The sequence below is a fragment of the Pan paniscus genome, chromosome 23 (genome assembly GCF_029289425.2).
Source record: "Pan paniscus chromosome 23, NHGRI_mPanPan1-v2.0_pri, whole genome shotgun sequence".
In the NCBI taxonomy this organism is placed as follows: domain Eukaryota; kingdom Metazoa; phylum Chordata; class Mammalia; order Primates; family Hominidae; genus Pan; species Pan paniscus.
In genome coordinates, this window is record NC_085927.1 from 27387107 (window position 1) to 27456603 (window position 69497).

Here is a 69497-nt window from a genome sequence, read left to right on the forward strand (position 1 = left end):
GCACTTTGAAAATGCCATCCCATTCCCTTCTGATCTGTATAGTTCCAATTGAGAAATCTGTTGCCAGACAAATTGGAGCTTTTTATATGTTATTTGCTTCTTTTCTCTTGCTGGTTTTAGAATCCTTTCTTTACCCTTGACCATTGAGCATTTCGTTATTATATGCCTTTTGGTAGTCTTATTTGGGTTGAACCTGTTTGGTGTTCTCTGATCTTCTTGTATGTGGCTGTTTGTCTCTTTCTCAAGTTTGGAAAGTTTTTTGAGTGTCCGTGTTTGATTTTGAATAAGCTTTCCACCCTTCGCTCTTGCTCAACTCCCTTTTGAACACCAAGAATTCTTAGATTTGGTCTTTTGAGGTAATTTTCTATATTTAGGAGACAATTTTTATTGCATTTTATTCTTTTTTTGTTTTTGCTCCTCTGTGTATTTTTTAGAAGCCTGTCTTTGAGCTTGCTGGTTTTTTCCCTCTGCTTGATTCATTTTGCTGGTTGAGAGCCTCTAATGATTTTTTTTTTTTTTTCGGAGACAGAGTCTCACTCTGTCGCCCAGGCTGGAGTGCAGTGGCATGATCTTGACTCACTGCAACCTCCACCTCCTGGGTTCAAGTAATATGTCTGCCTCAGCCTCCCGAGTAGCTGGGACTACAGGCGCATGCCACCATGCCCAGCTCATTTTTTGTATTTTAGTAGAGACGGGGTTTCACCATGTTGCCCAAGCTGGTCTCGAACTCCTGAGCTCAGGCACCTTGGCCTCCCAAAGTGCTGGGATTACAGGTGTGAGCGACCACGACTGGCCATGAATTTTTTAGTTGAGTGAATTTATTTCTCAGCTCCAAGATTTCTGTTTGATTATTCAAAATTTCAATCTCTGTATTAAATTTCTCTTGTAAATTTCTGAATTACTTTTGTATGTTATCTTGGATATCACTGAGTTTTCTCAAAACAGATATTCTGAATTCTTGGTCAGAGGTTCACAGATTGCTGACTCATTAAGGTCAGTCACTGGTTCCTCACTTTGTCCATTTGGAGTCATGATTCCTTCTTTGCTATTGTTTCCTGTGATGTGAGTCTATGTCTTTGCATTAAAGGATTTGTTATTTATTTCAATCTTCTCTGTCTGGCTTGTTTCAGTTTTTATTTGATATGTTGGCTTGGGGTTTTTATTTTTAATTTACCTGTTGGTTTTATTTATTTATTTATTTATTTTATTTTTCTTTTTTTCCAGCTAGGTCACTGCCTCCTTTTTGACACTAGATGGTGGCATAAGCCCAGGTTTGCCTTGGTTCTGGAAAGCAATTAGTGCCACCCGGCCGGGCGCTGTGGCTCACGCCTGTAATCCTAGCACTTTGGGAGGCTGAGGCGGGCAGATCACGAGGTCAAGGGATCAAGACCATCCTGGTCCACATGGTGAAACCCTGTCTCTACTGAAAATACAAAAATTAGCTGGGCATGGTGACACGCGCCTGTAGTCCCAGCTACTCGGCAGGCTGAGGCAGGGGAATCGCTTGAACCCGGGAGGCAGAGGTTGCAGTGAGCCAAGATCGTGCCACTGCACTCCAGCCTGGTGACAGGGTGAGACTCCATCTCAAAACAAAAGAAAACAAAAGAGTGCCACCCATCAGGATAAGGGAGGTCTCAAAGGGGACATTTCAGTAGTGTGGGAAGGATGGTTAGGGGTTGTGCCCAGGGAACCTGTGGAACAAGCCTACCACATGGTGCTGCTTAACAGCCACGCTGATTTGCTGTCTCCTTTGGCCAAATTAGAGCAGAGTGTCCAGGGCTGGGGATGGTGGTCCTGCCTCCCCACTCTGTCTCTGGCTGTCCTCTGGGATATTTCTTATTCCAGGCACACTTTCTTTCTGTGCCTTTCTGTGGGTTGAGTTTCTGTGGGTTGAGTCAGGGACTCAACCTTTCTGTGGGTTGCTTTCTGTGGGTTGAGTCAGGGACAGGTTTCCTGCCAGTGAACCCACGATGATGGAGAAGCTGGTTGGCCATCTCGATCTCACTTTTTCCAGTGAAGAATGCATGAGTCAGCGAGTTTTCTGCACGCTTGGTGTGGGGCAGATTTGAGGGAGGGGCATGATGGATATAGAAGTCTGAGTCTCAGCCAGGCACAGTGGCTCACACCTGTAATCTCAGCACTTTGGGAGGCCGAGGCAGGCAGATCACCTGAGGTAAGGCGTTCAAGACCAGCCTGGCCAACATGGTGAAACCCCTCTCTACTAAAAATACAAAAATTACCCATGCGTGGTGGCGCACACTTGTAACCCCAGCTACTCAGGAAGCTGAGGCAGGAGAATTGCTTGAACCCAGGAAGTACAGGTTGCAGTGAGCCACTGCACTCCAACCTGGGCAATAGAGCGAGACCCCATGTTTAAAAAAAATTTTCTTTAAGTCTGATTCTCTTGACAATGTCTCAAAGTTTTTTTCATATGTGGCCCCAGGAACTGTCTCATCTTCATATTTGAGTTCTGGAACATTGCTGGTGATGATCTTGGTGCTATGTGTTTCTTTTCAGTTTTCTGTTGGGGAAGTAAAGCCAGCTTGCTTCCGCAGCACCATTTTAGAACCCCTAGTGAAATTTTCAATTGAGAAATATTCTGCAAATGTTTTTATATTTTACCTCCTTTTCAATGATCACCATTCTCTAGCCATGTGATTGACAAGGACTTTCTCATAGTTCTATACCCTTCACCACATCATTCACTCTTCCTCCCGTAACATTATTTCTAGTCAGTCACCTACAACCCTCTCCTCTGTTTCTTCAAATCTCAATGTACCTTTTCTTTTCTTTTTTTTTTTCTGAGACGGAATCTCACTCTGTCACCCAGGCTGGAGTGCAGTGGTGTGATCTTGGCTCACTGAAACCTATGCCTCCTGGGTTCAAATGATTCTCCCGCTTCAGCCTCCCAAGTAACTAGGATTACAGGCACCTGCCACCACGCCTGGCTAATTTTTTTGAGATGAAGTCTTGCTGGGTCACCCAGGCTGGAGTGCAGTGGCGCGTTCTCAGCTCACTGCAACTTCTGCATCCCAGGTTCAAGCAATTTTCCTGCCTCAGCCTCCCGACTAGCTGGGATTACAAGCGCCCGCCACCATGCCACACGCTCAGCTAATTTTTGTATTTTTAGTAGAGACGGGATTTCATCATGTTGGCCAGGCTGGTCTCAAACTCCTGACTTCCTGATCCGCCCACTTTGGCCTCCCAAAATGCTGGGATTACAGGCGTGAGCCACCACGCCTGGCCAATTTTTACATTTTTAGTAGAGACAGGGTTTCACTATGTTGGCCAGGCTGGTCTCGAACTCCTGACCTCAAGTGATCTGCCCACCTCAGCCTCCCAAAGTGCTGGGATTGCAGGTGTGAGTCACCACGCCCCACCAATGTACCTTTTCTTTAAAATATAAATTTAATTGCTATTCCTGCATGTAATTATTCTCAGTCTGGCTTCATGCAACAGGAAGACCCCCTAGCCTGAGAGCTAAAAACTTCTAACTTCTTTACCAAGCACACCATCTGGCTCTCTTTATCCTGGGCTCTGCCACTGACTACCTGTGTGGCATCAGTCACAAAATTTCTCTATCAGAGCCTCAGTGTTGTAGTTTGGTTGTGTGGTGGTGGTGGTTTGGTTTAGTTTTGTTAATGCCAAAACTATTTCAAAAATCTGATGAGATTTATGAACTCTCTTTCCAGAGAAAAGCACACTCACACAAACATTTTTCAAATTATTTCCAAGTGTTTACAAACTTCCTAGAGCCTATCTATGGACTTCAGTTTAACAATCCTTGGACTGGCCCCCCATCCTTTTAATTAAATAGCTCTCTCTGGCTCTAACTCTAATTCCTCTTAGAAATAAAAATAGAAAAGAAACAATTTCTATCTCTGCTAAGAGCTCACCTCTCAGAAAAATGGCGCTGACATCTCTCAGCCACATTCTGAAAATCAGGATTCTGGAAAGTCCTGTGCTTTAAGATAAGTGGTCTAGGCAGGCCGGGCGCGGTGGCTCACGCCTGTAATCCCAGCACTGTGGGAGGCCGAGGCGGGCGGATCAGGAGGTCAGGAGATCGAGACCATCTTGGCTAACACTGTGAAACCCCATCTCTACTAAAAATACAAAAATTAGCCAGGCACGATGGCGTGCGCCTGTAGTCCCAGCTACTCAGGAGGCTGAGGCAGGAGAATTGGTGTGAACAAACTGAGGGCCATTACTTTAATAACTTATTACAACTTGTTAACAGTTTGATTAATTAGCTTTTTCAGGTGTTGTATAGATGCTTAGAAATATTTTTGTATTAAATTTGTAAGTCTAGCAGTCAGCATTTGAAACTTTTAAGAGAAACACACACATAAAATGTGCGATGTGGTTTGAAATGTCTTAGGAAATGTAATGAATCAAGTTTGAAGTAGTGTTAAGTGTTTAAGGAAGATTTAGTCTCTTACATTTATGAGTTAATAGCACATGAATCAAAGAACAAGTAAAAGTGATTGTTCTTATTTTATACCAATATTACCAGATTAATAAATGGACTAGAGCTGGGCATGGTGGCTCATGCCTGTAATCCCAGTACTTTGGGAAGCTGAGGTGGGAGGATCACTTGAGCCCAGGAGTTTGAGGTCAGCCTGGGCAACATAGTGAGACCCTGTCTCTACAAAAAAAATATAAAATTAGCCAGGCATGGTGGTGCACACCTGGAGTTCCAGCTACTGTGGAGGCTGAGGCTAGAGGATCACTTGAGCCCAGGAGGTTGAGGCTGCAGTGAGTCGTGATTGTGCCACTACACTCCAGCCTACATAACAGAGCTAGAACCTGTTTCAAATAAATAAGCAAGCAACTAAATAAATAAATAAACTAGCAAGCTTTGTAAGTTGAATTTAAAAGCTTGAAGACTGGATGTGGTGGCTAGTGCCTGTAATCCCAGGTATCCAGGAGGCTGAGGCAAGAGGGTAACTTGAGGTCATAGTTTGAGATCAGCTGACCAGCCTGGGCAACATAGTGAGACACTGCCTCTAAAAAAAAAAAAAACAAAAAACAAAGGCCGGGTGCGGTGGCTCATGCCTGTAATCCCAGCACTTTGGGAGGCCGAGGTAGGTGAATCATGAGGTAAGGAGTTCAAGACCAGCCTGGCCAACATGGTGAAGCCCCCTCTCTACTAAAAATACAAAAAATTAGCCAGGCGTGGTGGCGGGCGCCTGAATCCCAGCTACTCGGGAGACTGAGGCAGGAGAATCGCTTGAACCTGGGAGGTGGAGGTTGCAGTGAGCCAAGATCACGCCAGTGCACTCCAGCCTGGGCGACAGAGTGAAGCTCCATCTCAAAAAAATAATAATAATAAATAATGCTTAAGAAGAACTACAATTTAAATGTTGCAACTCAATGTAAGAATAAAAATAAAAGTTGTCATAAAAAAAATTTCTGAGGCCAGGCGTGAGAGGATCTCGACCCCAGGGGTTTGAGGCCAGCCTGGGAAACATAGATATTACATATTACAAGTAATAAAAAAAAAAATTAGACAGGCATAGTGGCGCACACCTGTGGTCCCACATACTTGGGAGACTGAGGCAGAAGGATCACCTGAGCCCAGGAGGTTAAGACTGCAGTGAGCTGTGATGGAGCCACCGTACTCCAGCCTGGGTGACAGAGTGAGACTCTGTCTGGGAAAAAAAAAAAAAAAAAAGGAAAAAAATTCCGCCCACAAAAACCCCTCTTGAACTTAGTAAATCTCAGTTGACACATTTATTCAACAGTTTATTCAAAACACGTTTATTGATCATCTCCTGTGAGACAGAGGCTGTTCTAAGCACTGGGAATATGGTTGTCTTAGTCTGTTTTCTGTTGCTATAAGAGAATACCATAGATTGAGTAATTTATAAAGAAAAAAATGTTATTTAGCTCACAATTCTAGAGGCCAGGAAGTCTAAGAGCATGGCACCAGCATTTGGTGAGGGCCTCTTTGCTGTATCAAAACACGGCAGAGGCGATCATAGGGAGAGAGGGTAAGAGTGTGCAGGTCAGCTCAGGTCTGTTACTCTTTTTTTTTGAGACAGGATTTCACTCCCATCTCCCAGGCTGGAGTGCAGTGGCACAATGTCAGCAAACCACAACCTCTGCCTCCCTCCCAGGCTCAAGCCTCAGCCTCTCGAGCAGCTAGGACTACAGGCACGTCTGGCTAATTTTTGTATTTTGGGTAGAGACAGGTTTTCACCATGTTGCCCAGGCTGGTCTATGAACTCCTGAGCTCGAGTGATCTGCCTGCCTCGGCCTCCCAAAGTGCTGGGATTACAGGCATGAGCCACCGTGCCCTGCCTATCTTCCTCTTCATATAAAGACACCAGTCCCATTATGGAGGCCCCCACCTTGATGATCTCATTCAAATTACTTCCCAAAGGCCTCACCTCCAATCAACATATGAATTTGGGGATTAAGTTTGTAACGTGAAATTTGGGGGATACATTCAAAGAAAAGCAATGGTGAAAAATGATTTGCAGTCTCTTCTTTCACTGAGATTATATACTAGCAGAGGACACAGAGGAAAAGTCAAATAAACAGACAACATCATTTCAGAGAATGGACACAGAAAGCTCAGTCAATCAGAGACTAGCTCCTAACCCTATCTTTCTCATGGCAAAGGATATTCTGTCCCCTCTCTCACTGTCCTGGAATGAAATCCGTGGCCATTTCCCTTTTCTCATTGCCAAAGACACCATCAAGTTCTCCAATCCCTGACTCTGATTCCTGACATCAATCTATTGCTCCTTGTATAATCAGTCAATGAATCAAAAAAAATTTTTTGGATATCTACTATCTCCTCAGGATGAGGCTCTGTCAGGGGAAAAGTAAGAACCCAGAGAACAAGCAATAAGCAAAGCAGCCTAACGTGGACATGCGCTTGGCAAGTATTCACAGACCACCTCACACCCAGCCAAGCACTGCAGGTGAGAGCAACACAGGAGTGAGGAAGCCGGGGTCCTTACCATCAGGGAGGACCAATCTTACAGATAGGGAAAAACTATATTTCATCCAGTTGAAGACACCCATTTTCTACATTTTAACATTCCTAAATTAGGCTTTATCTTTCAATGATTTTGGATCATTGGATGAAATACAGTAACAACAGCACAAAGCAGCATTGTGCCCTGAGAGGTGTGCAGAGCCTATAGCAATTAGAACAGTGGTCCAAGGTCAGGCTACACATTAGACGTACCTGGGAAACTCAAAAATACTTATGCCCAGACCCCACCGCAGACCAACAGAATCAGTGTGGAAGGGTGTGGCTGTACATTGGTATTTCAAAAAGCACCTCATGGGATTCTAATACGTAGGCAGAGTTGAGAACCAGGATAGCAATTTCAAATGAGAGTACACATTACCCTGAGGTTACATGAAGACTTTCCAAGGGGCACGCCTTGGAAAGTTTAGGGCACACATCAGTAAACTAGGGTCTATGGCCCAAATCTGTTCTACTGCCTGTTTTTGTTCCCTCCGGGGAGCTAAGTTGGTTTTTACCAACTTAAGCTAAGTTTCAAATGGTCAGGGGAAAAAATCAAAAGGGAAATAATATGTTGGGACAAATGAAAATTATATGAAATTTAAATGTAAGTGTCCATAAATAAAGTTTTATTAGAACACAGACACACTCCTTTGTTTACATATTGTCAATGGCTGCTACAAGGGCAGAGTTGAATAGTTGGGACAGAACTATATGGTTGGCAAAGCCGGAAGTATTTACTATCTGATACTTTCCAGAAAAAAAAAACTTGCTGGCCCTGGCTTGAAGGGAATAGATTTGAAGGGAATGGACCTCCAGAATCTCAACATCCCCATGTCCTCTTCCAGACACTTGCCTGCCAGGAAAGGTACCAGCTGTGAAGATGTCAGGTGTGGGTGGAGGCTCCCTTCCTTCCCCACACTTTTGTTTCCTACTTGTCCTTCTCCCACTTTCAAAAGAAAGGTAGGCCTCTCATCAGTCCTGGGTATTAAGTTTCTAACGTGACATTTGGGGGACACATTTTAGAATGTGTAAAAAAGCCCCTGGGGGCCCAGAGCAGTAGCTCACCCCTGTAATCCCAGCACTTTAGGAGGTCGAGGAGGGCAGATCACAAGGTCAGGAGTTCGAGACCAGCCTGGCCAACATAGTGAAACCCCGTCTCTACTAAACATACAAAAATTAGCTGGGCGTGGTGGCATGTGCCTGTAATCCCAGCTATTCAGGAGGCTGAGGCAGGAGAATTGCTTGAACCTGGGAGGCGGAGGTTGCCACTACACTCCAGCCTGGGCGACAGAGCAAGACTCCATCTCAGAAAAAAAATAAATAAATAAAATAAAAAAAGCCCCTGGGCACTAGACATAGCAACAGTACCAGATACCATTGTGTAATAGGACTCTGATCACAGGATAGCTATATACACATATCGATATACAGAGATAGATAGATAGATAGACATCTATTTTTTGCAAGTGAGGTAGTTTCCAAATATTGCCTTACTAAAATTGAAGGAGGACCCAATCAAGTTGTCAGTTGCCAAATCAATAAAAATATTTGACTGGGCACAGTGGTGCAAACCTGTAATCCCAGCTACTTGGGAGGCTGAGATGAGAGGACCTCTTGAGCCCTGGAGTTTGAGTCTAGCCTGGGCCGCTTAGTGAGACCCTATTTAAAAAAAAAAAAAAGGTGACAAGATGGCTATGTGATCTTTGCATATGACTGAAAACGGGTTCAAAGAATTGATGAAACAAATATAATTATTTATGTAAGCAAATTTTTAAGGCTTACATCTAAAATATTTTTAGCCTGGGGTGGTAGCTCGTGCCTGTAATCCTAGTACTTTGGGAAGCTGAGGCAGGAGGATGACTTGAGCCCAGGAATTCAAGACCAGCCTGGGTAACATAGTGAGACCCTGTCTCAATGTTTTAAAAAGAAGAAAAATGGTGGCTCACGCCTGTAATCCTAGCACTTTGGGAGGCCGAGGCGGGCGGATCATGAGGTCAGGAGATCAAGACCATCCTGGCTAACACGGTGAAACCCCGTCTCTACTAAAAATACAAAAAATTAGCCGGGCGTGGTGGCAGGTGCCTGTAGTCCCAGCTACTCGGGAGGCTGAGGCAGGAGAACGGACTGAACCCGGGAGGCGGAGCTTGCAGTGAGCCGAGATCACGCCACTGCACTCTGGCCTGGGTGACAGAGCAAGACTCCATCTCAAAAAGAAAAAAAAAAAAAAAGAAGAAAAATAAAATATTTTTAAAATGCTGAATGTTGCTTTGTTCTATGAATAAGCAATATTTGTTCACAGATACATCAACTAATTAGGAATAAAATGAATTTCAAGTAATTCATGTTTACTTATTAACATGTATTATGTTTACATTATTTTTTATCAATTATGTACTAATAATGGCAATGATGAAATGAGGATCTCAGTGTCTTGCACTGGGCAGAGAGGCCTTTCTCATTCTCTGCTACTTGGGCCCCAGCATGGCTTCCCTAAGAGCTAGGAGCTCAGAGGGAGGGGCTGGGCAAGACAGAAGTCAGGATCTTTTTGTAACTTAATCTTGTAAGTGACATCCCATCATTTTTGTCTTCTTCTATTCATATTCTATTGTTAGAACCAAGCCTCTGGGTCCATCCCACACTCCGCGAGGAGGATTCAGAAGGTCGTGACTCCCAGGGGGTGGGATCCTAGAACACATCTTAGAAGCTGCCTACGACAACCGCTGATTTTTAAGTAACAGCTACATCCTCTACATCTATTTAGACTTAGGATGGAGAATTTTAGATGTCATCTTTAAAATGCATGAGAGGATGCAGTTTTCCAAAATTCTTTTAGAAACAGACAATTTGAAGGCCACTGAGCTTCAGGCTTCATTCAGCTGGGTCGTGTCTGCGGGCAGGGCTCATAGAGATGTCGCTGGGGGTCAGCGGGTGCTTCGGGCAGCGAAAAAACCCACCTCTCGAGGGCTGTGGAAAATACAGGGAAAAGCCACTTGAGTGTAGACTCCGTGCGTGTCAAGGCCAGGCAGAGGCGCACTTGATAGGCAAGGAAAAGCGGACGGTGGTGGTCTTGGGAGGAAGAGAGGAGAGGCGAATGGGCAGGAGCGTGTGGATGCACTAGGGCAGGACGGGCTCGAAGCAGGAACCTAGGATAGGGGCAGCGCGGGCCGGCTTGGGAGGGTCCTCCAGGGTCCGGAGAGGAGAGGACGCAGGCTGCACGCGTGCTAAGAAGGAGACTCATGAAATGTGTAATTCGCTGGCGACAGCTTCCGCGGCCGTGGAGTGAGCCTCTGGGGAGTAACGACTCTCTTAGGTGCGGCTGGGACACAGTCTCACAGACCAGGTAAGTTGCCTGCCCTCCAGGAACTCAAGTGTCCCCGAGTCCGAGCCAGGAGGCTGGAAGTGACTGCTGTCCCGTCCTCCCTGGAGCCCGGAGCTGTCCTTGTCTTGAGAAAGAGAAAGCAAAGCCAAGGAAAGCAGAGCGAGCAGAACCAGGCAAAGGGGTGGGGACAATAAAATGGGATAGGGCCCGCGCTTCCATCTACTCAGGAGGCAGAGGCAGGAGGATCGCTTGAGCCCGGGAGGCCGAAGCTGCAGTGAGCTGCGGTTGCACCACTGCACTCCAGCCTGGGAGACAGAGGGAGACCCTGTCTAAAAATAAAGTAAAATAAAAAACAAAAATAGGACAGAGACTAAGAAAACGGACTTCCTGAAATCCCAAGTTGGGATTTCACGTCCAGTGACCCACAAGAGAAGCAAGAAGTCTGAACAGGGCCAAGAATCAAGTGAGTGCGGGCGGAGGATTAAAATCGACAGTTGCTGCGGCACGGCCAGGATGGAGGGTGCATGTGGGGCAGGCGAGGCTCCAGCTGGAGTTGACGCTAGCCCGACGCGGGTGCAACTGGAGGCGCGACGGGCCAGGCCCAGGAGGAGCGCACCTGGGGCGCGCGGCCGGAGGAGGGCCGGGGAGGGACGCCGGAAGGACTGGGGAGGGACGCCGGGAGGACTGAGCGTAGGGCCGAGAGGAGGGGCGCAAGGAGGAACGGGGGGAGGGCCCTGTCTCACCCTAAACCCCTCCCCGTCCCAGACTAAACTCCTCCCCTCGGCCCGGCCCGCCCCTGGGCCCGGGCTGGAAGCCGGAAGCGAGCAAAGTGGAGCCGACTCGAACTCCACCGCGGAAAAGAAAGCCTCAGAACGTTCGCTCGCTGCGTCCCCAGCCGGGGCCGAGCCCTCCGCGACGCCACCGGGGCCATGGGGGCCGCACGCAGCCCGCCGTCCGCTGTCCCGGGGCCCCTGCTGGGGCTGCTCCTGCTGCTCCTGGGCGTGCTGGCCCCGGGTGGCGCCTCCCTGCGACTCCTGGACCACCGGGCGCTGGTCTGCTCCCAGCCGGTGAGACTCGACGTGGGGAGCGGTAGCCGCCAGGATGCTGCGGACGCGGGGCAAGGTCGCGGAGGGCCGGACGGTCGGGACTACGCGCCCGGGCTGGGGAGGCAGGAAGTCCGCGCCGCGGGCTCAGAGGGGCTCAGAGCCTTGGGCACAGATATCGCGGCGCCTGGGGAGGACCCTCGGAGCGGTGGGAGTTGCGGTGTGGAATACGGGGGGGGGGGGGGTGGCACATCGCGCGGCGCGTGTTGCACAACCTGGCCCGCCGTCGTGACTGGAGGCGGGAGTGACACCTCCGCCCGGGCCGCGGAGTTCGGGGAAGGAGGGCGCGGCGCTGGGCCAGGCCGGAGGGGCGGCCAGGGCTGATAGAAAGGGGCTGTGGAGAAGGGGCCCGGGGAGGAGCCAGGACGGGTCTGGACCCAGCTCCACGCCGTGCGCCCCTCACGTACCCCGGCGTGGCACGGTCGGCCCTCGGGAGGCCCATCGCGCCCTCGGGAGCTTCCCTCAAGCCGTGCCCTTCATGCCGCCGACGGAGCCGGGCGAGCCCACGTCGTCCGTGCGGAAGGTGGAGTCCCTCACCCGCGGCCCCCAGAGGGACCCCGCTGTCCTAGAGCCACGCGGGGGCCGGAGCGCTGAGACGCGGCACCATGTTTCGGGGAGAGCTCTGCCGAGGGCGGCTGAGGGCCACCTCCCCAGAGGCGCGAAGCCCTGAGGATGGGCAGATGGTTCTTAAGACGGCGCCCTTCCCGCCACTCCCACCCCCCACTACCACCACCTGGGTCTGGGAACCCGGTGAGAGCGCAGTCGGAGGGTCGAACGTTTGTAGCTGTCAAGTCGTAGCCCCGATGCGCCCACAGGAAGTGACCCACCCGCCTGCCAGGTAGTGGCCTTTCTGTGAGCCAGGACCATCTTAAGGAAAAAAAACAAAAAAAAAACAAAATGCTGTGCCCCTCCACAATATACTCTCCTCTTCCCCGCATCCCCGAGGGGATCTTTCCTCCCCTCCACCTCCACCTCCACCGCTGACCCCAAGGAATAATGCTCAGTATCTGAGTCAGAGGATGTAAAACAAAGGGATATTTCTCCTTATGTAGTTTTATGGAGGATTTACCGAAAGAGGGTGGAGGGTGAGTGACTATATCACAGAAAAAAAAAAAAAAAGATGTTTTTATCGTGAATGATGTTGAGAAATGTCCTGTGACTTCCACTATTGGGCAAAGCAGGTCCCTCTGCCCTGCTAGTCCCTCCTGCAGGCTGTGTATGAAGCGTTCTGATATGGAGGGTTGGTGCGCCTGGGTTGACAGCCATTGGTCAGGTGCCTGCAGAGTACAGGGCGCCATACTGGGAACTGGAACTATAAATAAATACTCTGGGGACCCTAATATCCAGAGACCTAACCCATCTACGGGAGGAACAAGGCTTGAAGTTAGGGAACTGTCTAGCAAAGCTGCTTGCACAACTGGTAAGTGTATGGAATTCCAGGAAAAAGAAAAATTGCTTCCAGTTGGGGTGTCCTTCATGGAAAAGGCATTTGGGCAGCCCTGTGGGGGTAGCAGGAGCATTCCAGGTGGTGGAAAGGGCCTGAGCCAAGGTCCTTAGGTGGGACAGGGTACAGTGTGTGGCCGGAATGGAGGGTCTGTGTAATAGGACAGTGAGAAAAGATGCCAGAAGCGGGGATGGGACTCTTCTGTGTATGGCGTGGGAGCCAAGCTCTGACTTTCACTGCACAGTGAAGCAACTGTAAGTCAGGAGCAGAGAAGCACAGCCTGGCTCCAGGGAGGGCTGGAGAGAGACACTTGCTGTTCATATTTGTCTGCAGTCTCTCGTTCTCTTCCTTCCTCTCTCTCTCTTCTGTATACACCTGCCTCACAGACAGCTCTTCTGCAGAGATAGACAGCTCTGGGCTCCATTGACTAGTTCTTTTAAAAAGAAAGAAAACACATCCTTCAAATTTCTGTCCCTCACTGGTGTTTTAGTGGATGCAATGTGGTATAGTGAGGGGAGGGAAGGCCACAGAGGTGGCCAGAGGACCTGGATTTGCAGGCAGCATCGCACTTACTGTCTCTGCAGTCAGGCTTTGAGGCTGCCTGGGCCTGGGTTCCCTCATTTCCACAAAGGCAGGACTGGGTGAGCCTTCTCAAAGTAAGTCCATGCCACCTTCCAGAATGTAAGTGTCTGTCCAAAGCCCAGTTCGATTTAGCCCTCCATAACTATCCTCAGACAGGGAGGAGGCTTCTGCACACCTGGCCTGTTCCTAGCTCAGTGCTGGAGCACAGGATGTGGGAGCTATTTGATACATATGTGTTGACTGAACAAAAGAATGCATGAATGAAGGAAAGAACGGTCAGCTCTGCTTGGAAGGTAGTGGCAAGCTGAGACCAACCATAGCACTGGTTCCAGATGCTTGGGGTTAGCACCTCAAAACCCAGATGACTGATTTCCCCACAGAAATCATTACACGAGAAACCATCAATAATTGCATTTCCCTGGGAGTTTCCTTTTGGTTAGCCGTTCTCGCTGCCTAGGCTTCATGCAGGTTTCCCATGACCGCCAGCCTGGAGGAATGCCCATAGGAAAGACAGCAGCAACTTAAGAGTTGGTCAGGGTAAATGTTAACACGTAATTTCATAGACAGGATGTGTATTTCATTACAGAGTCTTTTTTCCTGAGCGTTTGCGGTTTTGACTTGTGGTTGTAGAACAGCTGCTCAGTTTAACCCCTTTATCTTTTGCTTGCCAGAAGCCACTTTCATCATGCCACTCTTTCAGAGGCTACAAAGTTGTGTTCTTTGTGCCAGGCACTGTGCCGGTGGTTCACAAGTATTCCTTCATCCCATACTCAACAACAGCTTACAAGGTTGGCAGGATGAACCTGCTTTTGAGAGGCTGGGTTATTGGCCCAAGGTCGCACAGCTAATGAGTGCTAAGGTGAGATTGAGAGCAGGCTGTGCTTGTAAGTTCAAAGCCCACTTTCTCTATCAGGCACCCAGTAGTGTTAACTGAGGCACAGAATTGAATACAATCTTCCATTTCTTCCTCTTAACCTTCACCTTGTGGGTAGAGAATAGTGGCCTATTGGAGGTATTATTTATTTATTTATTTATTTATTTATTTATATTTTGAGAGAGTTTTGCTCTGTCGCCCAGGCTGGAGTGCAGTGGTGCGATCTCAGCTCGCTGCAACCTCCGCCTCCCGAGTTCAAGCAGTTCTTGTGCCTCAGCCTCCCGAGTCATTGGGATTACAGGCGCCCACCACTACACCCAGCCGATTTTTGTTTTTTGTTTTTTGTTTTTTTGACACAGAAAGTCACTGTCGCCCAGGCTACAGTGCAGTGGCACGATCTCGGCTCACTGCAACATCCACCTCCCAGGTTTGAGCGATTCTTCTGCCTCAGCCTCCCAAGTTGCTGGGACTACAGGCGTGCACCATGATGCCCAGCTAATTTTTGTTATTTTTAGTAGAGATGGGGTTTCACCATATTGGCCAGGCTGATCTGGAACTCCTGACCTCAAGTGTTCTGCCCACCTCGGCCTCCCAAAGTGCTGGGATTACAGGTGTGAGCCACCGCACCTGGCCAATTTTTTTATTTTTATTTTTATTTTGAGACAAGGTCTCACTCTGTCATCCAGATTGGAGTGCAGTGGTGCAATCTCAGCTCACTGCAACCTCCACTTCCCAGGCTCAAGCGATTCTCCTGCCTCAACCTCCCAAGTAGCTGGGATTACAGGTGCGCACCACCACTCCCAGCCAATTTTTGTATTTTTAGTAGAGTCGGGGTTTCACCATGTTGGCCAGGCTGGTCTCGAATTCCTGACTTCAAATGATCTACCCGCCTCGGCCTCCCAAAATGCTGGGATTACAAGCGTGAGCCAATGCGCCTGGCCAATTTTTAAATTTTTTTAGTAGAGACAGGGTTTCACCAGATTGGCCAGACTGGTCTCGAACTCTTTATCTGCCCACCTCGGCCTCCAAAAATGTTGGGATTACAGGTGTGAGCAACTGCACCTGGCCCCTTTTGTTATTTAGAGAGACAAGGCAGCAGTGATTAAGATCATGTATTCTGGAGCAAAACTTCGTCATGCAAATGCCAGCTCTGTGGGACCTTGGGCCACTTACCCAACCTCCCTGGGTCTTAGTTTTTTCATCAGTACAATTGGGATAAGGGTGCTTAGCTCATAGGATTGTTGTCAAGATCAAATGAGATATATGTACAAAGTGCTTAGCATGATGCCAGACACAAAAGAGGAGCTCAATAAACATCAGCTGCCATCACCTTCATTGTCATGACAATCCCCCCTCTGATTTCTGCAAGATGCCTCACGTAATGCCATTCACAAGCAGGTAGCTCATAGATAATATTCTGATTCTGCTAGTTTTAAAGAATGGGCAGTGGCCCCACGCCTGTAATCCTAGCATTTTGGGAGGCTGAGGCAAGGGAATCACTTAAGCCCAGGAGTTCAAGACCAGTCTGGGCAACATGGCAAAACCCTGTCTCTACAAAAAATACAAAAATTAGCCAGGTGTGGTGGCGCATGTCTGTAGTCTGAGCTACTGAGGAGGCCGAAGTGGGAGGATCTCTTGCGCCCAAGAGGTCAACACTGCACTGAGCCCTGAGCATGCTGCTGCATGACAGAGTGAGACCCTGTCTCAAAAAAAAAAAAAAAAAAAACGAATGAGGGGTTTGAAATTAGGGATGACTATTGGAGAGGAATTTGTTGGACAAGACAAGATATGTCTTAGTAATATCCTAAGAAGATCCCGAACACTTTTTTTTTTTTGCTTTATTTAAAATGTTATGTAATTCTATAAATTTTTTTTTTCTTAGAGACGGAGTCTCGCTCTGTCACCCAGGCTGGAGTGCAGGGGCGCAATCTCTGCTCACTGCAGCTTCCGCCTCCTGGGTTCTAGCAGCTCTCCTGTCTCAGCCTCCCGAGTAGCTGGGACTACAGGCGCACGCCTCCATGCCTGGCTAATTTTTTGTATTTTAGTAGAGATGGGGTTTCACCGTTGTTGGCCAGGCCAGTCTCGAACTCCTGAGCTCAGGCAATCCACCTGCCTCGGCCTCCCAAAGTGCTAGGATTACAGGCGTGAGCCATGAAATTAAATTATAAGGAAAAAAAGTCTACTCTTTCTTCCACTAAACAAATTAATGTTTTCATTCATTTATCTTACTTTTCAGTCCTTTCATTTGTTTGGCATTACATCATAGATAAACTTCTATCTTTTAATTAATTTTTGTCAAGTTACGTATGGTGATCCTCCTTTAAAAATGGTACTAAGATGTTTAAAACAAAAAACAGTAGATCCCTGCGCCACCCCTAAACCTGCTCCCCAAATATGATTCCTTTAGTTAATTCTTCTGAGATATACCTCCATATTTCTAAACATGCTTATACTGTTAATTCATGATTTGTTAATTTTAGATATTATCTATTGACTTCTAATAGATGAAAATTACATTATCTTTCTGCCACCACTTCTCCCTGTTTTTTATTATAGTTAAATCATGATTTTAGTTAAATTAATAGTCAGCATTTATATAACAATTAAGTAATCTTCACTGCTGAGGCAAGTAAGTGTACTTTGATTATATATTTTTTCTGGTACAATTCCCCTCCCCTCCTGCCCCAGAGATAATAATTGCTTTAATTCTTCACTTGCAAGATGTTTCATGTAACTAGTCTTAGTTTTGTTCTATCAGACTTGTCATATCATTTCCCTCCAAATCATCAGATATTCCATCAATTCCATCCCCCCCTTTCCCCAGAGAACTTCCTCCTAGAGCACTCTGTTCTCCAGCCCCAACAAGGTCTGTGCTCTCTAGACCTGTGGCACAACAGGTCTAGACCAGAACAGACATCCTGTCATGGTCTAATCTCCCATGTCCTGGATCCTGTGTCTTCTTCCTCAGGGGTTACTCCCTCATTTTGCTGGAGAATATCATCCTGTAATTTCCTAAGCATATGTATGAGGGATGGATATAGACATATATATCAGGAACATATATGTTAAGTCTTTTCATGTCAACATATCTTTATTCTACCCTCATACCTTTTTCTGATAATTTGGCTGGGTGTGAAAATTCTGTGTTAAAGATAATTTTCCCTCAGAATTGTGAAAGCATTGCTTTATTGCCTTCTAGCAAACAGTACAGATGCTAAGAAAGTCAATGTTATTGGCCGGGCGCCGTAGCTCACGCCTATAATCCCAGCACTTTGGGAGGCCGAGGCGGGCGGATCACGAGGTCAGGAGATTGAGACCATCCTGTCTAACGCAGTGAAACCCCCTCTCTACTAAAAATACAAAAAAAAATTAGCCAGGCGTGGTGGTGGCGCCTGTAGTCCCAGCTACTTGGGAGGCTGAGGCAGAAGAATGGGGGGAACCTGGGAGGCGGAGCTTGCAGTGAGCTGAGATCGCACCACTGCACTCCAGCCTGGGTGACAGAGCGAGACTCTGTCTCAAAAAAAAAAAAAGTCAATGTTGTTATGTGTCTTATTGGTTTTTATGACACTTATTTTTTTCTCTCTGGAAACTTTTAGGATCTTCTTTTTATTCCTGATATTACAACAGTTTCAAGATTTGGGGCCTTGGTCTGGGTCTTTGTTGTTGTTTTTGTGCAGGCCATTTAGTAACCTTTTTAATTTGGCAACGTGATACTGTGAAATATGTATTAAGTCTTCAACCCCTTTTTCTGGCATAGAACTCCTAAAATCCTTAGAATCTCCAAAATTGTATCTTTTATATACTAATGATTCATTGGTGGCTGGCAGCCTCTAGGCAGCTTCAGGATGGGGGCTGGTCCCGGGAAGGACCAAGGTAGGATTAGAGGGCTGGGACGTTTAGCCCCGCCCCTTTACCCATCACATCTGGGAAGGGGAGAGGGAACTGAAGGCCCCCTGAAGTTGCAATGGCCAGTGGTTTAATCAATCATGCTCACATGAAGCCTCCATAAAAACGGGGTTCAGAGAGCTTCCAGGTAGTGGAACATGTGGAGGTTCCTGGAGGGTGGCACACCTGAGGAGGGCATGGAAGCTTTGTACTCCTTCTCCTATACCTCACCTTTTCTTCTGTATTATTTGTGATATCCTTAAACTGGGAAATGTGTTTCCCTGAGTTCTCTGAGCAGCTTTAGCAAATTAATTGAACTGAAAGAGAGGAGCATGAGAATCTCACATTGAACCCGGTTCGTCTTAGAAGTTCTGGAGGCCCAGACTTACCACTGGTGTCTAGGGGGTGGGCGGTCTTGGGGACTGAGCACTCAACCTGTGGGATCTGATGCTATCTCCAAATAGTGTCAGAATTAAATTGGAGGATACCCAGCTGGTGTCTGCTGCTGAATTGATTGCTTGCTTGGTGGTGGGAAGAAACCACCCCCCCACCAATATGTAGTCATAGAAGTCTTCTGTGACTTCTGTTGATTGTTGTGGTGATGTGAGGGCAGAGGAAAAATACAGCTTGAGTTTTTCCACACTCTCGGGGAATATGTGTCCTTCTCTTCCAGAATATTTTCTTTCTTTCTTTCCTTTTTTAAAAAATAACTTCTTCCTTCTGTTTTTTTGTTAATCTCCTTCTAGAAATCTAGTCAATCATATTTTGTTTCCTAAATTGAATCTCTAATGATCATATATTTTTTCCTATTCTATTTGTACTTTCAGAGAAATGTCCTCAATTTCATAGACTAACCCTTCTATTGAATTTTTATTTAGTAGAACTTCTATTGAGTTTCAAGGTTCAGTTTTCACTCTCTGCCTGCTCATTTGTCCACGGTGTCCTGCCCCTGTCTTACAGATGCAGTGTTGTATCTCTTCGGGGCTATAATAATTTTACTTGTTTGGTTTAATTGTGTTAACAGCATTGTTTTTTTTTTTCCTTCCAGGAGCATTTTTTAATTGTTTTGATCTATTTTTCATACAGAAAACCTATCTCAAATATCTGGTACTCCTTGGCTGTCTGAGAATATTTTAAGAATGAAGTCCTAAAAGCTGATTAAATGCTCTGTGTAGTTAAGGTTTATTGAACATTGGACTTTACTGTATAGGAGGTCAAGCTAATGGTGAACCTGGCCTATTGGGTGACCTCCAAATGCTGAAATCTGGAGGTCTTTTTTTTGGGCCTGGCTGCCAGCATTCTGAGATCAGAGCACGGAAAAAGAGGATAAGGTTCCCAACACTCCATATGTAGACCTTCACTTAATTCTCACTGCCCCTAAGCCCTGAACGTTATAAGGTTCTGAGGGGCCCCTGGCCTCCTTATCAATAACTCCCTTTTGTAGCATTCAGACAGAAGTTCCTCCACTCAGCACAAGCCAGCTGCCTACTCTGCTGCCACTTGGACAGTTATTTATTTATTCATTCATTTGTTCATTTTTGAGGTTTTATAATTTTATTTGACATCAACAGTTTGTTCTCATCCACAATGTCTGACTGTCAGTTTCTGAAAGTGGTAATGGGTACACAGGTAACCAAAGTATAGAGCTTGTTTGGTTCATCCTCATGCTTTCTGGACAGCTGCACATGGACACAGTATGGAATGTTCCTTATTCCTTTGGTCCAGACAGCTTTGTTGAGCCTGGTGTTAGCATATCTGGAGTCCCCATCTCCTTCATGGCAAAGTTCTGGGACTTTTTGAGTGACCAAGGGGCACACTGCTTGACGTCCCCTCCATGGGTGTGCTTGTGGATGCTGATGGCATATTCTGGTGTCACCACCTCATTGGTGGCAGGTGACAGAATAGCCCTTTTATTTTATTTTATCTTACTTTATTTTATTTTATTTTATTTTTATTTAGACAGAGTCTCGCTCTGTCGCCCAGGATAGAGCACAGTGGCACAGTCTTGGCTCACTGAAGCCTCTGCCTCCCAGGTTCAAGCAATTCTCCCACCTCAGCCTCTCAAATAGCTGGGACTACAGGCACATGCCACCACACCCAGCTAATTTTTGTATTTTTAGTAGAGACAGGGTTTCACCATCTCTCGGCCAGGCTGGTCTTGAACTCCTGACTTCAGGTGATCCACCTACCTCAGCCTCCCAAAAGTGCTGGGATTACACGTATGAGCCACTGCGCCCAGCCAACACTCTTCTTTACAGGAGCTATGCTGCTGGGGCCAAGTTGGAAAGGACTTTTAAAATTTTGTTCACATCTTTTGTCCACTGAGTTTGGCTCTTTGAGTTTGAGAATTTACAAAAAAAAATGTTCTTTCCTATAATTGTTATATTGTTTGGAGAGAGGGAGAAAATATGTGTATATGGTCAATGCGCTATTACCTCTAATAGAATTGTTATTCTATATTTCACCTATATGTATATTTTTCAGTTTTGATTAAATCTTTTTTCCCCTTATCTTCCCTCATGCCATCTCCTCTGCTTGTGTCCCCTTTGCCCCCAGCAAACTGTGTTAACACCTGTTAACATGTTTCTATTCTCATTTAGTCATACACTGTCTCTCTCTCTCTCTCTCTCTCTCTCTCTCTCTCTCTTTCTCTCTCTCTCTCTCTCTATATATATATATTCAGGGAGATCTTTTTCATGACTTATTTCCATAGAAATGGGGATCATACTATAAAAAGTTATTTGAAACTTATTTTCCTCTCTCATCAACACATTCCAGCCATCTGCAGGTCAACAGATGTCTATGCAACTAATTCTCATTCTCTTTAATATTTGCATAATATTCCATAGTAGATAGCAATCTATTCAACCATTTCTAGTTTGATGGACATTTAGATTTAAACTAGATCTCACCTTAATTCAGCCATTCTCTATTGATGACCATTCAGTACCACAGAAAAAGAGGGAAAGCTGTCCATTTTTTTTAAAGCTAGTATAAGCTTAATTCTAAAACTTGACAAATCTTATACAAAAAGAAAAACTATGGACCAATCTCATTTATGAACATAAATCCATGCAATTCTAAATAAAATATTAGCAAATGTAATCTAGCAGAATATCAAAAGAACAATGCACCATAATCTAGTGGTGCATTAACAAACCTTGTTTGTTAATCAGTGCTGGAGAGGTATATGATGAGGTTCAGAGCTGTTTTGAATGAAAACTATAAACCTAATAGTAACTGAAGGAAAAGACTTATATGCAACCACAACTATCAGAAACCAAGACCAAAAACAGTATTCCATAGGGCATACCAAACTATTTCCCTCCATCTCGGGAATGAGAGGACACCTGCCTGCACCACTGGGAATCAACCGAGTGTGTTGTCAGACCCTTCCACTTTCCTCGTGGTCTTCATGAAGACAAGAGCTTTTCATCATGGGCATCATCCTGCAGTGTTATTGAGTAGCTCCCAGTGGCTAGTAGGAAGTTACTCCAAATGATGTATCTGTTTGCCTTCTCTAGAAGAGTTCCCCATCTCAAGGTGAAATAACCGCTTTTTTTAATCCTCCACATCCTAGGAATTTTAAGGGAGAGGAAAAATGAGAGGACTCAGGGGAGTTAATCTTCTCGCCATTTAGGAAAGAGTGACATTTATTAGTGTGAGCCCAGGCAGCCAGATGGATTTTGTTGGGAACATGTGCGGAGCCCCCTAGTGGGGTGGTGATGCTAGCCCGGGACCTGTAGGGGAGAATTCAGGAGCTGAACAGGGCGGGAAGCACTTATGAACTGGGGTCCCAGAGAAGGAGGGTCCAGGTGAAGTAGCTTGCTAGAGTCAATCCTAGGTGCGTGCAGATGTCATCCTGTGTGTGACCACTCTGTAAATGAACCCTGGTGGCACGGGGTCTTCTCCTGTGCTTAGCCCTACCTCTCTGTTCCCTCTCAAGAGAGAGGAGGGTGTCAGCCCTGGCACCCTACTCACACCAGTCACTTTGTTGGCCTTGAGATTGTGTTTCTGGTCTGCCTTGGCATCTGACTTTTCACCCCGGGATGCATTTGGTCTGTTTTGCCAGTTAGAGAACTGGAGACACCTGAGCCTGAGCTCCTTCCTAATGGTTACATTTCCCTGGTAGCATTTGTCACTAGGGCTTCTAAATTTGGCCATCAGGATTTCCTCAGGCTTGGAAGGTTAACACATACTGCCCAAGAGGGAGGCAATATAATGTAATATGGGTGCCTCAGCTTCCCCATCTGCAAAATGGGCTGAGGATAATACCTCGTCACGATCACCCAGAACGGGGCCTGGCATGCTTTCCCTAGCGGCTTTGTAGGGACTTAGTCAATGTTCCCCAACAGATCTGTCACAGAAACTGTAAATATTGCCCTTCACCCCTTCCACACCTCTTGCAGCAGTGTTATCCAGGAAGGTTGGAAACCTTAGGAGATGAAGGGGCCCTTTTCTCAGGGCACTCCAACAGAACCCTCTCAGTGTCTTTTAAAATTGTCAAGGTCCCAGCTCATAGCAGTTCCTCATAAAATACCATTCCTGTGCTGGGCGCGGTGGCTCACGCTTGTAATCCCAGCACTTTGGGAGGCCGAGGCAGGCGGATCACGAGGTCAGGAGATCGAGATCATCCTGGCTAACACGAAATCCCGTCTCTACTAAAAACACAAAAAAGTAGCCGGGCGTGGTGGCGGGCGCCTGTAGTCCCAGCTACTTGGGAGGCCGAGGCAGGAGAATGGCGTGAACCCGGGAGGCGGAGCTTGCAGTGAGCTGAGATCGCGCCACTGCACTCCAGCCTGGGCGACAGAGCAAGACTCCGTCTCAAAAAAAAAAAAGCACCATTCCCTTTGCCATCCCCTGGACTCACTCCTCATCCTATTCCCCAAAAAGTGAGAAGGGCAGGCTGTGTAGATGGCATTCCTGAGAATGAGCCAGTGGAGAGCATCTGGCCCTGGCATGTGAATTCAAGCCCTTTCCCAGCTGTAATAACCACCCTCTTTTTTCCACAGGGGCTAAACTGCACGGTCAAGAATAGTAAGTCATGTTTTTCTGCTCTTCTTCTTGTTGCCTTCTCAATCAAGTGAGAGCCTGCTGCCAACTTCTGACAGAAGTCCTGCCATGCCACTCCAGGTTCAGGCTGTGAGCTACAGCCATCCGCAGGAGGGTTCCCGGAGAATTGTGGATGCGTGCACCTGCGCTTCCTGTCGAGAACATTCATTATGCAAAAGTCAGGAAAGGAGAAACAGAACTGTCATTTGGATTGTGAAAGTATTCTCTGGGGTGCTGCCCTACTGTATCTATAATACAATTTGATTTGCCACAGCTTGTCACTGTAAAGTGAGAGACATCTGTGCTGTTGATTTTGTTTTGTTTTAATTCAAAGAGGCACATATTCAAGTGTCTGAGCCAATTAGAGACCCCTGACATATAACAATAAAGCAACTCTTACTACAACTGCATCCCTCCTGTGCCCTTATTCCCAATCACAACTTCTTCTCAAAATCAACTTGTGTACTTTGTCTTCTCTCCTAAAATTCCTTTTAGACTTGAGAGGTTTGCAGTGACCCCAGTAAACATTAGAAAAGAGGGAGCAGGGCAGTAAAGCTGAGGACGCGGCCAAGGGCCACAGGCTGGAAGGCCACGGGCCCCTGAGCTGTTTGCTGTCTAGCTGTCTGTACCTGCTGCTGGGGCATCTCAGGGTCTCGGCTATAAGTCTCTGAATGTTGCTTTTCCCTGGCTGCCAGGTACCTGCCTGGATGACAGCTGGATTCACCCTCGAAACCTGACCCCCTCCTCCCCAAAGGACCTGCAGATCCAGCTGCACTTTGCCCACACCCAACAAGGAGACCTGTTCCCCGTGGCTCACATCGAATGGACACTGCAGACAGACGGTGAGTGGGCATGCCAGCAGGGCCCTGGGGGATTCTCCCTGCCTCCAAGTGGCTCTCCCAGTCAGGCTCAGGATTGGGCTCCCAGTCCTGTGCTCAGACATGGGGGTTCAAATTTAGTGCTATAAGGATCCGTCATTTCATGCAAATACTTGTTCAGCATTTTAGATATTAACCCACAGTGATACCTTCTCATCACACCATTCTTCATGAAAGGACTTCCTTCAACCTAACATTTTTAGCACCCTGAGGAAAAAAAAAAGCAAGCAGTTAATTTTGTGACTACAGTACCAAAAATGAAGTGGAAAATGGCAACACATTTGTCAACCTGTTCCCTGAATTTAGGGGCCAGCACTTTTAAAACGTCCCCCAAGCCTATTCAGGAATGGAGAGTTTATGTTACAGAATTGGGACGATTGGGGCTTATGAGCACTAGCCCCAGATTTGTGAACGGGACATGGGGGAAGTTCTTTTTGGAAGTCCCCGCCCTCAGTGCTCCTGCTGACAGCCACAACCTCGTGAGGATGGTGGGGATGGCTGTGTTTGACACCCATGCCAGATTGTCAAAGCCCTCACCACAAGTTTGCAAAGCCTTTACTTCTAGCCCAGTGTAAAGTGTCATTTTTCCTTGCCCAGCTGGGAAATAACTGTCTGCAAGGCGGTAGGCTGAGGCCAGAGAGTGAACTGAAAGGAACAGGATGTGGAGAGTTGGGTAAGACAGGGCAGATTTTCTTTTAGGAGTGAACAACCGCAACAGATAGGGAAGTGACACACCCAGCACTTGTCTTGGCTGATCTGCATCTGTTTGTCTTCTCTTCTCTCTCTCCTGCAGCCAGCATCCTGTACCTCGAGGGTGCAGAGTTATCTGTCCTGCAGCTGAACACCAATGAACGTTTGTGCATCAGGTTTGAGTTTCTGTCCAAACTGAGGCATCACCACAGGCGGGTAAGAACACAGCTCCTGAGTGGATTATGTTCCACTGATGACACCAGTACAGACTTCTTGTCCCCAAATTCAGACCCTGATTTAGAGTGGGGGAGACCCAGAGGTGCTGAGGGAGTCTGTGGAATTCAGAATGGCAGCCTGAGATGGGCAGAAGTCAAAAGAGAAGTGGTGTGGCCGCCGTGAGCAATAGTGAGGGACAGAGCGTATTTTTGAAAGCGTCCCTCACCTGCTCACCCCTGGTTTTTCTTCCCACTTTACCTAGCTATTCGTTCGGAAAGGAAGTTGAATTGGAAGGCAGCTTCCACAGCCCTACCTCCTGCCATCTTTGTGTAACTTTGTGTAACATCTTTTATGTGTAACTTGGATTCAGCTGGGGCCTACCTTCAGGAAGAAAAAACCGCTCAGACCAAAGAACTGCTGTAGGTGGGCAAATGAGCACTACAACAGCTTAGTCTCATTTTGCTGCTCACAGCTAAATGGTGAAATGTTGATTCTTGTTTAAGTTTGTTTAAAGCAGTGGGTCTCAAAGTGTGGTCCGTAGACCAGCAGCCTCAGCCTCACCTGGGAACGTGGTAGAGATGTTTGGCCCCACCCCAGACTTCCCAGGCCAGAAACTCTTAGGGTGGGGTCCAGCAACTGGTGCTTAACCCTCAAGTAATCACGATGCAAGCCTTAGTTTGAAGACTACTGGTTTAAATCTGCAAATGGCCACTTGAAAACAAGTTAGATCTCCCACAAACTCAAGCAGCAAAGGCAGAACCCCTCTCCAATGTTAAATTAGGACCCCCAAACTTGACTGCTGTGCGAATGGTGAGAACCAGGTTCCTCCATTCACTTAGAAGCAAAGGACCCCGGCCCCTCCACCAGGGTAACTAGAATGGGGGTTGGAGTCGATGTCTGTAATCTCTAACACCCAGAAAATAACTTAGCACAAATTCAAATATCATTGCAACTGAGGTGCCTGCTGGCCCAGGGTGAGTGGGGGTCTCTAGCTTGTCCTTTGCACCTTTTTACTCCATAATGGTCTCAAGAGGTCCCTGGCTTTCCCATTTGAGGAGGAAGAATCATTTGACAAATAGTTTTTACCTGCCTGGCGTGTGCCAGATCTCCATAGCCCCAAGTCCCCTGGCTCCGCCCTCTCATACCCATTGTCCTAGAATTTGAGAGGGCAGGTGGGAGGGGTGGGACTACTTCCACTTTCCCCAAATTCTTTTGCCTTATTCACTGTCTACTGATGAGGCCAGATCCAGGTTTCAAAAAAAAAAAAAAACAGAAAGGACCAGAGGAAACAAAAAACAAAGATACTGATTTCCCTGACCTTGGATTTTGCTGTGGTTGTTGCTTTGTTCTTATTTTTGGCTTAATATTCGGGAGTGGGTGGGAACGGGGGTCTTTGGGCATAGATGGGTGACAGAGGTGTGTGTAATCCATCCACCTTTCCTTCCTCCTTTCTCTTCAGTGGCGTTTTACCTTCAGCCACTTTGTGGTTGACCCTGACCAGGAATATGAGGTGACCGTTCACCACCTGCCCAAGCCCATCCCTGATGGGGACCCAAACCACCAGTCCAAGAATTTCCTTGTGCCTGGTAAGAGCATCCTCCCAAGACATTCCCTCCCCAATGGCCTCTGTGAGAAGGAAGCACCAGGTGGCACAGATGCCAGCCTCCCTGCTCAGCAAGACAGTGGATGGCATTGCCAGCACCTGGGACCCACAGAACAAACAGAGGCCAAGACTGGGAGTGCTTTGGTGTGTGCTGCAACCTCCATTCCCTGAGGCAGAGGCCATTCTCTGTTGGCACAACAGTGGACGGTGGCCCAAGATCCCAGGAGTTTTATGGGAACCAGAGCACCTCCCTCTATCTAGAGAAGCACCCAGCCTGCCCAGAAAATAGCATAAAGGCAAGCCACAAGCCACTCGTGGGGAAGTTGCAGCCTCTGCCCCCAGCCTGGTCCCAGCCTCCGTGGCTTGCTCTTCTCCTTCCACCTTACATTCCGCCTGCATCATCCAACGCTCATCCCATGCATGGCGCTCTACTCCCCATGCCTATCCACCCTGCCTGTGATTACCGCCAGGCTTTTCTTCTCAGGCATCCTTTGATGTACATGTACCTTCTACTTCTCTGTCCTCCCCAGAAGCTCAGCTATTACCTACATTTCTCTCTTTTTGTTTTTAATAGAGATAGGGTCTTGCTTTGTCACCCAGGCTATAGTGCAATTTTGCTATCCTAGCTCAATGCAGCCTCGAACTCCTGGGCTCAAGCGATTCTCCTGCCTCAGTCTCTCTACAATTCTCTGTCCATAGCCAGCTATGTCAGGAAGCCCACTTGAAAACAAAGCCTGGGTCTTCTGCCCATTTTTATAATCTCCAGAACCTCACAAATTGCCTTGCATATAGTAGGTTGGTCAAGAAATGCTTGTTAAGGATGGTGTTGACCTTCTTCATCCTGGGACCACCCTGCACACACGCGTGCACACACACTCTGTGCTTACCCTGCTTTATGTCACCGCGTGTGACTCATCACTCCCTGACTGGTACTGCATGCTGTGTGTTTGCTTTTATTGGTCTCTTCTACTGGGTTGCAATCTCCAGGGGGCAGGGCTTTGTCTTGTTTACCACTGTACCTCCAGTGCCAAGAACAGGGCCTGGTGCATAGTTGGTGCTCAATATGTATTTGTTGAAGGAGTGAATCTCCTCAGTTCTCACTTCTGTTCCTAAAGTTGACTGACTCAGTCCCTGTCCCTCCATGGTGATTCACGCCTGTCACATGTCTTCTCAGCCTGTGCAAAGACAGGGGCAGCCGGGGACAAGAAGCTGTGGGTGGGCAGAGAAGGAACTGGAGGGGACCAAGATTGCTTGGTCACCCACAGCAAGCTCAGGAGGAATGCACTTGCATCAGGAGGGTTCCCCGAGAGATGAGGATCAGACAAGCAGGCTGGCACCCATGCCAAGGTGGGTCCAGCCCTGGAGCTCACTCTGAAGGGGCCACCTGTGGACAGGCTCCCAGTGGGGAAAAGATTGTTGTTCTTGGTGTCAGGAGTCTGGAAGAACAGATTTCCGAAGGCAGAGGCTTAATGAGTTTCCTTTTTTCTGGGTCGACAGACTGTGAGCACACCAGGATGAAGGTAACCACGCCATGCATGAGCTCAGGTAACGGCTGGCCCGGGAGAGCTTTATTTGGATGCACACACATGCACATGTGCGTGCCCCTCCTCACTCCCAGCCTGCGTGTGTGACCTTGGCAGGCAGCCTGTGGGACCCCAACATCACCGTGGAGACCCTGGAGGCCCACCAGCTGCGTGTGAGCTTCACCCTGTGGAACGAATCTACCCATTACCAGATCCTGCTGACCAGTTTTCCGCACATGGAGAACCACAGTTGCTTTGAGCACATGCACCACATACCTGCGGTAACTCTGCTCTTTTTGACCCCTCTAGCATAGCTCAGGACCACCCCTCCAAGCCCCGAGTCTCTTCTCTGCTGGTCTGACAGAACCGCGTTGCTAGAAGCTCACGACTCAGGGCTGTGCTTAGTCCATAGTGATCATGGCGCCTTGCCCTTTTTCTTCCCCAGTGATCTTATGCTTGATAGAAAGGCAGTTGACTGTGTCCTGCCCATGACACAGTCCTTTTTGTTCTTTCCTCCCCCACACGCTCCCTTATTCTCTTTTTGTTTTGCTTTATTACAAAAAGGATTTGAGGATTTAAAAAAAAGAAGAAATGTGAAAATAGAGACAAAGGGGAACTAAAGATAAGGAAATAAGGCCAGGCGCAGTGGCTCCCACCTGTAATCCCAATACTTTGGGAGGCCAAGGCAGGAGAATGGCTTGAAGTTGGAGTTCGAGACTACAGTAAGCCATGATGGCACCACTGCACCCACTCTGGGGGACAGAGCGAGACCCTGTCTCTAAAAAAGAAAATAAAAATTTAAAAATAAATAAAGTAAATTAATGACATAAAATATGCCAGGCACAGTGGTTCACGCCTATAATCCCAGCAGTTTGGGAGGCCAAGGCAGGTGGATCACTTGAGGTCAGGAGTTCGAGACCAGCCTGACCAACATGATGAAACCCCATCTCTACTAAAAGTACAAAAATTAGCCAGGTGTGCTGGCACACGCCTGTAATCCCAGCAATTTGGGAAACTGAGGCAGAAGAATCACTTGAACCTGGGAGGCAGAGGTTGTAGTGAGCTGAGATTGTGCCACTGCACTCCAGCCTGGGTGACAAGAGTGATACTCCATCTCTAAAAAAAAAGAAAGGCAATACGATGAAGCCAGCTCAGTGCAGGAAACGTGTGCTGTGTGGTTCTGTACAACTGGTGTCCATGAACACAGATTTGTTGCCCCAATTCCCAGCAGCCAAAGCAAAGAGAGACTTACCAGTTACTACACGTACTTAAGGATTTACAACAAACCAGCTTCCATGCAGAAACGGAGTTTTTTTCTGGAATAGAAACCTGAAAAGCATTTCTCCCCTGGCCTTCCTAAGGGGTGCTCTGGACAGCCTCTCCATGGCAGTGCCACAGCGTGTTCTTACCCAACTAGCCTTACCCATCCCAACTAGCCTTATCCATCCTCGCCTCTCTCCTCAGCCCAGACCAGAAGAGTTCCACCAGCGATCCAACGTCACACTCACTCTACGCAACCTTAAAGGGTGCTGTCGCCACCAAGTGCAGGTGGGTGAGTGTGGTGTGGACAGGTGCAGGGAGCAAAACAGGTGGCAATTATAGAGTGGACAGGAGTGAGGAGTGTGCACAGGTGAAGAGTGGTGTGGACGGGAGTGGGGAGTGTGCACAGGTGGAGAGAGTGGTGTGGACGGGAGTGGGGAGCGTGCACAGGTGGAGAGTGTGGTGTGTCTGGGAGAGGGGAGTGTGCACAGGTGGAGAGTGGTGTGTCTGGGAGTGGGGAGTGTGCACAGGTGGAGAGTGTGGTGTGTCTGGGAGTGGGGAGCGTGCACAGGTGGAGAGAGTGGTGTGGACGGGAGTGGGGAGTGTGCATAGGTGGAGAGAGTGGTGTGGACGGGAGTGGGGAGTGTGCACAGGTGGAGAGAGTGGTGTGGCTGGGAGTGGGGAGCGTGCACAGGTGGAGAGAGTGGTGTGTCTGGGAGTGGGGAGCATGCACAGGTGCAGAGTGGTGTGGACGGGAGTGGGGAGCGTGCACAGGTGGAGAGAGGTGTGGACGGGAGTGGGGAACGTGCACAGGTGGAGAGAGTGGTGTGGCTGGGAGTGGGGAGCGTGCACAGGTGGAGAGAGTGGTGTGGCTGGGAGTGGGGAGCGTGCAGAGGTGGAGAGTGTGGTGTGGCTGGGAGTGGGGAGCGTGCACAGGTGGAGAGAGTGGTGTGGCTGGGAGTGGGGAGCGTGCACAGGTGGAGAGTGTGGTGTGGCTGGGAGTGGGGAGCGTGCACAGGTGGAGAGAGTGGTGTGGCTGGGAGTGGGGAACGTGCACAGGTGGAGAGAGTGGTGTGGCTGGGAGTGGGGAGCGTGCACAGGTGGAGAGAGTGCTGTGGCTGGGAGTGGGGAGCGTGCACCGGTGGAGAGTGTGGTGTGGCTGGGAGTGGGGAGCGTGCACAGGTGGAGAGAGTGGTGTGGCTGGGAGTGGGGAGCGTGCACAGGTGGAGAGAGTGGTGTGGCTGGGAGTGGGGAGCGTGCACAGGTGGAGAGTGTGGTGTGGCTGGGAGTGGGGAGCATGCACAGGTGGAGAGTGGTGTGTCTGGGAGTGGGGAGCGTGCACAGGTGGAGAGTGGTGTGGACGGGAGTGGGGAGCGTGCACAGGTGGAGAGAGGTGTGGACGGGAGTGGGGAACGTGCACAGGTGGAGAGAGTGGTGTGGCTGGGAGTGGGGAGCGTGCTGGGAGTGGGGAGCGTGCACAGGTGGAGAGAGTGGTGTGGCTGGGAGTGGGGAGCGTGCTGGGAGTGGGGAGCGTGCACAGGTGGAGAGAGTGATGTGGCTGGGAGTGGGGAGCGTGCACAGGTGGAGAGTGTGGTGTGGCTGGGAGTGGGGAGCATGCACAGGTGGAGAGAGTGGTGTGGCTGGGAGTGGGGAGCGTGCACAGGTGGAGAATGTGGTGTGGCTGGGAGTGGGGAGCGTGCACAGGTGGAGAGAGTGGTGTGGCTGGGAGTGGGGAGCGTGCACAGGTGGAGAGAGTGGTGTGGCTGGGAGTGGGGAACGTGCACAGGTGGAGAGTGTGGTGTGGACGGGAGTGGGGAGCATGCACAGGTGGAGAATGTGGTGTGGCTGGGAGTGGGGAGCGTGCACAGGTGGAGAGAGTGGTGTGGCTGGGAGTGGTGAACGTGCACAGGTGGAGAGAGGTGTGGCTGGGAGTGGTGAACGTGCACAGGTGGAGAGAGGTGTGGCTGGGAGTGGGGAGCGTGCACAGGTGGAGAGAGTGGTGTGGCTGGGAGTGGGGAGCGTGCACAGGTGGAGAGAGTGGTGTGGCTGGGAGTGGGGAGCGTGCACAGGTGGAGAGTGTGGTGTGTCTGGGAGTGGGGAGCGTGCACAGGTGGAGAGTGTTGTGTCTGGGAGTGGGGAGCGTGCACAGGTGGAGAGTGGTGTGGACGGGAGTGGGGAGCGTGCACAGGTGGAGAGAGGTGTGGACGGGAGTGGGGAGCGTGCACAGGTGGAGAGAGTGGTGTGGCTGGGAGTGGGGAGCGTGCACAGGTGGAGAGAGTGGTGTGGCTGGGAGTGGGGAGCGTGCACAGGTGGAGAGAGTGGTGTGGCTGGGAGTGGGGAGCGTGCACAGGTGGAGAGAGTGGTGTGGCTGGGAGTGGGGAGCGTGCACAGGTGGAGAGTGGTGTGGCTGGGAGTGGGGAGCGTGCACAGGTGGAGAGAGTGGTGTGGCTGGGAGTGGGGAGCGTGCACAGGTGGAGAGAGTGGTGTGGCTGGGAGTGGGGAGCGTGCACAGGTGGAGAGAGTGGTGTGGCTGGGAGTGGGGAGCGTGCACAGGTGGAGAGTGGTGTGGCTGGGAGTGGGGAGCGTGCACAGGTGGAGAGAGTGGTGTGGCTGGGAGTGGGGAGCGTGCACAGGTGGAGAGAGTGGTGTGGCTGGGAGTGGGGAGCATGCACAGGTGGAGAGAGTGGTGTGGCTGGGAGTGGGGAGCGTGCACAGGTGGAGAGAGTGGTGTGGCTGGGAGTGGGGAGCGTGCACAGGTGGAGAGAGTGGTGTGGCTGGGAGTGGGGAGCATGCACAGGTGGAGAGAGTGGTGTGGCTGAGAGTGGGGAGCGTGCACAGGTGGAGAGTGTGGTGTGGACGGGAGTGGGGAGCGTGCACAGTCTGGCATTCTTGCTGGTGGACAGGGGAAAGCTTGTCCTCTCTGTGGCACCAAGCACCACTACCAGTCAGGATTCCTTGCCTGGTAAGGCACTGCCCCTGCCTTTCTCCTGTCTGGTTCTCCCACCCTCACCTGGGCAGGGGTTCTCTGACCCGCCTTTGCTGGAGGGAGATGATGGTCACCTGGAGATCGCGGTGTAGCCAGCCAGGATCCCCTCCTCTCACATTGCCGCTGCTGGCTGGAAGGCATGGGCGCTCTACAGTTCTGGAGCCCTTTTCCTGCCCTCTCTGCCCGCAGATCCAGCCCTTCTTCAGCAGCTGCCTCAATGACTGCCTCAGACACTCCGCGACTGTTTCCTGCCCAGAAATGCCAGACACTCCAGGTAGGGGACATGCGGCTGTCCTAGGCCATACTGGGAGAACAAGTGGCTGAAGGCCCCCAGCCTGTGCTGCGTCCTTACCTGGTTCTGAGGGGTGGTTGGGGAGGAGAGTTTAGTTTAACTTGGAGTCCTTCAGGCCTGAAGTGTGGAGTGGGGCTTTAGAGTGTCACTCCCTGGGGCTGGACTCCTGGCTGTCTTTCATTAGCTATGTAGCCTTAGGCAAATTACTTAATCTTTTTGATCCTCAACTTTCTTGACTGGAAAATGAGGTGCTTTTTATCCTACAGCCCTAGTTCTGCGCCACGCACTGAGCGCAGTGCTCCAACATGCCGTCCATTTTTTTATCCTCACTCATTGTGAGTCACGGTACTATGAAGTAGAGGATCCCCCCACCCCAAACCCCAGGTTCCTGGATAAGGAAACTGAGGCACAGAGATGTTGAATAACTTGTCCAAGATCACACAGCTGGGACGCTGTTTTCAAAAGTCGCATGCCCTAATGCACGGGAGGCTGCGGCCACATGCTCACCAGAAGGCAAGGCGCAGACATGGAGCCAGGCTGGAAGGAGAACCCAGCCTCCCAAGGAGGAGGCAAGGTGTCTCTTCTTAGACCAGCAACTCAAGTGTCTCTTGTAGATGGTTTCATTAAGTTCAACCTGGATCTAGAGTGCCTGGTGCAGGGCCAACATCATTAAAGCCCTCAAGGGACGTCAGTTGTGTTTTTTGTGATGACTGGGAAGGGTTAAGAATGCTATTTTCCCTTTTTCCTCTGTTTTCATTGCAGAACCAATTCCGGGTAAGCTTGGATCTCTCTCCGACAGCACTGCAGCCCTCAGGGGACATTCCCCAGTGGCCACTTGAGAAGTCCCTGCCTCAGCCAGGCAGACAAGGCTGAACTGAGGCCAGCCCGGGGGGGGATGAGACCATGGTTTGTCGTGGTGGGGCCAGAGAGGACAGAGCCTGGGGCTGGGGAGCAGGGCTGGGGGCCTCAGGGTGGGCAGGGCAGGCCCCGCCGCATCACTCACGCTGTTCTGCTCACCGCAGACTACATGCCCCTGTGGGTGTACTGGTTCATCACGGGCATCTCCATCCTGCTGGTGGGCTCCGTCATCCTGCTCATCGTCTGCATGACCTGGAGGCTAGCTGGTAAGCGCTGGGGCTCTGGCTGTCCTGGAGTCAGGCTCTAATACCAGCACCACCACTCACTACCAAGGCAAATCGCTTTATTCTCAGAGCCTCAGCTTCTTGCGTGAGAACCACGTCATAAAGCTGTTGTAAGGACTGAGTGAAATAAGACACATGAATTCTTAGCACAGAACCTGGCATGTGCTATTTGCACAGTATCTGTTAGCCACGATTATATTTGTTGTTATCAAATGTAGTATTATTAAAATCAATAGTTTGGAAGGAGCCGGAGTAAAGTTTCCCTGTGTCAGGAATGATCATCCAGGCAGGTGGAGCAGCCTGAACAACCCCATCCTGCAGCCGCCAGACGTGGACGCCTGGGGTCAGGGAGAATAGTGAGGGTCAGCATCGGGTGATAGAGAAGGCTCCGGCTGCCCTGAGCCACAGGGGTGGACCCCAGCCCCACCTTATTAGCCTTGTAGTCACAGGCCAGTTACTTAACACACCATGGATTCACTTTTCTGTAAAATGTACTGATAATGCTTCCCTCTAAGGGTGTGACGAAGGTTAAATGAGTAGCTGAGGAAGGTGCTTGCTGGTGGGGATTAGTACATACCAGTGTCTTCTCCCACCTGCAGCCCTCTGCTGGCCAAGTCCTAAGCCGGGAGAACACAGGCCTTCCGGTTGGGGCCTCAGCCCTTGCCTGCCCCACCATGACCCTAGGCTGCTCCTTCCGTCATCTGGGAAGCTGTTTCCACCCTTCCCTAGGCTCGTCAGGATTAGGTGTTAATCGTTATTAATTATTATGTGGTAGAAAGAAAACCAGCCAGGCATGGGAGGACCTATGGGGGGTTCCGATAACATTCAGTAGCATCTCGGCCAGTGCTCCACAGGCGGTGCAGCTCTCTAAAGGTTTGGGGCTGGGCGGCGGCGGCGCTTTTGGTTTCCTTTCTGCTGTTGCGCTTCTGTTTTCCGAAGTGTCCCGCACCACAGGGTGAAGGCAAGAGGAGCCTCGCTGTTATTTGGCTGTCTTTTGACAGTTCTGGGGAAGAGCTGAAAGGGTTAGGATTGAGATTAAGGTTCTAAGTCGTTTGCTCAGTCATCTGTGGATCTCAATCCTCCCAGCTGTCAGTAAGGAGTTAACCCCCGCAGAGCAGTTTTTTCATCACATCTCTGAGGGGAACAATTGCTTAAGTATGTGGGTTCCCCTTCCTCACCTCAAAAGTACCAGGAGGAAATGTTGCAGGCAGCCTGGTGGGGCTGCTTCTGGAAAGAAGTGTGGTAAGATGCATGTCTGCTGTAAAGACACTTCTGGGCAAGAGCTTTCCCTCATGTGGAGTCAGTTTGGGGTGGCCAGATTTCAGGGAGACAGGGCAGACCAGGACCGTAATGAGGAACCAGAATGGACCCCACCCCCTGCCCCCCGGCACTGGGGGTCCCAGCTGGATCAGTGCTACAAAATAACTGTGATCCCAATTGATTATGTGCAACGTGCCAGGCACGTCACATACACACACTCATTTAATACCCATTAAACAAGAGCAAATACAGACCCACTTCACAGAGGAAGAAGCTGCATTTCAGAGGCACTAGTAACTGCTCCAGGTCATAGTGCTCGTAGTGGCAGACCCAGGACTCATGCCTGTGCGACCACCTAGCACGGCCTCCCTGCTCAGTCTCGGGGCTGCCCCCTTACCCTTCACCCTTTGTCAGGGATGGAGCAGACACCCTGTGAGCTGGTTTCTATTTCTCTTCCCAAAGAACCACTCCAGTGTATTTCTTTTCCTTTCCAGGGCCTGGAAGTGAAAAATACAGTGATGACACCAAATACACCGGTCAGTATTTCCTGGTTTGCATGTTTGCTTATTTTTAAAGCAGTGGAGGGTTCTGCTGGGATAAGTGCGTGGGTCGCCTCCTGTGCTCTGACTCCCGAGTCCCTTCAGGAGACCCCACCTTAGAAACCCCCTTCCAGTACCCCACTCAGAAGGGCCCCCAATAACAAGGCCTGGGTGCCATTTTTTGAATCACTCAGACAAGGAAAGAAAGGTAAGTATTTTGTGAACAGAGGTCCTCCCTGGAGCAGACCAACAGAGCTTGGTGCCTCTTCTTCTTTTCTTAAAGTATAGGCTAAAGACCAGCTAGGAACGTTGAGAGATTCTTTCTCCCACAAGGCAGCAGACTGATTTTTTTCAGGCAGCCAAAGGTGGAATAGTAACATCTGGGTTTTTCCAACAGGCCTCAGTTGGGTTTCTCAGCGTAGGGAGGGAGCCAAGCTCTGTGTCCTGGTCCAGGCCCCTCCTGGGCTGGCAGGCACAGAGCTGCCCTGGGCCCTGGGGTGAGGGTCAGCATGTGTGGTCTTGTTTCCTTAGATGGCCTGCCTGCGGCTGACCTGATCCCCCCACCGCTGAAGCCCAGGAAGGTCTGGATCATCTACTCAGCCGACCACCCCCTCTACGTGGACGTGGTCCTGAAATTCGCCCAGTTCCTGCTCACCGCCTGCGGCACGGAAGTGGCCCTGGACCTGCTGGAAGAGCAGGCCATCTCGGAGGCAGGAGTCATGACCTGGGTGGGCCGTCAGAAGCAGGAGATGGTGGAGAGCAACTCTAAGATCATCGTCCTGTGCTCCCGCGGCACGCGCGCCAAGTGGCAGGCGCTCCTGGGCCGGGGGGCGCCTGTGCGGCTGCGCTGCGACCACGGAAAGCCGGTGGGGGACCTGTTCACTGCAGCCATGAACATGATCCTCCCGGACTTCAAGAGGCCAGCCTGCTTCGGCACCTACGTAGTCTGCTACTTCAGCGAGGTCAGCTGTGACGGCGACGTCCCCGACCTGTTCGGCGCGGCGCCGCGGTACCCGCTCATGGACAGGTTCGAGGAGGTGTACTTCCGCATCCAGGACCTGGAGATGTTCCAGCCGGGCCGCATGCACCGCGTAGGGGAGCTGTCGGGGGACAACTACCTGCGGAGCCCGGGCGGCAGGCAGCTCCGCGCCGCCCTGGACAGGTTCCGGGACTGGCAGGTCCGCTGTCCCGACTGGTTCGAATGTGAGAACCTCTACTCGGCAGATGACCAGGATGCCCCGTCCCTGGACGAAGAGGTGTTTGAGGAGCCACTGCTGCCTCCGGGAACCGGCATCGTGAAGCGGGCGCCCCTGGTGCGCGAGCCTGGCTCCCAGGCCTGCCTGGCCATAGACCCGCTGGTCAGGGAGGAAGGAGGAGCAGCAGTGGCAAAGCTGGAACCTCACCTGCAGCCCCGGGGTCAGCCAGCGCCGCAGCCCCTCCACACCCTGGTGCTCGCCGCAGAGGAGGGGGCCCTGGTGGCCGCGGTGGAGCCTGGGCCCCTGGCTGACGGTGCCGCAGTCCGGCTGGCACTGGCGGGGGAGGGCGAGGCCTGCCCGCTGCTGGGCAGCCCGGGCGCTGGGCGAAATAGCGTCCTCTTCCTCCCTGTGGACCCCGAGGACTCGCCCCTTGGCAGCACCCCCATGGCGTCTCCTGACCTCCTTCCAGAGGACGTGAGGGAGCACCTCGAAGGCTTGATGCTCTCGCTCTTCCAGCAGAGTCTGAGCTGCCAGGCCCAGGGGGGCTGCAGTAGACCCGCCATGGTCCTCACAGACCCACACACGCCCTACGAGGAGGAGCAGCGGCAGTCAGTGCAGTCTGACCAGGGCTACATCTCCAGGAGCTCGCCAGCCCCCGAGGGACTCACGGAAATGGAGGAAGAGGAAGAAGAGGAGCAGGACCCAGGGAAGCCGGCCCTGCCACTCTCTCCCGAGGACCTGGAGAGCCTGAGGAGCCTCCAGCGGCAGCTGCTTTTCCGCCAGCTGCAGAAGAACTCGGGCTGGGACACGATGGGGTCAGAGTCAGAGAGGCCCAGTGCATGAGGGCGGCTCCCCAGGGACCGCCCAGATCCCAGCCTTGAGAGAGGAGTGTGTGTGCACGTATTCATCGGTGTGTACATGTCTGCATGTGTATATGTTCGTGTGTGAAATGTAGGCTTTAAAATGTAAATGTCTGGATTTTAATCCCAGGCATCCCTCCTAACTTTTCTTTGTGCAGCGGTCTGGTTATCGTCTATCCCCAGGGGAATCCACACAGCCCGCTCCCAGGAGCTAATGGTAGAGCGTCCTTGAGGCGCCATCATTCGTTCATTCAGCATTTATTGTGCACCTACTATGTGCCGGGCATTTGGGATACCAAGATAAATTGCATGTGGCATGGCCCCAGCCATGAAGGAACTTAACTGCTAGTGCCGAGGACACATTAAACGAACAGGATGGGCCGGGCGCGGTGGCTCACGCCTGTAATCCCAGCACATTGGGAGGCCGAGGCAGGTGGATCACTCTGAGGTCAGGAGTTTGAGACCAGCCTGGCCAACATGGTGAAACCCCATCTCCACTAAAAATAGAAAAATTAGCCGGGCATGGTGACACATGCCTGTAGTCCTAGCTACTTGGGAGGCTGAGGCAGGAGAATTGCTTGAATCTGGGAGGCAGAGGTTGCAGTGAGCCGAGATTGTGCCATTGCACTGCAGCCTGGATGACAGAGCGAGACTCCATCTCAAAAAAAAAAAAAAAAAGATGGTCACGCGGGATGTAAACGCTGAATGGGCCAGGTGCAGTGGCTCATGCTTGTAATCCCAGCACTTCGGGAAGGCGAGGCAGGTGGATTGCCTGAGCTCAGGAGTTCAAGACCAGCCTGGGCGACATAGTGAGACCTTATTTCTACCTAAATTTTTTTTTTAGTCAGTCATGGTGGCACATGCCTGTAGTCCCAGCTACTCGGGAGGCTGATGCCAGATGATCACTTGAGCCCAGGAGGTAGAGGCTGCAGTGAGCTATAATGGTACCATTGCAATCCAGCCTGGGCAACAGAGTGAGATCCTGTCTCAAAAAAAATAAAAAAGTAGAAAGATGGAGTGGAAGCCTGCCCAGGGTTGTGAGCATGCACGGGAAAGGCACCCAGGTCAGGGGGGATCCCCGAGGAGATGGCTGAGCTGAAGGATTGTTTTTGGGGAAAGCGTAGTCCCAGCAAGGAAGCAGCTTGTGGGTAAGTGCTGGGAGGTGAGTGGAGTGAGCTTGTCAGGGAGCTGCTGGTGGAGCCTGGAGGGGAAGGAGGGAGGCCGTGAGAGAGATCAGGGGTGGGGGTTGGGGGGATGTCGCCAGAGCTCAGGGTGGGGACAGCCTTGTGCGCATCAGTCCTGAGGCCTGGGGCACCTTTCGTCTGATGAGCCTCTGCATGGAGAGAGGCTGAGGGCTAAACACAGCTGGATGTCACCTGAGTTCATTTATAGGAAGAGAGAAATGTCGAGGTGAAACGTAAAAGCATCTGGCAGGAAGGTGAGTCTGAAGCCCTGCACCCGCGTTCCTACTATCAGTGGGGAGCTGTTAGCACGTAGGATTCTTCAGAGCAGCTGGGCTGGAGCTCCCCTGAGCTCAGGAAGCCCCAGGGTGCAAGGACAAGGAAATGAGGGGTGGTGGGTCAGTGAAGATCTGGGCAGACCTTGTGTGGGGAAGGGGTGCTGCTGTGACTTCAGGGTCTGAGGTCCAAAGACAGCATTTGAAAAGAGGCTCTGAAGCCAGTGTTTGAAGAATTTGTTCCTGAAGTACCTCCTGGGGGTAGGCTGGAGGCTTCTGGCTTCAGGGTCCTGAAGAACACATTGAGGTGCCGTCTTGACACTGGAATAGGGTGCCCTTCATTCCTATGCCTGAGTCCTTAACTATATTTCCGACCTCCAGTGAGGAGGAGAAGATTCGGAAATGTGACAGGAGAGCAAACAGGACAGTTTGCATGTGTGTGTGCGTGTGTGTGTACACACATACATGTACGTGAAAGATTATCAATAAAAGTGCATAAATTTGTTGATCTGGTAAGAGTTTCTAGCAGGAAGGTCAAGCCACTTACTGTAGGTCAAGAAGTTGCTAGTTGCGGAGTTTTTTCTTGCAGTTAGACTTTACCTAGTGGCAGCAGGGCCACCAAAGCTCTGTGTCCTAGATGGTGTATGGCCCATAATCCACCCAACAGCAGCAAAGGACCAGGCAAGGGAGAACAGGAGCGGAAGCCTCCCAGCCACTAGCCTTTTGGGCTCAGTCTCTCCAATAATCCTGGAGAGGGGCTTCGTTGGGTCTGGACACCTACCATGCGTTCTGTGACCTTTCCCTAGCTTCCAATAAATAACTGTTCGACGCCCAGAGTACAGGATACCACAATGCACTCTTCCTGCGTAGAGCACATGTTCCCATCTGCTCCCATTCCTCAGGAACCTTGAATTCTAGCTCTGCTGGCCTTTGAGCCCATGCCAGTAAATGTCCTGATGGGCATTGCCTACTATCTCCAGGGCAGCTGCCTTTGTTCTCCTAACAGCTTTATTGGAGTACAGTTCACTTACCATACAATCCACAATTGACCCTGCACAATTTGATGCCGGTTTAGTATAGTCACAGTTCAGCAGCCATCAGCACAGTCAGTCTTAGAGTTTACTACCCCCAAAAGAAATCCAGCCCCCCTTAGTCACCACCCCAACCTCCCCATCCCTAGGCACCCCTAGGCTACTTTGATCTCTGTAGACTTGCCTCTTCTGGACATGACATAGAGAAAGGAGTCATAAATTCTCCAAGGTGTCTATTTCTTCTTTAATGTCATTCCCTGTTTCTCCTCACATTTCCTCCCCATTTCCTGGGCCCAGTCTCACACTGGTCCTTGCTTACCCTAAATGCTATTAATTCCATCACTCTGAGTATGGTGTTTGCTGTCCGCTGAATGCCAAGAGCTTCAAGAGTGTGTGTAAATAAAGCCACACCTTTATTTTTGTATTATTCTGAACCATGGCTAATAAATTGTTTCACTAAGAAATGTCTCTCTAAGAACAGATGCCCTCCACGCTGTGCCCCTCCCACCTCTTCAGCTCGTCTCCTGAGTGTGCAGAGGTGGTTCCGGTTGGGAAAGAAGCAGCGGAGCATCTAACCATGCCTGTGTCCAGGCCGATTATGCACGCAGCCACCAACAAGCTCCCAACTCCCGCGTAGAGTTTCATGACTTTTTCCTGCCTACTATCTTGATCCTAGTTTTTTCTTTTTTTTTTTTTAAGGAATAATTACTTTGATTCAAAACCAGTTTCTCTTTTCTGCATAGGAAGGTCCTTGAAGGTGTTTAGGGTCTAAAAAGGGTGGTGTTCGGTCTCTGAAACATCCATTCAGCAGTTTGAGCTGGGATCTCTGAATGCAAGGGTATGATGGATATACTTCTTTCTTGCTTTTGTTGTGTTTTGGTTTTTTGTTTGTTTTTAAGTCAGGGTCTCTCTGTCACCAGGCTGTATTACAGTGGTGCAATCATGGCTCACTGCAGCCTTGACCTCCCAGGCCCAAGCCATCTTTCCACCTCAGCCTGCCCAGTGGCTAGAACTACAGGCGTGCACGACTGTGCCCGGCTAATTTGTGTGTATATATTTTGTAGAAATGGGGTTTCACCATGTTGTCCAGGCTGGTCACGAACTCCTGGGCTCAAGCCATCTGCCCACCTCATCCTCCCAAAGTGCTGGGATTATAGGCCTGAGCCCACCATGCCTGGCCTTTCCTGTTTATCTTTGAAAATTAAATAGGGCATAAGAGAGAAGAAGATGTACTTACAATGCAGTGGGTGGTTTTAACTCTATAGCCTTTGGGCTCTGTGGTTGGTGCTCCCCTTCCTAAATAAACGAGGTGTATGCAGGGCCCTCTTCTGCCTTAGCGCCCTGCCAGCTGGGACTCCAGCAAGGCCCGGGGCACCTGAGGGCAGAGTGAGATGAAGGGCCGCTGCTCCAGCAGCCGGGCCTGCATCCCACAAGTCAACTGTGTCGGACAGAGGATCCTTACAAAGAAGAGGCAGCAGGGTTGGGGGCTGGCCAGCTGCTCGTCAGCCCTAGGTAGCTTGCTCATCTGTAAAGTGGGTGGGGCAGGAGTTCCCACCTCATGGGGTCCTGGCAAGCCTGCAGTATCCCCGAGTGGCACCAGCCTGCTTCTGGGGCAGAGCAGTTTGTGCCCCCTGAGGTACCACTGATCCTCTTTCCCTGCTATTAGGTATTGCTCTCTCCCTCCGGTGTTTGCCTTTTCAGATTATAAAAGTAATATGTGTTCCCATATTTGGTGTCTCTCAGGAGCTCAGGAAGTACTTGGCTGAGTGAACATGTCCATTGTGGAAAAATGGCAACAATATGGATTCCATGGGTATATTTTATAGAAGAATATGAAGAAAAGCAGCTACCCCTAAACCCATGGCACAAGCTGTTCATGTTAATTCTGTGCCCGACGCTTTCCCCACGGGGCCTCCCCTCACTCTGAAATGGCATCCAGGTCCATCTTGCCCTCCACCTCTGCATGGCTCTCCATGCCCCATCGCCTCTCCCAGATCCTAGCACTGGGTCCACACTCTCGCCCTGTCCATTTAGGTTGATGAAAGCAGGCAGTCACCCGGGTGGGCCAGTCTTGCCTGTGGGAGGAACATGCAGTCTCCTGTCTCATGGTTTGAAGTGTGCCAGGAAGCCTGGCCCAGCCCACCTCCCCCTGGAGTCCTTCCCAGGAGGAATAACCCCTTAGGTCATTGACTATAAGATGAATTCGCTCACTGGATCCTTCCTCTCTGATGAGACAGGAAGAAGGTACACAGTGACCGGGTAGGAGGAGGAGAGGGAGTAGAAAGGAGGGATGCGGGTGGCTGGTCCCTGCATTTGCCTGCTTCCCTGCGTGGGTGTCCCACTGGCCGCCTCTGCTCACCAGTGTCATGGGATTCTCTCAGAAGATGAAAACAGCCCCTGCTTTTTTGCTAGAATGGCTGAGCTTTCATGGAAAGGAAGCTGGACCCAAGCAACAGCCGACTACCAAAGGTTGCCTGGAGCAGTGCAGATGTGGGAGGAAGAAGGGCCTTGGTGCACACTGGCTTTTCTTCCTGACTGCAATGTGGCATTGTGCCAGCTACCTCCTCTTTCTGGGCCTCAGGAAAATGGAGAGAAAGCAGCCCTGAAGGTGGCTGTGACGAGGGAAGGGGCAGAGGGCCTGACAACCACGCGCTATATTTTCCTGTTCTTCCTTAGGGCAAGAACTGCATGGCCAGACTCAGGCAAGGCCTAGGTGTGGGCTGGGCATTGCCTACACGTGAAGAGATCACTCCGCGTCCCTACTGCACCTGTCACAAAGTGCCTTCTGATATGCCTGGCAAACCAAAATCGGTGCGCGCCAGCTTGCTTCCCTAGAAGACATTTCTAAATATTCATAACATGCTTGCTCAAATCAATCACCTTATTTTACATCCGCTCCAGGGAGAAATGAAGACATGGTCCTACGTTGTTCTGTAATTATTTTCTATGTAAATTTTGTTCCTTGTTACAATTATACATGTCTTAGGGGAAAGGACCATTTCACATGTGTCACCTCGTGATTCTCACCACAGCCCTGTGATTGCTCCTGTTTTATAAATAATTACATAGTTCCAGTTGATGGCCAAAGCCACAGCTAACGAGAGGCAGAGAGAGCTCAGGCTCCCAGGAGCTTCCACTCTCAGACCTTGCCTCCCGGGCTGTCCTGAGTGAAACCCCTGCTTAGCATTTGGCACAGCCAGAAGCAGCAAGCTAGGGTCACAACACAGAGAGGGGCTGTGTAATACTGGCTGCCTCTATGCTAAGAAAAAAAAAAAAAAAAAATCACTGTGTGTTTGTTTATTTTGGTGCAGACCCAGTGTTCTTGCTTAGACTTAATACTACCCTTCATGTTAAAATAAAACCAAACAAAAACCCATGGCCTTGTTCTTCTTACTCATACGTAAGAATTTGTGCTTCTGGCTGGGGCAAGAGTGATAGAGGAGGGCACAGTATTTAAAAATTAGTTTCTCAAGATGTTCCCCCTTTGGAAAGCTACTCTTAGAAAGAAATGGGAAGCCGGGCGTGGTGGCACACTTCTGTAGTCCCAGCTACTTGGGAGGCTGAGGCAGGAGGATTGTTTGAGCCCAGGAGTTTGAGGCTGCAGTGAACTATGCAGTGCCACTGCACTCCAGCCCGGGTGACAGAGTGAGACCCTGTCTCAAAAAGAAAGAAAAAGAAGGAAGGAAAGAAAAGTGAGAGAGAGCCGAGGGTGATGAGAAAAAATCGTTCTCAGGCTGAGTCCATTAGAGCTGAGCTGGCTGTGCCAACAAAGCATGTCAAGACACTCACCAGCTCCAGGCCACAGCTTCACTGCCTCCCTGAAAAACATGCCAACTGCCTAGAAGGAAAGGGCCAAGGTGTACCCATAATGTTAACACAAACTTATAAAATAATGGCGAATATCACAGTGACATTTAAGAATTTTGTAAGGAAACCAGGACAGAAAAGATCTTAAACCACACAGGAAGCTTGTCACAAGTCTCAAGTTTTTTATTTTCAGAACAGAGTCTGGTTTTATTTTTAAAAAGAGAAGGAAAGAAGTGATAAATGCTAGTGAGGTGCCACTTCCCTCCTTCTTCCAGGCTCTAACCGCCAGCTAGCTCTCTTTCACAAAACCCACGGATGCAGAATCAGGACATGTTAAAATGGAACAGTCTTTAGAGAGGGTCTAGTCTTTTTAAAATAAGTAAGGATTTGGGGACTAACAGAGAGGAAGCCCCTGACTTGCTGAATTGTTAGGAGCAGGCGGTTCTCGAGATTCTGAGCCCAGGATCCTTTTCTGTGAACCATGCACGTGCTGGCACTGGCCTCAGGAGACAGTGCCCTGCCTTGGCTGTCAGGTCCATGGAGAAATCTCAGGTTTGCCCCTTCACTAGGGATGCCCTAGAAAGCAAGGGCAAAGGAAGCTTTAGGGGTCATCGTGACTGGGGCAGGGGAAGTGAGTGCAAGGACTCAAGAAAAACACAGCAGAGGAAGGGACTGACCCTCTGAGCACACAGTGGTTGACCCACATGTGTAAAAGAGGGTGACTGGGGCTGAACTGGGGGCCTGATGTCTGCCAGAATTGGCCAAGTTGCCATCAGCTTCTTGACATATCCAGGGAAGTGGCAGCTCATTGGAACTTATCAAGCCTCCCACCAAAAACCTAACAGTACAGAGATTTTACAGTCAGGGAGGCCCAGCAGGAGATGGCCATCCAAACAATAGAAGGGGGGCAGATCAGGGGGCCAGCCAGCGGCTGGCCATGGCTCAGACACAATGTCCTTTCACAGTCACTGAGATTAGGTAGCAGAGAAACAGAGCAAAGCTGGAGAGAGGACATGGGAACAGCGAGCAGCTGTTGGTACCCACCCAGGGCCCAGGCCCCAGAACCTTGAGTACAATCAAAGGGAGAGAAGAGGAGTCAGTGGGGGCAGGGGAAGAAGGCAGAAAAAAATACCAATTAAGTGTGAAATCCAGCCAGCTATTGGGCCACATAGGGTGAGGGACTGGAAGCACAGATTGTGCATGGAGTGTAAACATTTTCCCCCGCTGTTCCCTGCTCTGAGAGCATGAGGAGGCTCAAGAGAACTCTGGTCAAGCCTTCTGCCCCTCTTATGTCTGTCTACAAGGGTGTCTTCTGCTCCAAGCCCCCAAAACAGTTGGAAGAGGGGGCTTCAAGCGGGAGGCGGGGGCTTAGCCTGGGTACTGAGTTAACGGCCAGTGACTTGGCACTTCTGACCCTCCCTGTGCACTCTGCAGCTGTGCCAGGCCCTGCCCCACACCCAGCCCAGGCACCCAAGCCCTCCCTCCGGCCTTCTCTGCTGGGGCTTCACACACCCAGTACAGAGCAGGGAATGTTCTGCAAGTGCAGCCTGGCTGGCTTCTCTCCCAGCCACCTTTACAGGGAGCATCAGGACCAGGGCTTTCAAGAGCCACAAACTCAAAAGAATGTGAGAGCTGAAATTACCTTCAACCTTAGAGATCACTCATCTAACTTCTACTTTTTTAATGTGAGAAAACAGGCCCAGGAAATAAAAAATATGTCACTCAAAGCCAATGAGTGACAGAATCAGAACTAGAATCCACATCTTCTGGTAACTCGTCTAGAGTTTATTACACTACATAAAACTTCCCAAACGTAAGAAGGGAGAAGGGGAAACAAAAATTCTTCAAGTTTCACCCCCACCACATCCTGTTGAGGGTGGAGGGAAGTGAGTATTTCCTGGCCTTGTTAGCTGCTGTCCTCCTGCACCCTTAAAATATGTAAAAATACTTATCCTGCCTCAAAGACTGCAAGAGTGACATTCCACACCGACTGTAAGTGCACAGTCCCCGGATGTCTCTTGTCATCACCCTCAATGAGAGGAAGAGGGAAAGTTCTGCAGCCTGCCTTGACCCTAGTGAGACTCTTAACCAGACCAGAGGTGGGAGGTCACCACCTCACTTTCTGATCTACACTTCCTAGAGGAAGGACAGGTGGGGAATGGGGCTTCCTACTCCCTTGGGCCCATGGGAGGCCCAACTTCACATCCAACCAGGAACCCCACCAAAGCTATTACTCTAAGCCCAGATCCGACCCAGTCGGCACCAAACCACAGGAAGGATAAGAGTTCTAGGTGCAGAGGGAGGAACAGAGAGAGGCCAAGCCAATGGCTGATACTCCGCAGACCCTGTAATAACACTGGCACCAAACCCCAGCTGGAGCCAGTGGCCATGGCAAATGCAACTTCTGAGTATTTTGTCTTCATTTTTTGCAAGCAGCATCAGTGCATGATGCAACAAAAGTTGAAAGCACGGAGGTAGAAATGCTCACTCACCCAAGAAAGGGTGCAGTTTGGTCCTTAGAGAATGGATCCCCTCCTCTCCCTGAGCTAAGAGAGGAGCAGTATTGAGGAAGATCCTGGGTGAGATTCTCCCTTCAAGGGGAGTACCTGGGCAGCTCCCAGGGGCCCAGCTCTTCCTGGGAATTCATGGTCACAAATCCAGGCAGAAAAGAGGAGGGTGGTGATTAAGTATGGTGTAGGGGGCAGGGCCTCCCCAGATCTCCTACCCATTGCAAAGGGCCACAGGGTGGACACGAGAAAACAACACTACACACACAGAGACATACACTTTGTATCTATCACCTGGAAGAAATCCAATAGACACATCAGTGGAAAGTGGGTTCTGGGTCAATTTCAAGGCATGGGACAATGGCCACTAACCACAGCCTAAAAGAGGCTGGCACTTCTAAGCAAGGGAGAAGGTCCAAGGCCCAGCACCCCTCTCCTCCTAATGGATGGGAATTAGAGTGGAGGTGGGCAAAGCAAGAAGCAGAGGTACCAGCCCCTTGGAGGTCAGGATTGGGGTAGGATAGGAGAAGAGAGGAGAGGGTAAGTGCACCTACCTCCCTCACCGTTAACTGCTGGTCTCCCTCCAAGCCGTCCTCACCCCAGGGGTGCAGAAGGACACCCTGGCCCTTAGCCCTGAAAAGGGTTACCTCTTCCAAATAGACCCTGATCAAATCTAGGTGACAGAAGGTAGAAGACAAGGGGGTTGGGGACTCTCAACCCAAAAACAAGGACCCGTGCCCTTCACCCTCAATTCTGAGAGGCCACAGCCAGGGTGTTGACATAGCCATGAGCACCCCCCTCGTTCTCCGAGATGCAGTGGCCCAGCTGGGAGCCTCCCTGAGGTGGTGGCGGAGGTGGTGGAGGGGCGGAGGGCGGAGCACCGTAGCCCCCTCTGGCCCGACTGGGGGAGGCCCGATTGCCCCGGTCCCAGCAGCCCTCCAGGGCCTCCAGGCCCCGGCAGCCGAGGAAGAAGAGGTTCTTGAGCATGAAGATGGAGAGGGGCTGCTGGTAGCTGACCACCAGGAGGCAGCGCAGCGCCAGCAAGGGCACGTCCACCAGGCAGCCGCCCAGCAGGCGCAGAAGGCGGCTGCAGCTGCCAGGCCCGGAGGCCTGGCCCCAGGATGCAGCCGCTGCGGCCGCGGCGTTGAGCTCGTAGAGCCAGAGCACCGGCGAGGCGAGGGTGAGGAAGTAGACGGCGATAAGCAGGTAGCGCAGGTGCGCGGGCAGCGGCACGCGGCCCTCCAGCATCAGCTCCACCAGCGTGAAGCTGTCGAGCAGGTCCAAGCACGTGCCCAGGAAGCATCCGGCCGCGCGGTGCCGCTGGGGCTGCAGCAGCAGGGGTCCTGCCGATCCCGGGGGCGCGCCCGCCTCGCTGATGGCCCGCACCAAGCTGTAGAGCAGGGGCACCGACAGCGCCATGGTGAGACGGAAGCCCGTGGTGCCGAAGGGCGCGCGTAGCTCGATGAGGTCTAGGATGGACGTGCCCAGGATCAGCACCACCTTGGGAGTGAAGGCGATGGAGTAGATAAGCCAGGCCAGGTAGGCGAAGGCGAACTCGCCCGCTGCCGCGGCCGCCCCCAGGCCGCCCCCCGCGCCGCCGGCGCCCCCGCGGGCTCCGCGTGCCTTGGCCCCAGCGGTAGCGGCCGAGGGGGCGGGCAGATGCAGAGGCGGCGCGGCGTGGTGGTGGTGCAGGTGGTGGTTGTGCGCGCCGCTGGCTGCGCCGCCCCGACGGCCCCGGCTGTTCTTGGCGAAGAAGATGGCCCAGCCCACCACCACCACCAGGTCAGTGGCGATCCAGGAGCACCAGTACAGGTCGGTGACGGCGATGAGGTACAGGTCCAGCAGGCCGCCCTGCGCCAGCAGCAGCACCACGGACAGCGCCTGGTAGCCCCAGCGGCACCTGGGACTGGGGGCGCAGCCGCGGCGCCGACCCCTGCGGCCGGGGCGGTCTGGGCAGCCGCAGCAGCAGCAACACGGGCAGCAGGAGGCGCCGCTGCCGGTCCCGGTGCCGCCCGCGCCCCCCGCCGAGCGGCTCCCGGGGCCCCCGACGGCCCCGGCCGCGGCGCCCCCGCCGAAGTCCGCGGCTGTCATGCTGCAGGAGGAGGTGGGCGTGGAGGTGGAGGAGGAGGTGGCGGCTGAGGAGGAGAAGGCGACAGGCGCGGGGCCGGCGGGGGCGCCCACCTGAGCCGGCGGCCCCAGGAGCGCGGCGTTGGGCACCAGCGGCTTGCTGACGCTGAGGCTCTCGTCGTCGTCCTCGCGCTCGGCGCCCGTGCTGCTGCTCGGGGAGCCGCCGCCCCCGCCGCGTCTGCCGCCGCCTCCCCCGCGGCTGGTGCTGGTGCTGGTGCTGCTGTCGCCGGAGCCTCTCCGGCCGCGGAAGGAGCCCCCGCGGAGGAAGAGGGGCTGCAGCCGGGCGGCTGCCGGGGGCGGCGGGAAGGAACCGGACGCGGAGGAGACCGAGCGAGGGTGGCCGAGCGCCGGGCGCATTGTCCTCCGAGGGGCTCTGGGGCCGCCCAGCTGTTCCCTCCCCGCCAACCCCGGGCGGGCGAGGCGGGCTAGGCGGCCGAGGGGAGCCGGGGCCCGCCGCCTCCCCAGCAGTGGGGACTCGCACCTGGGCCGGGCGGCGGCGAGATCCGGACTGGAGCCACTGGACTGGGCGAGCCGGGCCGGGCGGCAGGGAGAGGGGGGCAGGCGGTGAACCGAGCGGACCGCGGTGAAGACAGGCGAGGCGGGGGCGGGGCGGGGCGGGGCGGGGAGCGAGTCCCGCCGGGAGGGAGGGAGGCTGGCGGCGGGGAAACCAGGACTGGATTCGAGGGGGAGAGGAAGCAGCGAGACCAGAGGAGGAGAAAGCGCGGCACGCTGGATCAACGGGAAGAGAAGGGGCGGGGGTGCAGTGCGTCACAGTCGGGTCGGGAGCCCTGTGGCCTGGAGGAAGCGGGAGGAGGCGCGGGCAGCCGCCAGGGCGAGGCGACCCGGTGCGGGGGGACTCCCATGGAGCGCGGACTCCTAAGGAAGTCGCTGGGAATCCCACCGGCTGTACCGCAGGGCGTTAGTACCTAGATGGCTTCGGTGCCCCCAAGCGATGGGCTCAAGCTACAGGGCGGGCTTTGCACCTGGCCTTCTCAGCTCTGAGGCAGGCAGTGGGCAGCTTCGCCTCCACCCTCCGTCCAGCGCCCTTCCCATGGGGCCATCCGCCTCTCCCTAAGGCACTAAAAACCAGTGGAGGAGTCAGGCCATGTTGGCAAAAAGGGCTCGGGCAGCAGCCCCAGACCTATAGTCCTAAATATCCATGTACCCAGCCCTGGGGTCACGAGCCATCTCAGGGACGACCCGATTCCAGCGGATGGAGAAGTTCCCTGAAAACACCTGCCTGGGAGGAGAGACGAGGGAACGGGATTGGGCAAGTGGCATCCGCCCAGCGGGCTTCTCAAAGGTTTTTAAAGCAGAATGGGACGTAATAGGAAGATGTGTCTAGCAGAGAGTAAAATAAAGGGGCATTTAGAGGTGTGGGCACCTGGATGAAAACAAAGGCTCCAAAGGGATGATGGTGAGGGTTACAGCCCACCACAGTAGACAGAGACACCAAGGAAGGAATGCAGTCAGTGGCCCTGCGTAGACAGGCTCAGGAGAGAGCACACCAGCTCACCCCAGGACTCATCCAAGGCTGGGGATGGATGTCGATGCAGCAACTCTGGAAGGCAGAAGGTAGAGTGCTGCCTTTAGGGGTTTAAGGGAGAAGGAAATGACTAGAGCAGTTGGGGCTCAAAAACAATCTGAGGTTCACCAATAATGGAAACATCCCATTCCCAGCCCCATGAAAACAAGGCAGAAAGCTTGCCTGCCCTATTGGCCTCCGCACCCTTGTGGGGCCTGTGGGCTCCCTGATTTCATGACCTTTGAAGCTGCGGCTGCGGGCTCATCTCCCCTAGGTAACAGCTTGCAGCGTGATAACACCATGCAGTGTGAGGGAGCTGTATGCAGTGGAGCCGCAGGGGTTAGTCAGGCCTCGCCCCTAAATCTGCCTCTTAAATAAGAGTCAGTTTCAGCCAAACCTGCATTTTCCAGTTCCGTGGAGGTCAGTCTGCACAGCCAATCCCTGGTAAATATACAATTTGGAACCTGCACCATCCCCACCTCCCCCACACACACCACCTTTGGAAAGCTGGCATGGTGGTGAGGGCAGGAGCTCTGGGGCCGCCATCCCACCTGTGCCACTTAACACCTTTGTGGTCTTAGCCTGAATATTTCACCTCAGAATGTTGATCTGTAAAAAGGACCCCACCCCAGCCGGGCACGGTGGCTCACGCCTGTAATCCCAGCACTTTGGGAGGCCGAGGCGGGCGGATCACCTGAGGTCGGGAGTTTGAGACCAGCCTGGCCAACATGGAGAAACCCCATCTCCACTAAAAATACAAAACTAGCCGGGCATGGTGATAATCCCAGCAATTTGGGAGGCAGAGGCGGGCAGATCACCTGAGGTCAGGAGTTTGAGACCAGCCTGGCCAACACAGTGAAACTCCGCCTCTACTAATAATACGAAAATTAGCCAGGGGTGGTGGCACGCACCTGTAATCCCAGCTACTCGGGAGGCTGAGGCAGGAGAATCGCTTGAACCCGGGAGGCAGAGGTTGCAGTGAGCCAAGATTGTGCCATTGCACTCCTGCCTGGGCAACAAGAATAAAACTCCATCTCAAAAAAAAAAAAAAAAGGACCTCACTCCTACCTTAAGGGATTGTTGTGAGTATGAAGAGAGATCATGTGTGTAATCTCTCTTCGATGACAGAGCCAGTCCCTGGCTCAGAGTCCATGCTCAGTTAAAGGTCTCTGTGTTATCATCATTCCATTAGCCCATGCCTTAGCCTCCCAGGGAACATCGACTCATAGCAGGGGCCACCAATGGCTGTTTTCTGCCTGGACTCTTGAGTTCTGCTCCCCAGTAGCGTTGCACTTTGGTAAGTGCCCAGGAACAAAGCTGCCATGGTTAGGAGCACTGATTCTTGGAGCCGGTCTTCTCAGGCTCACAGTGTGAGACATTCAGGGTGCCAGTTGGGGCCAGGGTCCACCCATGTGGGGCAGGGTGAGGTCAGGAGTTCAAGACCAGCCTGATCAATATGGTGTTTCACCAATACTCCGTCTGGGGGGAAAGCAAACAAACAAACACTTCAGTCCTACCTGAGGTGCTCAAAAACAAACAAACAAACAAAAAACCTGGCCGGGCACATTTGAGATCAGCCTGGGCAAGATAGCAAGACCTCATCTCTAAAAATAATTTTTTTTTTCAAGACAGAATCTTGCTCTATCCCCCAGGCTGTAGTGCAGTGGTGCGATCTCGGCTCACTGCAACCTCCGCCTCCCGGGTTCAAGCGATTCTCATGCCTCAGCCTCCCAAGTAGCTGGGATTACAGGCGCCCGCCACCACACCCGGCTCATTTTTGTATTTTTAGTAGAGACAGGGTTTCTCCATGTTGGTCAGGCTGGTCCCGAACTCCCGACCTCAGGTGATCTGCACGCCTCAGCCTCCCAAAGTGCTGGGATTACAGGCATGAGCCACCACACCTGGCCATAAAAATATTTTTTTTTTTAAGTAGCCAGACGTGGTGGCATGTGCCTGTGACTCCTAGCCACCCAGGAGGCTAAAGTGGGAGGGTCATTTGAGGCCAGGAGTTCGAAGTTACAATGAGCTATGATCATGCCACTGTACTCCAGCTTGGGTGACAGAGCAAGACCCTGTCTCAAAGAAAAGAAAAGAAACCTTTAAATTTCAAGTATATAGTAGTCCTCCCTTTATCCATGAGGGTTCATTCCAAGACCTCCAGTGGATGCCTGAAACTGAAGATATACATATACTATGTTTATTTTCCTATACATACCTATGATAAAGTTTAATTTATAAATTAGGTACCATAAGAGATTAAGAATAGTAACTAATAATAGAACAATTATAACAATATATTATAATAAAAGTGTATGTGAATGTGGTGCCTCTCTATCTCAAAATATCTTAATATTTTCAGACAGTGCTTTACCATGGAACTGAAACCATGAAAAGTGAAACTGCAAATAGGAGAGACTGCTGTATAGTCACTGAAAAATTAATGGATGAGCTCAACAGCAAATTAGACACAACTGAAGTGAGTAAATTTAACAATATATATGAAGACATTCTCTAGAATGTAGTACAGAGAGCTAGAGACTGAAAATATCTAGGAGACAAGAGACATGAGAGATAGATTGGAATATCCAAAATATGTCTAACAGAAGCTCCAGAAGGAGAATATAAAAGAATAAGGGAAAGACAATACAGAAATTTGAACTGAGAATTTTCCAAAATTGGTGAAAGAACTTCTCCAACCCACAGATTTAGGAATTGCAATGAATCCTAAACAGGATGAATAAAAATAAACATGCTCCGAGATGTTTTCAAGTAAAATTGTAGAACTCTAGACAAGAAAAAGATCTTAAGAGAAATCAAACAGTAAAAAAAAAATTACTTACAACAAACAACAATTAGATTAATGGCAGACTTCTCATCAGAAATAACAGAAGTCAGAATGCAGTGGATGGTAGAAATAAAGCTAAATAATCAGTAATCACAATAGATGTCATATTAAACAACACATAATCAGATGGATTTTTTTTTAAATGTCCAGTTATAGGCTTTTATAAGAAATATCCCATGGCCTGGCATGGTGGTTCATGCCTGTAATCCTAGCACTTTGGGAGACTGAGGCAGAAGGAACCCTCGAGCCCAGACTGGGCAACAAAATGAGATGCCATTTCTACCAAAAAACAAAAAAAATCATTTTTTTTTTTTGAGGGACGCGGGTTTTGTTTTTGTTTTTGTTTTTTTTTAATGGAGTTTCACTCTCGTTGCCCAGGCTGGAGTGCAATGGTGAGATCTCAGCTCACCACAACCTTCTCCTCCCAGGTTCAAGCGATTCTTCTGCCTCAGCCTCCCGAGTAGCTGGGATTACAGGCATGCGCCAACACACCCAGCTAATTTTGTAATTTTAGTAGAGATGGGGTTTCTCCATGTTGGTCAGGCTGATCTCGAACTCCTGACCTCAGGTGATCCTCCCACCTCGGCCTCCCAAAGTGCTGGGATTACAGGCGTGAGCCACCATGCCCGGCCTTCAAAAAATCGTTTTTAATTAGCCAGGTGTAGTGATACATGCCTGTAGTCCCAGCTAGTCAGAAGGCTGAAGTGGGAGGATCCCTTGAGCCCAGGAGTTGGAGATTGCAGTGAGCTATGATCACTCCATTGCACCCCAGCCTGGGTGACAGAGCAAGACCCTGTCTCAAAAATAAATAAATAAAAGAAAAAGAGAAACATCCCTAAAATATAAAGACAAACAAAGTAAAAAAGGGCTGAAGAAAAAATACACAAATATAATTTAATGCATGTATATAATTAAACTAGGCAAATATCAACTTTAAAAAGTGGGTTTGGCAATATTAATACCAAAAAAATAAACTGTATGACAAAGAATATTCTTAGGGATAAAGAAGTTCACTATGTAATGATAGAAGACAGTACACCATAGTAGTGAAGGGCACATACTCTATAGCCAGACTACCTGGATTCAAACCCTGACTCCACCATTTAGTTTTATTTTATTTTTATTTATTTATTTTTATTTTTTGGAGATGGAGCCTCACTTTGTCACCCAGGCTCGAGTGCAGTGGCACGATCTCAGCTCACTGCAACCTCTTCCTCCCAGGTTCAAGCAATTCTCCTGTCTCAGCCTCCCAAGTAGCTGGGATTATAGGCACCCGTCACCACACCCAGCTAATTTTTTTTTGTATTTTTAGTAGAGACAGAGTTTCACCATGTTGGCCAGGCTGTTCTTGCACTCCTGACCTCAGGTGATCTGCCCACCTCGGCCTCCCAAAGTGCGGGGATTACAGGCATGAGCCACCGCGCCTGGCTGACTCCACCATTTAGAAGCTGAGTGACCTTAGGCAAATTACTTAATCTCTCTTTCCTTGATTTTCCCACTAGAAAATGGGGAAAATAATAGTACCCACTTCACAGAGTTGTTATGAGGAGTAAATGAATTAATAGATAGAAAGTGCTCAGCACAAAGTGCTATATACATATTTGCTGCTGTAAAAGGACCAAGTTCCAGAAAGACCATAGTTCTGAATGTGTGTGTATTCAATAACATTGCCCTAAAATATATAAATAAAAATGGGTAATATTTATGAGACACTGGCAAATAACCTAATGATAGTGAGAAATATAAACACATCTCTCAGTAATTGATAGTTCTCACAGATGAAACATTGGTACAGATGTATACAAGTTGAACCATATCATTAACAAGCTTGATCTAAATGGCTGAATTTAGAGCTCTGTACCTCCAAAACTAGATACTACACATTGTTTACAATTTTACACGCAACATTTACAAAGCCTGACCATGTACAGACCAATCCTTTGACCTCACAACAATTAGATTAGAATAAAATAACAAAACAACGACCAACCACCCCCCACATATTTGGAAGTTTAAAGACATACTCCCAAATGAATCATCCAAAAATTAGAAAATATTTAGAACTAAATGAACATGAAAATACCACCTGTCAAAATGGATGGGACATAGCCAAAGCAGAAGAAGAACATTTATAGCCTTAAATGTTTGTGTTACAAAAGGAGAAAATTGAACATTTAATAAGGTAAACATCCAACTTAATAAATTGGCTGAGCACAGTGGCTTGTCATCCCAGCACTTTGGGAGGCTAAGGCAGGAGGGTCACTTGAGGCTAGTAGTTTGAGATCAGCCTGGGTAACATAGCAAGACGTTGTCTCTATAAATAATTAAAATATTAGCCAGGCATGATGGTACATGCCTGTAGCCCCAGCTACTTGGGAGGCTGAGGTGAAGACCTCTTGAGCCCAGCAGTTTGAGGCTACAGTGATCCATGATCACACCACTTCCAGCCTAGGCAACAGAGTGAGATCCTGTCTCAAAATAAATAAATAAAAGTTGGAGAAAGAAAAGCAAGTACAATGAAAACACAAAGAAGGAAATATGGTTGGGCATGGTGGCTCATGCTTGTAATCCTAACACTTTGTTTTTTTGTTTGTTTATTTGTTTGTTTTGTTTTGAGATGGAGTCTTACTCTGTCGCCCAGGCTGGAGTGCAGTAGTGCCATCTCAGCTCACTGCAACCTCTGCCTCCTGGGTTCAAGCAATTCTCCTGCCTTAGCCTCCTGAGTAGCTGGGACTACAGGCACACGCCATCATGCCCGGCTAATTTTTGTATTTGTAGTAGAGACGGGGTTGCCCCATGTTAACCAGGATGGTCTTGATCTCCTAACCTCGTGATCTGCCAGCCTCAGCCTCCCAAAGTGCTGGGATTACAGGCGTGAGCCACCGCACCTGGCAATCCTAGCACTTTGAGAGGCCAAGGCATCAACTTTCAAATTGGGTAACAGGTAGAGGCTGAAAGAGTTTTGAGGTGTATGCTAGAAATGTGGACATTAAGGGTGATCCTGATGAGGACTCAGAAAGGAAAGAGGAGAGCTGTAGCGAAACCTCAATCTTCTTAGAGAATACCTAAGTAATCCTGAACAGAATGCTGGTGGGAATATATAGTAAGGCCATTCTTTATTTTTTTTTAATTTTTTTTTTTTTTAACAGAGTCTCACTGTGTCGCCCAGGCTGAAGTGTAGTGGTGTGATCTTGCTGCAACCTCCACTTTCTGGGTTCGAGTGATTCTCCTGCCTCAGCCTCCCGAGTAGTTGGGACTACAGCTGCATGCCACCACACCCGGCTAATTTTTGTATTTTTAGTAAAGATGGGGTTTCACCATGTTGACCAGGCTGGTCTAGAACTCCTGACCTCAAGTGATCCACCCGCCTTGAGCTCCCAAAGTGCTGGGATTACAGGCAGTAAGGCCATTCTGATGGGGCCACAGATGGAAATGAAGAACATTTACTGGAAGCTGGACAAAAGGCCATCCTTGTTAGGAAGAAGCAAAGAGCTTAGCTAAATTGTGTTCATGTTCTGTCATTTTGTGGAGGTAACAATTGCAAGCAATGAAACTTGCAATTGGATGTTTGGCTTAGGAAATCTCTAAACAAAGTATTGAAGGAGTTACCTAGCTCCTTCTGACTGCTTCCAGTAAAATTCAAGAGAGACATAAATGACTTAAAGACAGAACTGTTAAGCAAAAAGTAATAAGAACTTGAAATTCTGAAAAATGATCAGCCCATCCATATAGAAAAGAATGAGAACCCAGTTTGGAGAGAACACTAACGGTGTTGCTCTGTTGCCAAGCTCCTTTAGTAAGATTAGTATGGATCAGCCATTGCAACAGAAGCTAGGAGCTGTTCTCCAAGATAATGGAAGAAGGACCCTGAAGGCAATTCAGAGATCATGAGAGTTGGCACTCCCATCACCAGCCCAGAGTGCAAGGACCCACAGTGCACAGCAGATTCAAAGGCTGGCCACCTCTCTGGTCCAGGCCAACCAAGGAGCAGGAATTAGGCCCTCACCAGACACCAAATCTGCTGATGCCTTGATCTTGGACTGTCCAGTCTCCAAAAGTATGAGAAATAAATTTCTGTTTTCACAGGACACCCAGTCTATGGTCTTCTAATAGCCTGAATGGACTAAGACATAGACCAATTGCACTTATGAACATAGACAAAGAACTCCTGAACAAATTACCAGCAGTAGTGGCCAGCAACATGTAACATAACCAATTTGGTTTTATCCCAGGGATGAAAGAAAGAGTTAAAGATGACACCAGGCTGGGCATAGTGACTCACGCCTGTTATCCCAACATTCTAGAGGCCAAGGTGGGAGGAGTGCTTGAAGCCCAGGAGTTTGAGAGCCTCCTAGGCAACATGGCAAGACCTCACCTCTACAAAAAATTAAACAATAAAATTAGCTGGGGTGTGGTGGCACATACCTGTAGTCCCAGCTACTTGGGAGGCTGAGGCGGGAGAATTGTTTAAGCCCGGGAGGTCGAGGCTGCCGTGAGCCAGGACTGCGCAACTGTACTGCGACCTGGGTGACAGAGAGAGACCCTGTCTCCAAAAAAAAAAAAAAAAAAGATAAAAACAAAATATATTCATATAGTTTACCATATTAACAGATTAAAGGAGAAGAACACAAGATCAACTCAACAAATACAGAGAAACAAACATTTAATATCTATTCATGAATTTCAACAAAAATTGAGCAAAACAAAATTTTTTGCTCTATTGGTCTTGCTCTGTTGTCCAGACCAGAGTGCAGTGGCACAATCATAGTTCACTGCAGGTTTGAATCCTGGGCTCAAGCAACCCTCCTGCCTCAGCCTTCCAAGTAGCTGTGACTACAAGCATGTGCCACCACGCCCAGCTATTTTTTTGTTTGTTTGTAGAGAGAGGGTCTCCCTATGTTGCCCAGGCTAGTCTCAAACTCCTGGACTCAAGAGATCCTCCTGCTTCTGCCTCCCAGAGTGCTGGGATTATAGGTGTAAGCCACCAAGCCTGGCCAGAATTTCTTTATTCCTAGTAAATAGTAATATGGCAACAGAGACAGACTAGATGCTGTCCAATCCCATTTCCTCTTCCTAGACAGAGAAAGACCACATTTCCCATCCTCTTTGCAGTCACATTAGAACCATGTGGCTAGCCAATAAACATGCACACATGTGGCACCCACCACAGCCTGGTTCGGCCATAAATCCCTTCACAGTTATCCATTCACACTCTCCCACAGACCTTGGACCCAGTGTGGAAGATGACAGCATCACCAACTGGAGGGTGCCTGGATCCCTGAGTCACCACTTGAAGCGAAAAGGTCAAGAGTAGCCACCTGACCCATATCAGGCTATGAAATGAGTAAGAAAGAAAGATTTTGTGAGGCCACATTTTCATACATGTGTAGGTCTGTTTCTGGGTACTCTCCTTTGTGCCATTGGTTTGTGTCTCTCCCTCTGCCAGTAGAACAGTGTCTTAATTACTGTAACTTCATAAAAATGCTTGATATCTCATAGGCAAGTCCAGGGTCAAGACAGGATGAATTCCTCTAGAACAAGGGAATTTCTCGTTTCTTTTCTTTCTTTCTTTTTTTTTTTTTTTTTTTTTTTTTGAGATGGAGTCTCACTCTGTCATCCAGGCTGGAGTGCAATGGTGCAATCTCGGCTCACTGCAACCTCCGCCTCTCGGTTTCAAGTGATTCTCCTGCCTCAGCCTCCCGGGTGGCTGGGATTACAGGCACGTGCCACCTGCCTGGCTAATTTTTGTTTTGTTTTGTTTTTGGTAGAGATAGGGTTTCACTATGTTGGCCAGGCTGGTCTCAAACTCCTAACCTCAAGTGATTCGCCTGCCTCGGCCTCCCAAAGTGCTGGGATTACAGGCGTGAGCCACCGAGCCCGGCCCTCATTTCTTAACACTGCGTTTGGTAGGAGAGCAACAGTAATTTATATGTGAATAAATGAAGCCGAAAGAGGAAGTTAGAAAGACCAAAGGGGCCGGGCGCGGTGGCTCCCGCCTGTAATCCCAGCACTTTGGGAGGCCGAGGCAGGCGGATCACGAGGTCAGGAGATGGAGACCATCCTGGCTAACACAGTGAAACCCCGTCTCTACTAAAAATTAAAAAAATAAAATTAGCCGGGGGTGGTGGCGGGTGCCTGTAGTCCCAGCTACTGGGGAGGCTGAGGCAGGAGAATGGCGTGAACCCGGGGGGCGGAGCTTGCAGTGAGCCGAGATCGTGCCACTGCACTCCAGCCTGAGCGACAGAGCGAGACTCCGTCTCAAGAAAAAAAAAAAAAAAGAAAGAAAGACCAAAGGAAGAAGCAGACAAGAAAGGAAGAAGGAACACCCCTCCCCTCTCCAAAGAGACAGCTCCAGGAACGCCAAGGCTGCTCGCCTAGGGATGCAGAGCCAGAAAGCTCAAGTCAGAGGGGGAGGAGGTAGGGAAGGAGTTTCAAGCTAGACTCCTATTCTCTCTCTCCATCCCCTCTCTCACCCCAGAAAGAGAGAAAATGACACGAGGCTTTGGAACCAAGAGCTGGAGGAACCTGGAAGCGAAAGCTGAGGCTGTCAGCTGCCCAGCAGTTAACACCCTGAGACCATCTTCCCACTTCCAACACCCACAGAAGCTGCCACCCAAGGGCCCCTGTGTCCCCGCATGGCCCACCTCAGCAGTATGATGCAGCACTGGGGAAGTGACAGAATGTGAAAAAAACTATTATAGCTGAGATATTTTAAAATTCCGCCCTCCAGGCAGCATCTGGTTGCTACAGCAACCCCAGCTCTGCAGGGTGTCCCGATTACCAGCAGGCTCCCTGCACCTGCCTCAGGCTGAGAGCAGGCGGCTGCCGCCAAGGGGAACACCAAGGAAATGCCCATGTTCTGATTCCAAGGTAATGGCTCAGACCCAAGGGGATTTTATCTGTTCAATGTGCAACCTGATGAAGTTCTGTCCCATGTTAATAATTTCATTAAAAATATGGCCTTACATCCTATTCGATGCACTCACAGTCTTTTTTTTATTCACTCGGCTCCATCAAAACACAAAAAGAGAACATTGTCATTCATTTGGGATTGAGCAAATGAAAGCAGCTGGATGAGTTTTGGTTCCAGGGTTTAGACAAAGCCCCTAAGGGACAAAATTGGAATCAGAGCTGAGTGGCTGGCCCTGCTCTCTGGATTTGCATAAGTCATGTGGCAGGACACTTGCTCTTTTGCACCCAGCCTAAAATAGCTTGTGATATCTTTAGGAAACCCAAACAAGTAATAAATAGGGGGCTGGGCACTGTGGCTCATGCCTGTTATCCCAACACTTTGGAAGGCTGAGGCAGGGGTATCACTTGAGCCCAGGAGTTCCAGACCAGCCTGGGTAACATAGCAAGTTCCTGTCTCAATAAAAAAATTACAGCCTGGGCACGGTGGCTCACGCCTGTAATCCCAGCACTTTGGGAGGCTGAGGCAGGTGGATCACCTGAGGTCAGGAGTTTGAGACCAGCCTGGCCAACATTGTGAGACCCCATCTCTATTAAAAATACAGAAAATTAGCTGGGTGTGGTGGCGGGCGCCTGTAATCCCAGCTACTCGGGAGGCCAAGGTGGGAGAATCACTTGAACTTGGGAGGCGGAGGTTGCAGTGAGCCGAGATTGCGCCACTGCACTCCAGCCTGTGCAATAGAGCGAGACTCCGTCTCAAAAAAAAAAAAAAAAAATTACATTAGCTGGGCGTGGTAGTGCACACCTGTAGTCCCAGCTATTTGGGAGGGTGAGGTGGGAGCATCACTAGAGCCCAAGGAAGTCAAGGCTGCAGTGAGCCATGATCACGCCACTGCACTCCAGCCAGAGTGTGTGGTGTGTGGTGGTACACACCTGTAATCCCAGCACTTCAGGAGGCTGAGGCGGGAGAATTGCTTGAGCCCAGGAGTTCAAGACCAGCTGGGTCAACATAGCGGGACCCCATCTCAAAATATAATAAATAAATAAGTGAAATTAAATGAGAAAGAATGAATGGTGTCTGACTTTGTGCCTTCATTTCTGAAAATGGCATAGATAAGAATTCTCTCTCCATGAGGGGCTTTGTGAGGCTCTAACAAAGTAGGAACGGATGACACCTGTTTCAAAATGCTTTGGAAAATGCTAACCACCATGCAAATGTGAGCCAGCAAGACTGTGTCCTGGCCAGCAGCTCAGATGGCCAACACAAAGGTGCTTCGGAGGCCAGGGCTGGTCTTCAGAGACTCAGAGACTTGCGTCATGTCCTGGAGCAGCTGCTCTGGGTGCAGCCCAGATGAGCTCTCAGGTCAGATAGGTCAACAGGTCAACCTCACCACCCAGATTGACAGAATAACCCAGCTCAGTGCCTTGGTGCTGTTGGCGCCATGAGGCACCTGCCCAACACGCACCCCATGAGCCTTTCACACACAACCCGAATTTTGTTTGAGCGACAATGTGCCAGTCCCTGCCTGTCACTGGGGGTGTCTGTGTGACCCCCTCGTCATCACCTGCAGAACTGGAGGTCAGAAGGGGGCACTCCTGGGGATGAAGCTCCATGAGCTCTGCTCTGGGCCCTTCGCTCCCTCCCCCTTCTCAGTGGGGCTGAGGGGCTTGCACGTGTAAGGGGGCCACCTTGCCACTGGACAAAGCACGCGTGCTGAGGATGGTGGGGTGGGCACTGAGTCCTCCAGGATAGCCTGGCACTGCTCCCAGCCCTGACATGCCGCTTCTGACCTTCCCATCACTTAGAAAAATAACCTCCTGTTGGGTCAAGCCACCAATCAAACTTCTGTTAGAGGCCAGGTGCAGTGGCTCATGCTTGCAATCCCAGCACTTTGGGAAGCCAAGGTGGAAGGATCACTTGATGCCAGTTCAAGACCAGTCTGAGCAACATGGTGAGACCCCATCTCTAAAAAAAAAAAAAAAAAATTAATTAGCTGGGTGCAGTGGGGCATACACCTCTATTCCTAGCTACTCAGAAGGCTGAGGTGGGAGAATCACTTGAGCCTGGGAGGTAGAGGCTGCAGTGAGCAGTGATTGTGCCACTGCACTTCAGCCTGGGTGACACAGCAAGACCCCAGACTCTAAAAGAAAAAGACCAAAAAGATTTCTGTTAGGAACAGAACATAATCTGAAATGATACAGAACTGTACTTATAACAGCTCATTTATTTCTCAGATAGTCCTATGAAACAAACATTGCCAATGCCAATTTCACGGGTGAGAAAATGGAAGCTTGGAGGAGTGAAGGAAGTTGCCCAAGGCCCTATAGCTAGTGGATGGCCGGGCTGGCACTCCATCGCCAGGCCTGCAGTCCTTTCACTTCTGCCACGCTCCCTAGGGAGTGAAGGCAGAGGGAGGCGTGTTCATGTCCAAGGGCCCTGTGGAGGACTCACCATAGGAGGGTCTCAGGGGCCATCTACTATCATCTTTTGAAGCCTGCCAAGTGCCAGGCATGCAGGTGTGGGGACACGGTTATGAACCAATATGGACAGAGTCCATGGAGTAGTAGAAGACATAGAATCAGCAAGTATATGTGGGTCATGGGGCGGTAGGTACCATGAAAACATTAAGTAGGGTAAGGATGATGGTGCTATGTTTACAGAAAGTCAAGGAAATTGGAATGGCACATCCATCCATCAGACCCATAAGTGGGTCTGGGAAAAAAAGATACTTGGCCAGGCACAGTGGTTCACACCTGTAATCCCAGTACTTTGGGAGGCTGAGGTGGGCAGATCACGAGGTCAGGAGTTCGAGACCAGCCTGGCCAACATAGTGAAACTCCGTCTCTGCTAAAAACCAAAAAATTAGCCAGGTGTGGTGGCATGCACCTGTAGTCCCAGCTACTTGGGAGGCTGAGGCAGGAGAATCGCTTGAACCCAGGAGGCGGAGGTTGCACTGAGCCAAAACCTCGCCATTGCACTCCAGTCTGGGGCACAGATCGAGACTTCGTCTCAAAAAAAAAAAAAAAAAAAAGGAAAAGGAAGGGATGGCATGAGCCACATGGACACTGTGGCCCGGCAGAGGGGCTGCGAGAGGCCCTAGGCAGGAGTGAACGTGGAGAAGGGTGGCAGGTGTGAATGATGATGGGGAAAGCAGCAGGTGAGGTCCCGGGGGTAGCGGTGGGACAGGATGAAGAGGCATTTGTGCCATGGTAAGAAATCACTGCTTTTGCTCTGACTCAGACGTCACTGGAGGGCTTTCATCAGAGAACAGACCACGTGATCTGCCAATCAGTGAACAGAGCAGGTGGGAGAGAAAAGGGCGGAGGCAGGGAGGCCATGAAGTGTGGCTGTAACAGCTCAGGTGAGGCCAGGGACGTGGTGGGTAGCAGAGCTCACTTGGGAAATTAAGAGGAGCTCAGCAGGACGCCAGGCCCTCGGCCTAGACAAGGAGAGGAAGGAGCTGCCGCAGCCACCTAAGCTGGGGAAGACAGTTAAGCAGGAGGTGTGGACTGCGCTCAGTGTCTGGTCGTGGACACAGCAACACTTACACCGAGGGAATGAGCACAGCTCCTCAGCACTCAGCCACTCAGCCTCCAAGACACCGGCTCTCCTGTTTCATAGCCACTCTCTCAACCTCCTTTGCTCCCTGACCTCTAAACACCTCTGAGGCATCCAAGCAAAGGTGTCAAGAAATCAGCTGAGGGCCGGGCGCGGTAGCTCATGCCTGTAATCCGAGCACTTCAGGAGGTCAGGCAGGCTGATCACCTGAGGCCAGGAGTTTGAGACCAGCCTGGCTAACAGTGAAACCCCATTTCTACTAAAAATACAAAAAATTAGCTGGGTGTGGTGGCACGTGCCTGTAATGCCAGCTACTCAGGAGGCTGAGGCAGGAGAATCGCTTGAACCCGGGAGGTGGAGGTTGCAGTGAGCCAAGATCACGCCATTGCACTCCAGCTTGGTAAACAAGAGCAAAACTCCGGTCTCAAAAAAAAAAGAAAGAAAGAAATCAGTTAGGCCGGGAGCAGTGGCTCATGCCTGTAATCCCAGCGCTTTGAGGGGCCAAGAAGGGTGGATCACTTGAGGTCAGGAGTTTGAGACCAGCCTGGCCAACATGGCAAAACCCCGTTCTCTACCAAAAATACAAAAATTAGCTAGCCAGGCGTGGTGGCGGGCGCCTGTAATCCCAGCTACTGGGGAGGCTGAGGCACAAAAATTGCTTGAACCTGGAGGTGGAGGCTGCAGTGAGCCGAGATCATGCCACTGCACTCCAGCCTGGGTGACAGAGTGAGACTCCATCTCAAAAAAAAAAAAAAAAAAAATAGTAGTCAGGTGGAGAGAGCCAAGAGGGCTTTAAGAATGAGGGAAGGAGGCCGGGCGTGGAGGCTCACGCCTGTAATGCCAGCACTTTGGGACACCAAGGCAGGCAGATCATTGGAGGCCAAGAGTTTTAGACAAGCCCGGCCAACATGGTGAAACCCTGTCTCTACCAAAAAAAAAAAAAAAATTAGCCAGGCGTGGTGGCATGTGCCTCTAGTGCCAGGTACTCAGGAGGCTGAGGTGGAACTGCTTGAACCCGGAAGGTTCAAGTGAGCCATGATCGTGCCACTGCACTCCAACCTGGGTGACAGAGCAAGACTCCGTCTCTAAAAAATAAAAAAAGAACAAGGGAGGGAGGCATCAGCTATGTCAAACACAAACAGCTACTGGAGTAAAATGAGGACGAGAACTGACTGGGTGATTTGCAGATGCTGAGGCCATCGGTGACACAGACAAATGAAGAAATGAAGTTGGTTACTCCTAGAGGAAGGGATGCAAGAAGCGGCATGTTTTCTAGAATCACTGCAGGAAGAGCTGCTTCCTTTAGAACAAACCAGTAACAAGATCCCTCTTCTTTTCCACACCAGGGAAGTTGCTAAGTATATGCCAAAGCCAGGCATACTCATTCCTAGACAGCCTCAGGCTTCACAGCCCAGAATGGGTGTGGACTTGGGGGCGGGAGGTAGGAAAGGAGATGTGGGCACCTCGTGGAGCTGAAATGCCACCCATCTCCCAGCCCCTGGGCCGCCCACACCACTCACTCCTTCTCCTTTCCCCACAGGACTTTTAGTGCACTCCAGACAGAGCTTCACAAGAGACAGCATCATGAACACTTATTATGATTATTTTATTAAAAAAAAAAGCCCCACATCTCCGGGCAATAAACTACAATACAGTAAAAAATAGCATCTGGTGTTAAGACACTCTGCCGACAGGCTGCATGCCTTCAGTGCCGGCAAAGGCTCTGCACAGACGTCCACAGTATTCCACACTGCCTCCCCCATTTCAGAAGTCCCTACTGAAATGAGAAGGACACTGAGGCACACAGGGGAAGAGAATGGCCTGAGGTTAGACTGCCAGGAAAGGCACATGGGAACTGGGCCCAGAAAATTCCAACCGTTCCATACAAAATGCTACCCAGCAGGGAAAAAGAGTCACTGTCTTCTTCCAAGTGACCAGTAATGCCACACTCATGGGGCAGCAAGAAGGGTGGCAAGGGAACCAAGCCCTGACCTGAGCCCAGTGATCAGGCCAGAGCCCAGCCAATGGGACTCGCCCACAGGTCCAGGCTCACCCCCTCACCTCCACCGCACTGCCCTCACTCCAAAGCCCAGCCCTCCTTGCGGAAGACCAGCTGCACAGCCTCATTCACGTCATTCACCACGTGGGAGGCCTCCATGAGCCCTGGACTGAAGCATAAGTCTCGGTGCCCGTGGAATGGAGGCTCCCCTCCTCCAAGGACAGGCTCCGTGGACTGTGGGTTCCTGGGATTGTAGACGCCTGTACACACCAGGATGGAGATGCAGCTCTGGCTTGCTGAGGGCTGTTGCTGCTGTGGGCCCCCGGCCCCTAGTTCTGGCACCCCATCATGCGTTGCCTTCTGCAGGTACTGGTGGAACAGGTTGGCGCCGTATACGTCAGACATAGGGTTATCACTGGCAGGGGCAGCCACACCGGAAAAGGAAAGAGGAGAAAAAACCCTAAATCAATGTTGCAAAGCAAAGGGAGCAGAGAAGAGTTTCGGGGCAGAAGAGTGAATTAGATATAGGGAAATGGGGGTGAGAGTAGAGAAGGAGGGAGGGAAGGGGATGTCATAAAAGGGACAAAGGAGGGAGAGCAGAGCCTACCCCACAGCATAGAGCTTCCGGATGGGGGCGGCCCAGCCCCGCCTCTCCGCCTGTCGCCTGATCAGGTCCTCGGCATACTGGTAAGTGAGGATGCTGGGTTTGCCCATCAGGCCCTCGTATCTCAGCTCCTTGCCCGTCACTTTCTGGTAAATGGTTTCCAGGCACAGCAGAAAGGTGCCATGTCCAAACCTGCCAGAAACGAGCACGCAGCAGTTCAGTCTTCCTGATCTCCAGGCTCTTCTAGCGAACACGACTGCCACTGTCTAAGCAGCAAACACACAGACCAGCCTTTTCCCCAGGGTAAGAGCTGACATGTAGCAGACACTGTGCAGGCACTGGAGGCAGCATTTCACATTTTCCTCTCAGAAAAACTCTATGAGATGACACTATTTGTAAAACGAGGAAACCAAGGCACAGCAAGATTAAGTAACTTGTTCAAGAGGGCAGAGCTAGGATTACAACTCAGTCTGACTCCAGAGCTTAAATCCTGCTGTAGAGCTGAGGCAGACTACGGTTGCGCTTCTCCCCTTCTTTGCTGGTGTCCATTTTCAGCTGACCATATTGCCACTAGGTGTGAAAAAGACCTTCCCTTGCCTCCCTTCCAGCGAGGCATGGCCATGTGACTAAGCTACAGTCAAGGAAAGCAGAAATGCTGGGCTAAATTTTCAATAAGCATCCTTAAAATTGGGGACAGGCGGCCAGGCACAGTGGCTCATGCCTGTAATCTCAGCACTTTGGGAGGCCAAGGCAGGTGGATCACCTGAGGTCAGGAGTTCAAGACCAGTCTGGCCAACATGGTGAAACCCTGTCTCTACTAAAAATGCGAAAATTAGCTGGGTGTGGTGGCACATGCCTGTAGTCCCAGCTACTTGGGGGGCTGAGGCAGGAGAATCACTTGAACCCAGGAGGCGGAGGTTGCAGTGGGCCAAGATTGCACCACTGCATTCCAGCCTGGGCAAAAGAGCGAGACTCCGTCTAAAAAAAAACAAAAAACAAAAAACAAACAAACTGGGGACAGGGTATTCTTCTCTGCCCTCTCTGCCCTCCCCAACTCCTTCTTGACACCTGGAATGCTGATATGATGGCTGGCGCTTGGGTACAATCTCAGCTCACTGCAACCTCCACCCCCCGGGTTCAAGCGATTCTCCTGCCTCAGCCTCCGAGTAGCTGGGATTACAGGCACCCGCCACCATGCCCGGCTAATTTTTATATTTTTAGTAGAGACGGGGTTTTGCCATGTTGGCCAGGCTGATCTTGAACTGACCTCAGGTGATCCACCCACCTCGGCCTCCCGAAGTGTCGGGATTACAAGCATGAGCCACCACATTTTTCAGTGCCATTTATGTAAAGAATTCTATTTTTAATTAGAAAAGTTCATCTAAAATCTGGTTTGTAAATTGAAATCTGCCCCTTGCTTTTCAGTTCACAGAGACATAACCAACCAAGCCCACTGATCTAGTGTCAGCACACCCGCCTCTAGGAATAATACTTCAGAGACAATGCCAAGCCTCGAGCCACAGACATACACTTTAAAAGTGACAAGAGCATACCATACCCCGTCTCTCTGGGACTACTGAGACGGGCCCTGAGGCAGTACTGGGCCATGCCCACCCTCTGCTGACGAGCACTGTTGACTGGGGGTCAACAGCAGGCTGAGACTCAAGAGACTGGCCATGCAGATAACAGCAACCGAACAGTACACAGCAGCTGTCAGCTGGCCTTCAAGTAAGCACCCTGAGGGCCAAAAAAGGGCTGCCTCTATCTGTGCTAGCCCCAGAATAAGACAGGACAGATGATACCAACACAGCTGAGCAGGGAGTGTAGGCACCTGCATGCCCCTGAGAAAGCCACTTATCTGCTGGGTCTCAGTTCTCTGGTCTATACGACTATCAGAACAATCCTTGGCCGGCATGATGGTGCACGCCTGTAATCCCAGCACTTTTGGAGGCTGAGGCAGGGGGGTCACTTGAGGCCAGGAGTTCAAGGCTGCAGTGAGCTATGACTGCACCACTGCACTCCAGCCTGGATGAGAGAGTGAGACACTGTCCCCGCAAAAAAACAAAACAAACAAACAAACAAAAAACCGACAAATCCTTGCTTCCTCCTGCCTTATGTCTTAAGGGTAAAAGGAAACCAGAAAGTCAAAGAACCAATGCTACAGGGTGGAGCCAAGGAAGGAAGAGCAACTGAATAATGTGCACAGATACGGTACAAAAAGTGTCCATGGTTTGGGATCCACCAGACACCAAGAGCATGTTCTGTAAAGATTATAGGGGGCAGGGGTCACGTGTGAAACATCCTCTCAATACATCCTCAGACTCCATAATCTGTAGTTTAGGTTTAGTAACTAATATGTGGAGTGGTCCTTGAAAGCCCTTCCAAAGGCCAGGTTACTGCAGCAACAACAGGGCCTACCTAAGTTAGGTCCCAGCACCTGGGGTGTCAGGACGGATGGGAACTGCCTGCAGGACTGCCCAGGCAGCAGCCAGGAGGAGACCACCAGGCCAAGGCTGGGAGCTTTGTGTCCTCACCTGGGCATCTTGGCTTCAGCCATCCACAGGAGATCCATGTTGCTGGCTAGGACGGGGAGGTGGGGGTAGGGGGGTGTTGCCAGGCCAGCCCCAGGGCTCCCATTGCTGAGGAGGACATCCATGATCAGCTGCAGGCTGGTCTCCCAGCGGACCGGCTCCCCTAGGAGGAGCACCCCTTTAAAGAACAGAGGCGCAGGTGAGAGCTGCAGGGCAGATGGCAGGCGGCAGGCCCTCAGGATGCCAGCTAGGGCTACCCATCCACAAGCCCTCCACCCATGGTGCACCCAGCTGGGCAGGGGCACAGCTCCCCAACAAGCCTAGTAGAGCCCCTTACCCATCCACCCTGGGTGCACAAGGCCCAGGGCCCAGGAAGGAGATTCCTGAGGGCTCCCATTCTGACTTCAGTCCACCGGTGCTTCACAGAAGAGGTTACAAAACAAAAGCAGCATGTCTCAGGGCTACTTCTCCTTGCTGGCTGGGACTCTGCCACCACACTCTCCCTCACATGACTTAGCAAGGGCTCCTGTTCCCTCAGTCACTTCTCTCTGAGCCCCAGGGTCTGGCAGAACCTAACAGCCAGGACAGGGGGTGTGGAGTGATAGAGACTTGAACCCCAACCTGGACTCCACCGATTCTCCTGTATGACTGTGGCCAAGTAACTTCTCTTCTCTAAGCCTCAGTTTCCTCAACTGCAACTACATAACAGCAACAGCACTTAGCTATTGTGAGGATAAAACTGAGCTACATCATCAGTAAACAGCCCAGGACTAGACACACAGTAAGCACTAGGCAAAGGACACTGCTGACACTAAGGTACAGAGCCGGTGAACTGCACCAGACCAGTGATTCTCCATGGGGCAGCACCGCCCCTGCTGAGGTGCTTTACAAATCAGAGGCAATTT

General features: G+C 50.5%; 4 protein-coding genes across 5 annotated transcripts in view; 1 reads left to right on the forward strand and 3 right to left on the reverse strand.

The window, feature by feature from the left end:
* Positions 1–10347: 10347 nt before the first annotated feature.
* IL17RA (interleukin 17 receptor A) lies at positions 10348–43555 on the forward strand. The gene is made up of 13 exons (XM_034948511.3): positions 10348–11374; positions 23208–23232; positions 23943–24089; positions 24919–25031; positions 26491–26617; positions 28132–28179; positions 28275–28438; positions 29622–29705; positions 32593–32677; positions 33458–33469; positions 33718–33819; positions 35592–35633; positions 36168–43555. The coding sequence occupies exons 1-13, from the start codon at positions 11237–11239 to the stop codon at positions 37673–37675; spliced, it is 2595 nt and encodes an 864-aa protein (XP_034804402.3). The 5' UTR covers positions 10348–11236; the 3' UTR covers positions 37676–43555.
* Positions 11532–20880, reverse strand: LOC134730131 (uncharacterized). The gene is made up of 2 exons (XM_063603364.1): positions 18585–20880; positions 11532–13287 (listed from the first exon to the last, which is right to left on the reverse strand). The coding sequence occupies exon 2, from the start codon at positions 12928–12930 to the stop codon at positions 11944–11946; it is 987 nt and encodes a 328-aa protein (XP_063459434.1). The 5' UTR covers positions 12931–13287; positions 18585–20880; the 3' UTR covers positions 11532–11943.
* Positions 43556–44147: 592 nt separating the features above from the next.
* TMEM121B (transmembrane protein 121B) lies at positions 44148–51890 on the reverse strand. 2 transcript variants are annotated; one of them, XM_034948529.3, is made up of 2 exons: positions 49102–51873; positions 44148–47993 (listed from the first exon to the last, which is right to left on the reverse strand). In XM_034948529.3, the coding sequence occupies exon 2, from the start codon at positions 47910–47912 to the stop codon at positions 47241–47243; it is 672 nt and encodes a 223-aa protein (XP_034804420.1). In that variant the 5' UTR covers positions 47913–47993; positions 49102–51873; the 3' UTR covers positions 44148–47240. The 2 variants fall into 2 exon arrangements, with proteins under 2 accessions (XP_034804420.1, XP_034804419.3); XM_034948528.3 differs by having other exon boundaries at positions 44148–51890.
* Positions 51891–65045: 13155 nt separating this feature from the next.
* Positions 65046–69497, reverse strand: part of HDHD5 (haloacid dehalogenase like hydrolase domain containing 5) — a 20622-nt gene continuing 16170 nt past the window's right edge. The window contains exons 6-8 of the mRNA XM_024927058.4: positions 68596–68770; positions 66065–66253; positions 65046–65872 (exon numbers count right to left, since the gene is read on the reverse strand). Coding sequence (XP_024782826.4) covers positions 65536–65872; positions 66065–66253; positions 68596–68770 — 701 coding nt within the window. The 3' untranslated portion in view covers positions 65046–65535. The remainder of the gene's footprint in view (positions 65873–66064; positions 66254–68595; positions 68771–69497) is intronic.

What these genes read in the sequence shown, in the direction of transcription:
- IL17RA (XM_034948511.3), top strand. Translation starts at nt 11,237, where the DNA reads ATGGGGGCCGCACGCAGCCCGCCGTCCGCTGTCCCGGGGCCCCTGCTG. An exon ending in TGAGGCATCACCACAGGCGG is followed by an intron (nt 25,032 to 26,490) that starts GTAAGAACACAG and finishes CTTTCTCTTCAG; the next exon opens with TGGCGTTTTACCTTCAGCCA. An exon ending in ACATGCACCACATACCTGCG is followed by an intron (nt 28,439 to 29,621) that starts GTAACTCTGCTC and finishes CTCTCTCCTCAG; the next exon opens with CCCAGACCAGAAGAGTTCCA.
- LOC134730131 (XM_063603364.1), bottom strand. Translation starts at nt 12,930, where the DNA reads ATGCTCCTGCTACCCCCACAGGGCTGCCCAAATGCCTTTTCCATGAAG.
- TMEM121B (XM_034948528.3), bottom strand. Translation starts at nt 48,977, where the DNA reads ATGCGCCCGGCGCTCGGCCACCCTCGCTCGGTCTCCTCCGCGTCCGGT.